This window comes from Cynocephalus volans, chromosome 12 (genome assembly GCF_027409185.1).
Source record: "Cynocephalus volans isolate mCynVol1 chromosome 12, mCynVol1.pri, whole genome shotgun sequence".
Lineage (NCBI taxonomy): Eukaryota > Metazoa > Chordata > Mammalia > Dermoptera > Cynocephalidae > Cynocephalus > Cynocephalus volans.
In genome coordinates, this window is record NC_084471.1 from 8,282,572 (window position 1) to 8,353,596 (window position 71,025).

The 71,025-nt window shown below is 48.1% G+C and overlaps 1 protein-coding gene across 1 annotated transcript; it reads left to right on the top strand.

Moving 5' to 3' along the window:
* The first annotated feature begins 3,143 nt into the window (after positions 1-3,143).
* Positions 3,144-53,042, top strand: LOC134391603 (unhealthy ribosome biogenesis protein 2 homolog). The gene is given in 25 exon segments (XM_063115611.1): positions 3,144-3,230; positions 3,390-3,501; positions 6,466-6,572; positions 7,152-7,174; positions 7,536-7,664; positions 19,335-19,370; positions 27,957-28,023; positions 30,008-30,184; positions 36,202-37,139; positions 37,141-37,397; positions 37,400-37,981; positions 37,984-38,462; positions 38,464-38,539; positions 38,542-39,360; positions 39,363-39,497; positions 42,440-42,600; positions 43,660-43,770; positions 43,811-43,958; positions 44,468-44,646; positions 44,739-44,788; positions 44,873-45,162; positions 47,594-47,668; positions 49,453-49,592; positions 52,855-52,960; positions 52,963-53,042. Coding segments are annotated over 25 exon segments (5,364 nt in total).
* Positions 53,043-71,025: the final 17,983 nt, after the last annotated feature.

Below are 71,025 nucleotides of genomic sequence, written 5' to 3' on the forward strand. Positions count from 1 at the left end.
GGCAAAACAGGATATGTTTTTCTAAAATTGTCTAGCAAAGCTGGATACAGAAGCCAGAATAGGCAAATGTTAGGCCATTTCTATAGGATCTTCTGCCTTTCTCCAGGCAGAGTCCCCTAAATTGGGGGTCTTTTAACAGATGGTTAACTAGGTTACTGTGGTTACAAGTCAAAACTAGGTAAAGAAGCTTTTTGGGTAAGGGTCTTTATGACACCTGGGTGCAAGGGCAGGAAGTGTGGTTACTTGAGGAGGGGTCTGCTTTAGAGAGCAACTCTGTCTCTCATCTATACAGGAAAGAGCTGACAGTCTGTGGTTTTCTTGCTAGCACAAAAACAGGCTTTTGACCACAGAGCTACAGACTGTAGAAATGCATTTAGCTGCTTAAAGTTCACGACTAGGCCAAAGATGGAGTCAGTCATGTCACGAGGTGAGGCCCATTACACTATCACGTTTACATATATATTGACATTGGAAACAGAAATCTATAATGAACCACATTATGCTTTTTAAAGAACACACAAACATTAAGACACTGTTTGTAGAAAGCAGAATGGGGCGGGGGAACCACTAGCTATAACGTTCACTTTCGCTAAAGAGCAGCAATCCTCTGAGAAGAATCAGATCAATTAGTGACATTCATCTGATGTCGGAGATTATGGCCCAGGAGGTCCCAATAGCCGGCCTCGACCCACCCTGTCGTCTTGCCAGGTTCTTGACTCCACCACAGGACAGAATTCAGGGGCAGAGTCATAGTAGACACTGAGAACAGGTTTACTACAACAGATAAGAAATACAGGTTCCACGGAGAGAGTGTGTTGTGCTCCAGAGACTGAGCAGGGGCCACAGCAAGTCTAACACAAAAGTAAGTTCAGTGCAGACATCGAGGCTAACACAAAAGCAAGTTCAGTGCAGACATCGAGGCTAACACAAAAGCAAGTTCAGTACAAACTTCGAGTCTAACACAAAAGCAAGAAAAACATACTAAGTTTGGTACAAATTTCAGGCAGGGTCAAGAGAGTGAGCAGCCCCCTGCTGCAAGTAAGTTTGATGCAAAGTAAAGTACACACACCTCAGCCAGCTAAGGAGGTAGGGCTGCCTCCAGGAAAGTGAGCAGCAGTCTCGCCTTCAGCTGGGATTCAGCTTTTATAGTTTCTTTATCTAATGAATATTCAATTAAAGGGGTGGCTCCCAGTTATGTAACATTTAGTCTTGCACATGCTCAGTTGCTCACTTCCTGGAGCATGTTCATTGGTCAGACCCTATTACATGCACCAGGCAAGAATGTTCTGTGCTCTCTACTGAGCATGCCCAGCCACTGGATTTGCATAAGCCAGCCCCTTGTGGTCTCATTTTCCCCTTGTTGGTGCTGAAAATAGGTCTAACTGGCAACAGTAACTTTCCTCCAGGGTAGAGCCCAGAGAAGGGCTACATATCTCCTTATTTTAGACATTTAATAAAAGGGGATCATACATGATGGGGTCCTTTGCGACAGGGCTCTTTCACTCAGCATAATGTTTTCACTTAGCATGTTTTCAAGGTTCATGTGAAGTGGTAGCATGTGTTAGTACTTCAGTGCTTTTTATGACTGAATAATGTTTATTTACATGGATATCCCACATTTGTTTATTCATTCATCAGTTCATGGACACTTGGCTAGTTCCACCTTTGGACTATTGTGAATAATGCTGCTATGACCACTTGTCTTCAAGGTTTTGTGTGGATGCATAATTTTATTTCTCTTGGCATATAACTAGGAGTGGATTTGCTGGTTCATATAATAACTCTACGCTGGATCATTTGAGGAACTTTCAGGCTGTTTCCAAAGTGGCTGCACCATTGTATAGTTTTCCCAGCCATGTGTGAGGGTTTTAATTTCTCCATATCCTCACAACACTGTTTTTATTCATCATTGTGATTATAGCCGTGGTAGTGGGTGTGAAGTGATATCTCATTGTGGGTTTGATTTGCATTTCTCTGATGACTACTGATGTCAAGCATCTTTTGATGTGTTTATTGGCCATTTGTATATTTTCTTTAGAAAACTGTGTATGTATTCAGATTTTTTGCCAATTTTAAAAACTGGGATATTTATTTTTTTATTATCAAGTTGTAATTTTTTTATATATTCTGGATACAAGCTCCTTATAAGATATAAGATTTGTAAAATTTCCCCCCAATTCTGTGGGTTTCTTTTCACTTTCTTTCATTTTTCTTTTCACTTTCTTGATGGCAGTCTTTGAACCACAAATTTTTTAATTTTGATGATGTTCAGTTCATCCATTTTTTCTTTCATTGCTTGTGCTTTTGATGTCACGCCTAGAAAATCATTGCCTAATCTAAGATCATGAAGATTTACACTTATGTGTTCTTCTGAGAGTTTTATAATTTTAGCCCCCTCAGTTTGGTCTTGAGGCATCTGATGGGAAAGGCTGAGGGAACCCACAACCCGTGTTGGGAGGAAGGGGGTGCTGTGGGGTGTGAGAGGAGGAGCAGCTGGCAAGCAGGAGTGACCTGGATGGGACCCAGCTGGGAGGGGGCAGCTATGCTTTCAGGATCAGTGAAGGGACCCTTGAGGAAGGGGGCGAGTGGAGAAGCATCTGGAGGACAGGATGGGGGTCTTTGGAGGTGGTCTCTGGGATGAAAAAGCCTGGGCAGTGCTGTGAGGAGTCTGCAAAGGGACTGTGAAGTAATACACTCTCCCTTTCTGTCCATTCCTCACCCACCTCCTGAGCCCTAAGGTCCAACGCCCCCAGGTCAGGGGTGAACTGGCACAGGAGGGTCCAGAACAGGGGCTGGAGAGCTGTCTCTCTGCTCTGCTGAGTGCCTCGAATTCTGTGACAACCCCCATGAAGGGTCACACAGGAGCTGCATGGGCACCAAGCAAGAGCTGTGCTCATTTCCCCAAGGGGAGCCCCCTCCCTGGGGTGGGCGGGGCCATTGATCATAGCTTTCATTGTGACTCCACCCTTCCCTGTGTCTGGACACGCCCCCATTTGTTTCATCTTTCTCATCCACCAATGGGCTGTAAGCATTGAGGCCACGCCCATTTCAGTGTTGCCTAGGACTGCCCACTCCCACCAGCTCTGGCTCAGTTGCACATGTGCACCATTAGCTGAAGGAAGCGATTCCGTAGTGCTTGGATGATGGTGATGCGGCCGCCCTTTCCTTTCCCCTGCCCTGAGATGCTGGAGGAAACCCGAAAGAGGAAACTGGCTGTGGCCAAGAAAAAGGTATAACATTTTGGGTCTCAGGCCCTGGACCGAACTTGAGGCCTCTCTGATGGTGGGACAGGGGCAGGACTCTGTCACTTCTGAGACACACGGGACTTGCCCCTCTGTGCCTCTTGACTCTCCCCACCAAAGTCTTTTCAGCTACCCCTGTCCCCTCAGCGGCCCAGCCCCTGCCCTCTCCTGGCGCCCCCTGTCATTACTGCCTGTAGCCCGGTCTTTGACCTGATGACCCAGTCCCCTAAGTGTTTTCACCATCTTTCTGGCTTCTCTGGTCATGGCACAAATTTCCATTTGGAAGGGTACTCAGGACTAGGGGACCCAGGGCTGAGAGGTTTCTGGCTCCCTCACTGCCTTCACTTAGACATTGACAATCTGAAGCCTGCACTTCACCAGTGAGCTCGAAATGTTGACAATATCTCGGGTGACAATTGGGAGTATGGGTTTGGTGTTGCTTTCTCCCAGGTTTCTACTCTCTAGAGACACTTTACAACTTATTTCTGAGTCTGTATCTCACATTAGAATTCCCTTGGGATGTGCCTTCACTGACTTCTGCCATTAGGATACATTGACTTATATGTTTGAGAAGTACTGGTGTGCAGCTCTCACAGCTCTGTAAGACCCAATGTCTGATTTGTATTTGGCCTGCTGGCAGCTGCTGATTCATGACAAAGCCCCAGAAGACTGAAGTTAAGTTCCATTATTGCCTTTTTATAGTCATGTTTATCAATCCATTTCTTCAGCCATTTAGTGATCATTATAACACCTTATAGGGTTGCTGGTGGCATTAAATCAGATGATATAAGTAAGAATATTTTGTAAAAACTATAAAGTAGGATGCAAGTATAGGAGCCTACAGATCTCCTGAATATTACTGCTTTTCCTTTTCACAGTTAAGAGATTACCAGTGGAGAAACAGCTCTGGTGGTCCTCCAGGAGCAAAGAACAAAATGAAAACTGGCAGTAGCCCTGATTCAGCCACTTCTGGGGGTTGCCAGTTTCCTAAGGAGGTGAGGCTCAGCTGGTCAGGCTCCTGGGAACAGGGGGCTCAAGTGGGAGTAAGGGGTAATGATAATGATCATGGAAGAAGTGTCAGGCACTGATTAAAAAGTCTAGGTTTGAATCCTACCTCTCCCTCTGCCAGGGATATGATTCAGGGCTCTTCTCTGAGCTTCTCTCTTGAAGCTGTATGCACAAAGATGGACACTGAGCTTGGCCGTCTCATTGGATCCAGCTGCAGGAAGCACAGGATGATGTTGATAACACCAAGGTCCAGGCCTCAATCCCTGTACTCGCCACCACCACCAACACAACAACAAAAAATACAGGATGAGAGCTGCTCAGGAGGGGAGGGACAATGGAGCAGAGAGACCTTGAGAGGTGGGCACAGAGGGGCTGCAGGGGGAGGGCTTGGTCCAGGTCAGGCAGGAAAGAGACTTTTGCCAGTTGATGGGGAAGAAAGGACAGCAGAGGGACTTAGCCATTGAGGGGGACAGAGCGTCTCCATGTGCACTCTAATCTCCTCTAGCCCACATCATACATCAGTGGGGAGGCCTTTGTGACATGTACATGAAGGGGCTGGAGGTAAGTGCCCTGCAGGCCAGCCTCCTGACCACCTCCCATGGTGGGGGCTGGGTGCCCCACTGCCAGCTGAGACAGCCCCCACCCCACCCCTAATGATCGCTCTCTCTACCTCTCCCCCGGACCTCCTCCAACTCCTCCTCTCTGCGTGTGCCTCAGAGCTGGTGCCTAGATCTATCAGTAGCCCGGGACTCCAGCTACATAGAAAACAAACATCAGAGGAGCATGATCCAGGAATTGGTAAGAGTTCAGTGGGGTCCCCTGATTCCATGCTGCCAAGCCTGGGCTCCAATTTCCCCTTGGGGCTCTGAAGGAAAGGTCTGGGGTCCCCTGGTGCCAAGGGAGAATGGGGTGCTTGGGGCCTAGGTCTCAGCGGGAGGGACCCCAGACCATGCAGCCTGGCTCTTTCTGTTGCTGCCCTGTCTGCCCACTCTCTCTTCTCCAGACACCCCTGCTTGAGTCCTCACCACACGTGCCCTGGGCTGTCCCCCTGCTGGAAACTAGGCTGACTGTTGTCAGAAGCCCTGTGTTCCCACCCTGACTTAGTTCCTGCTTTGCTTTGTCTTTGGTTTTGGACAAGCCACCTCTCCTGCCTGGGCTTGAATGTCCTGAGTTAGAATTAGAAGTTGTCAAAGGTCACTTTCACCTCTAAGAATGAAAGATTTCTAGGCACACTTGAAACATCGGGGAGACAGGGATCTTGCCTGTCCTTTTCATTCCTGGATCCCTGCTATTAAGAACAGTCCCTGTCCCGTAGTGTGTGGCTCGTGGTGAGTACATGCACCCTAGTGAATCACAAGCTAGGAGAAGGGTAGTCTTTCCTTTCTCAGCCTCCATTTCTAGAGGTTTCTGTGGTTGTCCTTTAAAGAGAATCCAGATTCAGACATTCAGCTCTGTAGCTGTGAGTGAAAACCAACGAAGACCCAAATGCTCTCTCCTTGGGAGTTCGAGGAGCGTTGGTCAATTTGTGTCCCCATATGGTCTGAGAGCTTTTCCTTGAAAATCCATTCCTGTCCCCTGCCCACCACTCTCGTCTGGGGAATGGAGCTGAGTGGGACAACCTCAGTCACCTTCCTGTGACTCTCCACACAGAAAAAACAGCACCAGGAAACTGGATCAACTGGGAAGAGGAACATGATCTCTTTGTTTCCACATTCCATGTCTGATGGCTTTGGGGACAGACCCAGATGGAGAGGCCACAGGCTTGTCCTGCCCACTCCCAACCCAGACAAGGCTCACCCCCTGCACCCCACCCTCAGCCCTACAAGTCCCTGAGAATCCGGTCTCACTGGTGGGCCTGTCCTGGGATATTAGTGACATTCTGGAGGCCTGTCCTTTGCTGTTGCATCTCTGCCACCCCAGTTAGAGATGTTTCTTTCCTCTTCCCATAGCAGGAGAGTAGGTGTCAGCAGGTGAACTCCCAACAGGAATGACTGCAGGTGAGTGGACTGTATGGCATCCCTCACATCCCATAGAGAACCTTCCTTTCCCTCTCTCTCAGCACCTGTTTGGCTTTTCTCACAAAGGCTCAGTTCTGTACCACCACTGATGTCTTAATGTCCAAAAAGGCACAGTTACAGAGAGCCCTGGCCAATACTCACCATGCAGTCTGGCAGAAAGCAGGTGCAAATCTGGGCGCCCTTCCTCCCTCAACCAGGTGCCTTGGCGGGCCTTCGGGGGAGTCCTTTGGGCTCCATCATGACCTCTGTCATTCCAGCGGAGTGTGAACATCTGGCGAACTGCCTGTACCCACGTGAGCAGCAGGTAAACGAGCTGCAGTGGAGTCTGACCGCTGTCTCCCCACAGCAGGAGGCCAAGGGTCTGAGCTCAGTCACCTGCCCTCATGCTTGCACCTCCACCCACAGGGGACACAATGGGCTTAGAGAATTAGATAGACTCAGATGTTCACATCCCAGCTGTAAGCGGTCTTAGCACTTAACCTCGAGTACTGTGTATTTCATCTACAAAATGGAGATAATAGTGGTAACTCCCTCCTGTGGTGGATGTGAGGATTCAATGGATTGTTAGCATCATGCTGGTGACACACTCAGTACAGAGTCAAACGATGGTGATGACAGTCATCACAAAGGCAACATGGCCCGATATCCCTGGCCTGTCAGCCAGCTATAAATCAGATCTCTTTCTCTGCCTCTTCCATGCTTACTGAGTTCTTAGTAAAACCAACTGAGAACATGGGCTTGGAAATGCCTTGAGAAAGATGTCAAGTGTGATTCAGGGGGAGGAAATGTCACTGCCGAGTGGTTGCTGTGGGTGTCGGTGCTAGTGTGCCCCAACTACACCTTCTCCCTGCCGAATCCTGACTTCGCCTTTCTGTATTTGCAGTCCTACCATGACTTGAAGAAAGAGTGAGATGCTCTCCACCTGCACTTGGAGGGCGACAGGTAGGAAGGGGAAGGTGGATGGCAGGTCTGGGGGCCTCAGCACGGGTGAGGTGGTGGGAGGTGGGAGAGTACAGGTGAGCACAAGGGGGATGCACAGGTTTGGACATGTGCAGAGCCAAGCTCTGGCTCCAGCTGTGCCAGTGACTCATGTGTGGTCTCAGGCAGTTCATGTCTACTCTCTGGACTGGCACTTGTGACTTTTGGTTCCTGGGGTCTCCTTCCCATGCCATGGTCCTCTGGTTGTGTGTCAAAGTCAGTGCGTTGATCACCAAAGTGGTCCTTTCTGTTCCTCATTCTTTCCATTCTCCACCACCTCTGGCCATAGGAACAACTATGAGGACCTCAAGTGTCACCAGTCCCAACTGAAGGAGAAGCTTCTGGTCCTTGTGATGGAGAAGGCAGCTTTGCAGCTCCAGATGAAGAAGCTTGAGAATGCAAGCTCCTGCCACAACAAGTGAGCAGCTGCAGCCCGAGTTTTGGTTTTATGGGGGTGCAGTAGAGAGGAAGGTGGCAGCCTGTCCGTTCTGCAGTCGCTCCCTCCATGGCTCACGCCCCTGTGCTCTGTGCAGGTGCATGCTTCGAGGGAGGACCATGGCCTGAGTCAGGTCCAGGAGCCGGAGACCTGATTGGCTGATGTAAGCAGGCAGACAGGTAAGCTGGGGCTGGGGTGGCCTGGGAGCAGGCGGGGGAAGAGAAAGAGGTGTGTGCCAGCAGACAGCAAGTCTGCTCATCTGAGCCTCAGTGCCCCTCTCTGCAAAGAGGGGTGGAGTGCCCATTGTCAGCCACTAACAGTTGTCTTGAGCACAAGAATGTGAGAAACTCTATTTGAAAGTGGTTGGAATGATTGACCATCATCTGGGCATGAGGAATGATTAGCCAGGAAGCCATGGTCTGGGGCTAGGAGCCTGAATTAAGAGCTATGGGTTGAGAAGGAGGTTTTGTGCAACTCCAGAGTCCAGAGGCCCTTATCATCTGATTCCTTTCTCAGCTGAGCCTCCACCCCCAGCAGGACCCAGTGAGGAAGGATGGTGGCTGCAGGTAGAGGCTGAGCAGCTGCAGAAGCAGTGGGAGAGCCTGGTGGGTCAGCTCCAGGTTCTGGTAAAGGACAACGAGGGTCTGAGCCACCCAAACCGGGAGCAGCTGCTGGAGCTGGGGCAGCTGCTGTGCTCTGAGGCAAGCAGCACAGGCAGGTGCTGGAGGGCACTCAGTGCCACCACGCCACCATCAGCTGCGTGCTGTCCCAGGTGAAGCTGGCTAAGCTGTAGACTGGCTTCATCAGGCTGGTGTGCCACCCACCCTGCCAGGCTTCCCTCCACACTCACCCCCTGGGCCTTTGTTTGCCCACCTGTAAAATGGGGTGGTGGAGACCTCACATGAAATGGTACCTGGGAAGGTACCCATGAGCCAGTGCCCTGTGCCCCCTTCCCTGTGCCATGGGTCTCCAGCTGCATCAGGTGGCCACCAATTGCTTCTCTCCATCCAGTCCAATTAGAACATGGAGGTCCCCACTGCACCGCAATCAGGGCCACGTGAAGATGGAGCTGGCTGCAAAGTTGGGCCAGAAAAGAAAAAAACCAAAATTAGAAAAAAAAGAAGAGTTAAACACCAAAAAGGAGTGGAAAATAGCAAGAAGAAGGGAAAAACACCAAGATGAAGGAGAAAACACCCCAAAGATGAAAATACCCAAAAGAAGAACAAAGCACCCATAAAAGGAAGAAAACACCCAACATAGGAAGAAAACACCCAGAAGAAAAAGGAGATGCCGAAAAGAAGAAGAAAACAACCCAAAAAGGAAGAAAACCCCAAGCAGAAGAAAACACACAAAATAGGAAAACACCCACAAGAAGAAGAAGACTAAAACAGGAAAACTCCAACAAAACGAAGAAAACTGCAACATAAGGAAGAAACCTGTTGCTTTGTGTTGCTTCGCCCCCCCAATGGATTTGTCACCCCACTTCCCCTGCGTGACGGAGATGAAAAGATTACTCAAAGCCCATCTCTTCTGAGCAGTGAGAAGCCCCAAAGTGGTTAACTTCCCTGGGAATTCTCAAGTGAGAGAGATCCCTTCCTCGGGAAATTGCCACTGAATTGGGGTTCTCTTCCTGCATTTATTTTCTAGACCAGGAAGTTACAGGAAGAGAACATAGGTGGGGTTATAGCATTGATGATCAATATCTAGATTGAAAAGATTTTACTTTTCTTTGCATAAATCTCTCGGTGTTGGGAAGGCTCTTTCTCTGGTGATGATAGAAAGAAGCATCTCGGCTCACTTTCTTGCAGTGATCTGTCCCATGTTGCTGGGAAGACTGTTTCCCAGGTTGTGTTTTGTCCCACATCAGGGGGAAAGATGAACAGCAGGATGAGGCAGAAGCAAGGCCAAATTTAGGCAACATAAAAAAGGGGTCAGCAACATAGAAATGAGACATGCCATCTTATATCCAAAGTTTTAAATTATATCCTGTTTTAAGAGAGAGAGAGTTAATTTTCATTGAACTTATAAAAATAGCCACATTGTCATAATAATCATAAGAATACTTAAAGTTATTAAATTTGGGGGGAATCAAAGAGGGAGAAAACAAATGCTTTTATCTCTGTTTTAAATGACATTTTACCAAACAGTTGTTAGTTATAGATAGCTGAAGAGAGAGGGAGAGTTTTCTTACATTTGGAAAAACATTAGGAGAACCAGCAGTGTTTTAAAATAAGGAAATTGTAAAAACCCATAATTTTAAAAATTAGCTTACCAATTAACTTTTGTTGTTTTGATCTTTGTGAACAATTTCATAAACCCATCAGTTTCTTCATTAAAATTTTGGAACTTTAGTTTAAAGCTATGAAGTCAAAGTTTGTCAGGAAACTGTACCTATCAGAGTTTTTTCATGAAATATTTGAAGACATAACATTTTAAATTTATAATTAAACCAAGATTATGACTGGTAGCATTTATATCAAGACACAAATATTTAAGAACCTTAGAAGATTTTGGAACACATATCCATAACACCTTCAGTACTGACAATGCTTTCCCATATAGTCTAATTTATTTAAATAAGCCAATTAGTTTTGATACATTTTTTATATATCCTTTGAGAAACTCCAGGGCCCTGGAGTTTAAAAGTTATTTTATAGTTCCAGAATTTTGTGTTGGAAAGCTGTGTTAAATAACAAAAGGGCTTAAAACAATTAGTTGAATAAAACCACAAATTATTACAAAAAGTAAAACCAAAGTGACAAAGGGTTTTAAAGGCAGAGAGCACAAGAAATTATCATGAAATAAATTTCTTAAACCAGTTATCTAAGGGACAAAGAAAACCTTTTACAATTTTGTATTAAGAGCAGTCAAGTGCTCTTTTAGAAAATCTGGTTGTTCCATCGCAGGAGAGCAAATTCTAACCCTGTGTTAGAATACTTTTGACATTAATTTTTAGAAAAACTCATACATAATTTGTTTTTAAATCCAGTTAATTTTTTTAATGTAAAACCCTTTTAACAAACTTATCTACATAAACCATTATCAAGACTTACTCAGACATTCTGTTTTTGTCTTATACTTCCTACTTTCTAAATAGCCAGTCATTTTATTCTAGGACAAAAATACACTGTACCAGATGCTTTCTTACATAAAAATTATTTTTCTTTCTCTCTAGCCCATCCAACCATAACCATATCTCCACATCCATAGCCTTCTTTAAATCACCTCCTTTTTACATACTTGTTTCTTTTTTATCAATGTTAAATCGGCCCAATTTGTCTAAAAATTATATATAAAGTTGTTTTTTATTTTTTGTATTTAGTTTTTTTGGTTTGGGTGGGGTTTACAACTTAAGAGCCTCTAGCAAAGACAAATGTAGTCCTGTTTGATTAGTAAACTCAGGCAACAATGTGTGTTGATAAGAACATTTTTATACATTCAGGTTAGTAAATAGGCATCTATTTATCAGAGCAAATTATACAAAGCCCAGTTTGAGTTTTAGCTATATTTACCAAATACATATTTATGGTTTCCCAGCCAAAAACTTAGTGTATTAGATCTATAACCTTATCAGTTAATGCTAACTAGGGCCTATGCAATATTTGGCATAGGTTTCTTTTCACTAGCCATTTCAGGTCCCGGGTTTCCACGTGGCATTTAGAGCCAAGTGGAATCCAGAGAGGCAGAGGGCAGTATTCACTATGTCTAAAGATATTGTTTCTCCCAGCATGTCCAGGAGGCAGAGCTGAGATAACAAGGAGACATATTGACCTAGAGACAAATTTAGGTAAAAGGTTTTAATCAAATTTTGAAAATATATTTATCAGGACTTTAGAAGATTTAAGTCATGTAAGCTGTATACTTATTTATTTAATAAGCATGTATTAATTATAAGCCAATTTGGTACCTTGCACATAACACAATTACACAAACAGACATGAACATATAGACACAACATACAGCTTACACACACATATATGAAGACATAAACAATAAGAACAAACAAGGATCTTATAGGTTTTGTTCAAGATGTAATTAAAAAGCTCACTAGTAAAAAGGACGGTCAGGTTTAGATTGTGTTATTTCCAAAAGACTTATTGGGGAGGCTTCACCTTGCCTTAAAGAAAGCAAGATAACAAATTTACATTGTAAAGCAAAGTATGCAAGCCTTTTCAAGAAGATGCAGAGAAGACTTTCTTCCTTTTAAGAAAATAGCATAAAATTCTACCCTAGGATTTTGTGAAGAAATACATAGATGAGACTAGAAGAGAATTTAGAAGTCTGTTTAAGATAAGCAAGTGGATGCCAGAAAATTTGAAATCATCTAGTTAAACAGGTAGATTTTAGGTTAGTATTTGTTTCTCAAATGGGTTACTGAGCTCATGAGCAGAGCCACCAATCAGAGATGAAACCATTTGATTCTTGAGCTTTTTAGGAGAAGAACAGTAGACCCAAAAGGGGTCTGGTTGGTGCCTTGGCTGCTTTTCTTCATAAACCCCCTGAGTCTTCAGTGAAAAAGAGTAGCAAATGCAGTTAAGAAAAGAACCACTGTGTTTAAGAGAGGAGAGAAACATCGTGCAGATAAAAACATGCTCAAACAATACCAACATTGTAAAGAAATGTTAACTTCTTTTACTTTAGATTGTCCAATTTAAAGTTTTCTTAGTCACTGGCAAAGATTAAGTTTTATCCTTTTTTGGTGACATAAACATGTCTTAGTTTTTTGTTAAGGTCTTGGTTAGGTCTCAGAGAGACTTGACATAGATTCCTAGTTGTTAGGTGGGAAGACTTAATGAGAACCATTGCATAATTAACCAGTGACCAATTTGTTCCCTCATTTTTATGTTAAGGCTCCTTTCCTTGAGGTATCAAGGACATGATAGTTTAATATCCACTAACAGTTTTACAAGCTGCCATTCAGTTACTTAAAGCCTGCTGCTTTAAGGAGACATTGGGATTGTAACATACATTCAGTCTCCCCTTTTGTTAATGAATTATCCATATTTTAAAAGTAAAGAAAAAGGGCCGAGCCCGTGGCGCACTCGGTAGAGTGCTGCGCTGGGAGCACAGTGGCGCTCCCGCCGCGGGTTCGGATCCTATATAGGAATGACCAGTGCACTCACTGGCTGAGTGCCGGTCACGAAAAAAAAAAAAAGTAAAGAAAAAGAAAAAATATCTCCAGGGTTGAAAAAGACCTAACTTTGACCTGCTGCAGGTGTGCAGTCGTTAGTCAAAAGCCACCTGTGATTCCATTACTGGGATGCCATGTATCTCCCTTATTAGGAACTCCCTTGCCGGGATGAATTGGATGTCCTTTTCCTCTCCAATGCTTGGCAGGTCAGTCTCCGATACCTGGAGAATGTCCTCACATGGGGCAACATTTTGTCGCTTTGTTTGCTTCGCCCCCCACGGATTTGTCACCCCACTTCCCTTGGGTGATGGAGATGAAAGGATGACTCAAATCCCATCTCTTCTGAGAAGCCCCGAAGTGGTTAACTTCCCTGCGAACGCTCAAGCGAGAGAGATCTCTTCCTCAGGAAATTAACACTGAATTGGGGTTCTCTTCCTGCATTTATTTTCCAGACCAGGAAGTTACAGGAAGAGAACAAAGGTGGGGTTATAGTTTAACAGTATAGGCTGGTAACTTTCAGTGAAACAAATCAGATGACATTCCAGTAAGGCAATTAACAAAAGCTTGATCTTAGCAAACATTCTTTTATAGCAATTTCTCAGTATCTATACATAACGATCGGTAACTAGTCTGTCCTTGAGCCAGCAACCTGCTGTGCCACAAATCTTTATCTTAAACCAGAGACTTATAGCCTGAGGAAAATTTCCAGTCCTCCACAAGGTCAACATTTGAAACTGCAAGGCTTTGGAAAACCAGGCCCTGTGAAGCACATATGCTTTATAGTATATTCCACAGAACCCCCCCAAAAGAAAAAACCCTAAAGAAGCCAACCCCAACAAAAAGAACCCCAAGAGAAGGAAGAAAAATCCCCCGATAAGACAACCCCAACAGAAAGAAGAACCCCCCCAAAGAAAACCCTAACAAAAAGAAGAAAACCCCCATAAAAGAAAAAAAAAGTAGAAAATCCCAATGAAAAGAAAATTCCAATAGAAAGAAAACCCCCCATGAAAACAAGAAAACCCCCAGAAAGCCCCCAAAGAAGAAACCTCCCACAAAAGAAAACCACAACAAAAAGAAGAAAATCCCAACAAAAAGAAAACTAAAAGTTTAAAAACTCCCCAAGAACAAAACTCCCACTAAAACAAGAAAACCCTAATAAAAAGAAACCCCACCAAAAAGAACCACTCCCAAAATGTAGAAACCTCCCCAGGAAAGAAAACCCCAATGAAAAGAAAACCAAAAAAAGAGAACCAAAATAAAGTAGAAAACAAACAAAAAAAGAAGACAGAAAAATACAAAAAACAAAAAAATGCAACCCCCCCCCAAAAAACCCAGAAAAAACACAAAGAAAAATAGTAAGAGGGAGAGAGGGAGAAAGGAGAGAGAGAGAGAGAACAAATGAGAAAAAGGAAGAAAAAAACCATAAAAGAGAAACAAACAAACAAAATAGACAACAGAAAAAACAAAACAAAACAAGAACAACAACAACAAAAAAGACAAGAAAGCAGCAGGGTGCCCTTACTGTTAGTCCAGCCTCAGGGGCCCATAGAGGAAGACCAGTGCAATGGTCCCTTGGGTAGTCCAGGCCAGGGGGCTCTAGGGTCCGCCAGGCCAGGGGGGTCTTTAGTTCCAGGGCAGGCCAAGGAAGCACTTAGGGAAGGCCTGCCAGGCCAGAGGTGCCATTAGTGGTAGGCCAGGCAAGGTAAGGATGGGGGGCCATTAGCACCAAGACAGGCCAAAGGGTCCCTGGACAGGCCAGTCAAGGGGGCACTTAGGGCACTTAAGGGTACCCTTAGTGGCATGGTGGCCCTTATGGCAGTGGTCTGCTAGGGGCAGACTAGTAAAGGGGTGCATGTGGCAGGCCAGGCCAGTGGGTTCCTTGGGAAGGACAGGCCAGCCCTTAGTGGTAGGAGGCCATTGGCAGCATGCCTGGCAAGTGTAGCCCTTAGTGGCAGGCAAGGGCACAGGGGCCCTAGGACAGGCAAGATCGTTGGGGCACTTGGTGGAAGGCAAGCCCAGGCAGGGGCACTCTTTGCACCAGACCAGGCCAGGACAGAAGTGGCCCATAGTGCCAGACCAGTCCAGGCCAGCAGGGCCCTGGGGACAGGCCAGGACAGTATAAGGTGGTCCTTGGCTCTGGGCCTGGCTGTGCCAGGTGGGCTCATAGTGTCAGGAAAGGCCAGACCTGCAGGATCCTAGGGACAGGCCAAACTAGGCTAGGGGGGTCCTAGGGGAAGGCCAGGCAAGGCCAGGGGTGCCTTAGGAGCAGTTCAGGCCAGGCAAGGGGGTACTTGGGGTAAGCCTGCCTGACCAGGGGAGCCATAGTGGCAGGCCAGGCTAGGCCACAGTGGCCCAAGGAGCAGACCAGCCCAGACTGGAGGTTCCCTATAAGCAGGCCAGACCAGTCCAGAGGGTCCCTAGAGGCAGTTCAGGCCAGGGGTCCCTAAGGGCAGGCCAGCCAGATGGGCCCCTTAGTGCCAGGCCAAGGAAGCACTTGGGGCAGGCCTGGAAGGTTCTTAGCAGAAGGAGGCCCTTAGTGGCAGGTGGGCCCTGAATAGTAGACCTGACCAGGAGGCCCTTAGCAACAAGTATGCTAGGCCAGGGGGTCCCTTAGTTCCAGGTCAGGCCAGGGTGGCTCTGAGGCAGTGAGTCTCTGGTGCAGGCCTGGACAGGCCTGCCTTTAGTGGCAGTGGGGCCGTTAAAAGAAGGCCTGGCCAGGGAAGCCCTTAGTGGCAGGCCAGGAAACACCATAGGTGCCCTTAGTGGCAGGGTGGGTGAGGCCAGGGGCTCTCTTAGAGGAAGATCAGGCCAGGCCAAGGGGGCACTAGGGGGACGTTTTCTTTCTTTCTTTCTTTCTTTCTTTCTTTCTTTCTTTCTTTCTTTCTTTCTTTCTTTCTTTCTTTCTTTCTTTCTTTCTTTCTTTCTTTTCTTTCTTTTTCTTCCTTTTTTCTTTCTTTCTTTCCTTCTTTCCTTCCTTTTGTTTCTTTCTTCCTTTTGCTTTCTTTCCTTCCTACTTTTTCTTTCTTTCCTTTGTTCCTTCTTTCTTTCTTCCTTCTTTCCTTCTTTCTTTGCTTCCTTCCTTCCATCTTTCCTTCTTTCTTTCTTTCCTTCCTACTTTTTCTTTCTTTCCTTCCTTCCTTCTTTATTTCTTTCCTTCCTTTTTTCCTTCTTCCTTTTCTTTCTTTCTTTCCTTCCTTCCTTCCTTCTTTCTCTCTTTCTCTCTCTCTTTCTTTCTTTCTTGGGGGCCGTAGGAGACCTCAGGCCAGGCCAGAACAGGAGGTTACTTAGAGGCAGGCCACTCAAGGCCAGGGGGGCTCTAGGGGGATCTTTCCTCCCTTCCTTCCTTCTTTCCGTCCTTCCTTCCTTCCCTCCATTCCTGCTCCCCTTCCTCCCTTCCCTCTCTTCCTATCTTCCCTGCCTGCCTGCCCTCCCTACCTATCTTCCCTTCCTGTCTTCCCTCCCTTCCAGGCTTCCCTTCCTTCTTTGCATTCCTGCCTTTTCTTCCTTCCTTTCTTTCCTTCCTTTTTTCTTTCTTTCTTTGGGAGCTCTTTCTTTCTTTCTTCTTCCTTTTGTTTCCTCTCTCTTTCTGTCCTTCCTTCTTTCTTGCTTTCTTCCTTTGGGGGCTCTTTATTTCTTCCTTTTGTTTCTTCTTTCTTTCTGTTTTTCCTTCCTTTCTTCCCTCTTTTCTTCCTTCCCTTCTTTCTTTCTTTCTTTGGGGGCTCTTCTTCCTTTTGTTCCTCTCTTTCTGTCCTTTCTTCCTTCTTTCCTTCCTTTCTTCTATTTTGCTTTCTTTCTTTGGGGGCTCATTTCTTTTGTCTTTCCTTCCTTCCTTCCTTTCTTTTTTCCTTTCTTCTTTCTTTCCTTCCTTCCTTCTTTCCTTTTGTTTCTTCCTTCTTTCTTTCTGTCTTTCCTTCCTTCCTTTCTTCTTTTCTCCCTTCCTTCTTTTCCTCTTTCCTTCCTTTTTTCTTTCCTTCCTTCCTTCTTTCCTTTTGTCTTCCCTTCCTTCCTTCTTTCTTTCTTTCCCTCTTTTTTCTAGCTCACCTATGTCCCTCCTGGCCTGCCCTGCCACTAACAGGCAGGAGGCCCTGGTCTGGACTACCCTTGGGCCCCCAAGAAAGAAAGAAAGACCCACCCTAGGGCACCCCCAGCCTGGCCTGCCTCTAAGAGACCCCCTGGCCTGGTGTGTCCTGTCCTGCCACTAACAGTGCCCCTGGACTCTCCTGGCCTGCCACTAATGGTCCCTGAACAGGTTCGCTGCTAAGGGCTCCACTGCCACTATGAATGAGCCTGACCAGGTGGATAGAAGAGAACCACTGGCTGGGCTTGCCTCAGGTCAGCCCTGGCCTGCCTCTAAGAGACCCCTAGAGCCAGCCAGCCCAGTCCAGGGGTCCTCTTACAGGTAAGCAGGCCAGGCAAGGGGGGCCGTAGCACTAAGCAAGGCAAGGGGGCCATGGTCCAGGCTATTTAAAGAGAGCCCTTAGTGGTAGCACAAACCAGGCCAGGTGATCTCTTAGACGGAGGCCAGGGGGGCTCTTAGCACCAAGACAGGCAAGGGGGCACAGGGACAGGCCAGTCAAGGGGGGCACTTAGTCGCAGGGGTGCCCTTAGCAGCAGGGTGGCCCTTGGCAGTGGTCCACTAGGGGTAGACCAGTAAAGGGGGGCCATGTGGCAGGACAACCAGTGGGTTCCTTGGGCAGGCCAGGCCAGGCCAGCCGTTAGTGGTAGGAGGCCCTTGGCAGCATGCCTGGCCAGGACAGCCTGTAGTGGCAGGTGAGGGCGCAGGGGACCTAGGGGTGAGGCCAGACCATGGGTGCCCTTAGTGGCAGATCAGGCCAGGACAGAAGTGGCCCATAGTGCCAGTCCAGGCAAGGCCAGCACGGCCCTTGCAACATCCCAGGACAGGTCAGGGGGTTTCTTGGCTCTGAGCCAGGCTGGGCCAGGCCAGCAGGGTCCTATAGAAAGTCTAGGCCAGGCTAGGAATCCCTAGGGGCAGATCAGACTTGGCCAGGACTTCCTTAGGAGCAGTCCAGGCCAGGTTAGGGGGAACTTTGAGTAGGCCTGCCTGGCCAGGGGAGCCCTAGTGGCAGGCCAGGTTAGTCCAGGGGGCCCTAGGAGCAGGTCAGGCCACTCTAGGGAATCCCTAGGGGCAGTCCAGGCCAGGGGTCCCTAGGGGCAGGAAAGGCCAGTGGGGCTCTTAATGCCAGGCCATGCCAGGGAGGCCCTAGGGACAGGCCAGATAGGGGATACCTTAGTGTCAGGCCAGGCCAAGGAAGCACTTGGGGCAGGCCTGGCAGGCACTTAGTGGAAGGGGACCAATAGCAGCAGGAGTCCCTGAATAGTAGGTCTGGCCATGGAGGGCCTCAGTGCCATGTATTCTGTTATAGACACATGAAATGGACTAATAACAGAAAATTGGTACCAGGAGTGGGGTGTTACTTATAACAGACACTTGAAAATGTGGAAATGGCTTTGGAACTGAGTGCTGAGGAGAGTTTGGAGGAGTTTGGAGGACTCAGAAGATGTCAAAAAGATAAGGGAATGTTTGGAATGTCTTAGAGACCTATTAAATGGTGGTGAGCAGAATGCTTATGGAAACATGGATTGCAAAGACCATTCAAAGGAGGTCTCAGAAATAAGGAGTTTATTGGAAACTAGGGCAAAGATCATCCTTGCTGCGAACTGGCAAAGAACTTGGCTGCATTGTCTTCATGTTCTAGGACTTTGTGGAAGTTGGAACTTAAGAGTTGTGAACCAGAGTGTGGGAGGAAGAAACTTCTAAAAGCAGCAAAGCATTAAGGAAGCTGCATGGCTACTTGTAACAGCCTACTCTGAGTTATGGCAGCAAAGGCATGACATAAAGCCAGAATTTAAAAGGGAAGCAGAGTGTTAAGATTTGGAAAACTTGCATCCTGGCTATATGGTAGAGAAGCAGAGAGCATTTTCAGAAGGAAAATTCAATGGTACTAAGAAGATTAACACAAAAGAATGAGATCATCAGGAGAAGGAGAAAAAGGCCCTTAAGGCATTGCAGAAGCCTCTGGGGCCAACTCTTCCATTTCAGGCCCAAAGATCTAGGGAGACAAATTGGTCTTGGGGAATTGGCTTGAGGAGCCCTCCACAAGCTCACTGCTCAGGGCCACCTTGGGAAACTGCTTCTAGCTCCAGCATCCTGGCTGCTTTGGTTGCTCCAGCTGTGGCTAAATTGCCCCCCAGTGTGGCTGGACTCACAGCTTTGGAAAATACAAGCCAGAAGCCTTGGTATAGTCCACGTGGTGTTAGGTCTTCAGGCTCACAGAATGCCAGAGCTTAGAAGGCTTGGGAGCCTCCACCCAGATTTCAAAGGATGTATGGAAAAGTCTGAGGGCCCAGGAAGAGATCTGTCACAGGGGCAGAGTCACTGCAGACAGCCAATGCCAAGATCAATGCCAAGTGGAAACATGGGGTCACAGTTGCAGCAGAGAAATCCCATCAGCACCATATCTAGTGGAGCCATGAGAGCAGGACCACCATGGAGACCCCAGATCTGTGGAGCTACAGAATAGAATGACAGCCTGGGATTGCTGAAGTGTGGCCTGCAACCAGGAAATCCATAGGAGCAGAGCTTCCCAAAGACTTGGAGACCCAGCCCCCATACCAGCATGCAGAGGATGTGGAACATGGACTCAAGGTACATGATTCACCATCTTCGAGATTTAATGTCTGCCCTGCTGGATTTTGGACTTGCTTAGGACCTGATACCCTATTCTTTTGGCCTATTTCTCCCTTTTGGAATGGGAATGTGTACCCTATGTTTGTCCCACCACTGTATCTTGGAAGTAGATAACTTGTATTGATTTCATAGATGGAACTTTGAACTTTGGACTCTCAAGTTGAAACATTTAAGACTGTAGGGATGAAATGAAGTATTTGCATGTAAAAAGGACATGAGGTTTGGGGGTCCAGGAGCAGGCCATGCCAAAATAAATGGATTAAAAATGGTTGTCAGGGGCCGAGCCCGTGGCGCACTTGGGAGAGTGCGGTGCTGGGAGCGTGGCGACACTCCCGCCGCAGGTTCAGATCCTATATAGGAATGGCCGGTGCACTCACTGGCTGAGTGCCGGTCACGAAAAAAAAAAGGCAAAAAAAAAAATGGTGGTCAGGGGTGTGGTTCTGAGGGCTTTAAAAGAAGAGCACATGAGAATCTCTCTGTCTCTGCTCTCTCTGCTTCCACCATCTTGCAATGCGAGACCCCTGGGTCACTGCTGCCACCACCAGATAGACATTGTACATCCTGGCCTCAGAAATGCTAAGTAATAAATTTCATTTTTCTTTGTAAATTACCCACTTCCAAGTATTCTGTTATAGAAACACAAAATGGACTAAAACAGGGGCCCTGAGGCAGACCAGGCCAGTGGGTCTCTTGTGTATGCGTGGCTAGGCCTGCCCTTAGTGGTAGTGGGCCGCTAGCAGCAGGCCTGGCCAGGACAGCCCATAGTGGTAGGCCAGGAAAGGCCAGGGGCACTCTTAGTGGGAGGGCAGGCTAATGGGGCCCTGAGGCAGGCCATTTGAAGGGGACCCTTAGTGGCAGTCCAGGCCTGGGGTGGGGGGTTCTTAGCAATGTTTTATCATTTATACTTGGCCAGAAAATTTTCTTTTTTGTCAAAGTATCAAACTTATTTATGAAATGTGTATTTTAATAATTATCCTTAGTTTTGTAGTTTCTTCAGAATCTACATTTACGTTTTTTTCACTCCCACATTTGTGTATTTTTATTTGAGTCAAATTTATTTCATTAAAATAAACACTGAAAGTGAATACACAGTTTTTGTCGAGTTTTTATTATTCAAATAAACAGCTTTCAGATTTATTAATCTGTCAATTCTGTCATTTCCCCCTCTCCTGATAATTTGATTTCATTTTTTTGTGTTCAGTATATCCATTCTCCTGTGTATCTTAGGTTTGGTATTATTTTCTTACCTTCTTATAATGAATAAGTAGTTTTAGAATATTTTGATATTTATTGTTTAATAATGACGTATAAGGGTGTGAATTGGCTTTAGAAAAGAAATTTGACTTTATTTGCTTTGTTTTTACAATTTAACTATGATGGCCTTTAGTATGATTTTCACCTCTTTTTAATTCCTAGTTGGGGGTTGCTGATCTACTTAGAGTTCTTTAATCTGAGGATCGATGTATTATACCCATTTTGGAAAATCCTTGGCAATTACACCTTCAGTGATGGCTTCTGCCCCCTTCTGTCTCCCCTCTCTGTCCCCCTGAGTCCAATTACCTATATGCAGTTGTAATAAGGCTCATCCATCTCTGCTTCTTCTGTCTTCCTCAGGGAAGGGCCTTCAGGGATTTGGATGGAAATTCTAGTAGGTCACTGGTCAACCATGAAAGTCTGTGGCAAATCCACTTGTGACCTTTGGAGGTTTCAGCTTGATGCTTTAGCGCCCACATCCTGCAGCTTTCAAATATGGCAAAAATTCTGAGGGACCAATCAGCAGCCCTGTCCTTCTGGGGAAACATTACCTCCCAAGCACTTTGGTTCAGGCAGATTTTACTCTGACTTTTAGGAACCCTTGGCCTGGCTCCTCAATCCTCCTTGTTCATCCCCACAACACAGAGAATGTCCTGTGGAAAACACCAATCATGTCGGTGCTTCTCGAGTTGTGTGATCTCTCAAGCCAGCACCAGCCCTGAGTGACCAACTGATACTTCCCTGGTTTCTCTGTCCCGCATGTGGGCCATGTGTGATCATCAGTCTCTGCTGATAATTGGTAAAAACCCTGCCTTAGAAGTCTCCCTCTATGAAATTCCAATTCATGTCATTATTGTTTCCACAACTCTATTACACCCTCTGGTTTACACAACGATACCTGCTTTGCTTTTCTGTTCAATTAGACATCAGTCCTGAAGCTCTTTTCATTATGAATAGGTGACTTCCTAATTTTTATCAAAGTTAATAATATATGTTCATGGAACCAGTTATCTCTAAACAGACACTGGCTGGTTCTCAATCTTTTGATACCCAAACCTGCGCAAATGAATTTAGAGATAAATTTAAATGGACCTGGTACAAAAGGCTTGAGAACTCCTTCCAAACTAAGACTGATACCAAAACTGGGGTGGTAGTCAGATAATATGGTGAAATAAATATTTTTAAATTGTACATTTTTTAACATGTAAATAGTTCTTTAAAATTTTCTAGTGAGATATATCATACTTAGAGAAGATTACACAGTATGTTTGAAGTTTAAACATTAATGTCATATAAACTCTGCAGGCTGGACTCACACTGATGAATAGACTGGGCATATATTAGGCTCCCAGTGTGTCCATCCTGACCTCATTTCCCTCCTATCCCCAGACATGACCACTATCGGAAATTTTATAGTTATTCTTTTTGTCTTTATCATCTATTATGTATCACTAAGAAGTGTTTTGTTTAACTTTTCCTCTTTTAACGTTTCCATGAAAGGATATTGATAGAATCACCCTGAACGTGGTCACCGCTGGTGTTTCTGCCTTGGTCTGTTTCACACCTGCTGGGGTTTGAGACTGCAGGTCATCCAACTTACCCACCCGTTCCACGCTCATAACATTTGGGCTGTTTCAAGTTTATTTTTTGCTCTAGTGAAAATGCTGCTCCTATAATTCATGTTTGTTTCCAAATGCCCACATATAACAAATTCTCAACCTGTTGGAGAGAAATTACTGGATTGTAGATAATGTGTAATTTCAAACTTACAGGAAATGCCAATGAGTGTGTGAACAGACCCATCATCTCTGCAAGTGATAATTTATTCCATAAGATTGACAAGATTGGAATTGCCTCATTTATTAATTTTTCCCTATCAGTGTATACGCAGCAGAATTTCCTTATGATTTTTATATTGCTTTTCATTAATTACCCTTGCAGTTGGGTGGGCACTGGGCCCATGGGTGCAGTTGCAGAGGTCCAGGATGTGGGTGCATTTTGGTGCACCATGGTGCACCCATGGGCCCATGGGTGTAATTTGGGGAGGCTGGGCCCATGGGTGCAATTGCTGGGGGCTGGCCATGTGGGGAGTTAGGTGGGTGCTGGGTCCATGGGTGTACTTTGGGGAGGGCTGGACCCATGGGGATCCTTTGGGGGTGCTTGGCCCATGGGGTTTCTTTGGTGGGGGGCTAGTCCTGAGGAGGCTATGGCTGTGGGTGCAGTTGGTGGGGGCTGAGCCATGGGTACAGTTGGGGAAGGGCTTGGCCTGAGGGGGCTGTGCCAGTGAGTGCAGTGGCAGGGGGCTGGTCCTGTGGGTGCAGTTGGAGGGGATTGGCTTAAGCCAGTCAGCACAATGCATTTCTGCAGCCCATTGTTTGGAGGTGCATGTGTGTTTTAAGAACTGTACTAGGGTCAATCTTAGGGTTCTTGGTTAGAGTACTGAGGCAAAAGCTTGCCGTAGCTCCCTTTTGTAAACAAAGAAGGAAATAGTTCAAACTGAATCTGGCAGTCAGTATATAAGCCAGTCTTTGGGAAAAAACTAACTCTGTGCATAGCAGAAGAGAGATAGAAGGAAAATGGACCATTGATGACACCACTGAGCTGCTGAATCAACCCGCCCTTGACAGCTGTCCTGCTGCTGGATTCATCCCCTTTGTGCCAGTGCATCCATCACTGTGTTTTCTATTATCTTTCAGTAGATAACGTGAGCAACCTGTTTTAAGACAGTGGCTTATTTTCTTCTTCCTGAAGTTTTGGAAATCTCTATCTTTTGTGTTATGAAATACTGTCTAATGACTAGATCTCTTTCTTCCATCCAGCTAGAATTTTGTGAAGCTTTTTATTCTCATGAATCATACTTTCATTTATTCATTAAACACCGTGTGTCAGAGAGTTTTAGAGTACACTAAGGATATGGCAGTGAATGTCACAAAGACAGAGAAAAGTCCTCATCCTTATTGAGAGACAATACCTAAAAATATGTATATTATATATATGAAATATAATTTCAGGTATCCAAAAGTTTTGTAAATTGAAAAAAAGCTAAGTCGGGAAATGGAGATGATTGTGACCAGGGGAGGGGAGTTGCTACTTGGGTAGGAGGAGACCTCTCCTAAGCGGTGACATTTGCACAGAGACCTGAATGACATAAGAGGGAGTCATTTCAGATGTCTGAGAAGAATGGTCTAGAGCACAGTAACTGGCAAGATCTCAAGGCTGGAATCAGTTCTGCATGTTCAAGGAACAGAGAACTAGTGTGATCAGGGCAAAGGGGGTGGAGAAGAAGTGGTAGAAGTTGGAGGGGCCACCCGAGGCCAGCTCACTAAAGGTTTACAAGCCATAGTAAGGAGTTTAAATGTTATCATGAGCCTGATGGGAAGCCATGGGGGCAAGAGTGAGTGAGCGAGCCAGGAAATGACAGGATCTAATTTATGGTTTTTAAAAGAATAATAAGACATTTGGCATGGGTGTAGGGAACTGATGGTGTTCGATACTGAGCGGGAAGAGTGGAAGCGAGGAATCCTCAGGAGACGCTGCAGGTGAGCACGGAGGGTGGTTTGCATTTGAATGACAGGGCGGAGGTGACATGCGGAGAGAGTCTGGACATATTTCGAAGCAGGATCACAGGATTTGCTGTGGTTAGTACATTTTGTGCGAGATGTAAATGTTAAGTGTGGGCTGTCAAAGGTGAGGAAGAGGGAAGGCAGGAAGGACCTCCTGGTTTTTGAAATGAGTAGTTTGAAAGAAGTGATTGCTATTTACCAAAATGGAGTGGGGGCCCTGGGGGGAAAGGTGTGGGGTAGGAGATGATCAGGAAGCAGATATCAGACCTACTGAGTTTGAGATGATTATTGGACATTTAAGTGGAGATGTCAAAGAGGATGTCTGAGTCTCAATTTCAGGGAGAGGTTAAGACTAGAGACATAAATTTGGGGGTCATTGGCATATAGGAGGTGTTTCAAGCTATGCAACTAAATGACACCAATGTCAGAGGTAAGGCCCGGTGGGGGAAGGGCCGGATAGTCATCCTCAACCCACCTAGTCCTCCTACAGGAAAGAATTCAAGGGCAGAGTCATGGTAGAAAAGTGAGAACTAGTTTACTATAACAGATAAGAAATACAGGTGTCATAGAGAGAGTGCGGCATGCTCCAGAGACTGAGCAGGGCCACAGCAAGCCTAACACAAAAGTAGGTTCAGTGCAGACATCGAGTCTAACACAAAAGCAAGAAATGCATAAATTCAGGACAGAGGCTGGCTCAAGAGGGTGAGCAGCCGCCTGCTGAAAGTAAGTTCAGTACAAAGTAAAGCCCACACCCCTCAGCCAGGGAAGCACAGGCTGCCTCCAGGGAAGTGAGCAACAGCCCTGCCTTCTGCCAGGATTCAGCTTTTACAGTTTCTTTACCTAACAAATATTCAGTTAAGGGGGTGGCTCCCAGTTACTTAACATTAGTCTTGCACATGTTCAGTCCATCTCTTCCTGGAGCACTGTTCATTGGTCAGACCCTATCACATGCACCAGGCACATTCAAGAATGTTCTGTGCTCTCTACTGAGCATGCTCAGCCACTGGATTTGTCTAAGCCTGCCCCCTGTGGTCTCATTTTCCCCTGTTGGTGCTGAAAATAGGTCTAACTGGCAACAGTAACTTTCCTCCAGGGAAGAACCCACAGGAGGGGGACTGAGACCTCAGGGAGTGGCTGGAAACCCAGAGGCATGTCCTGAAACCACTGAGCACCTCCTGTATCAACATCTTGGAATGGCGACTGTGAATGTAAAAGAGAAGTCCCAGGACTGAAGCCAGGTGGAAAGAAGGTGAGTAGGGATGCCTCCAGTGGGGTGACATCTGAGTGGAGTCTTAAAGATTGGGTAGAATTTCATCAGTAAGTGATGAAAGATGATGTGTTAGAAAAACAAAAATATCAGAACAAAGGTGTGGGTGCAGTTAGGTGGGGGCTGGGCCCATGGGTGCAGCTGTGGGGTTGGGCTCAGGGGTGCAGCTAAGGGGAGGTCAGGCCTTTGGGTGCAGCTGTGTGGGGCCTGGGCTTGTGGGTGCACTTTTGGAGGGGCCTGGGCCCATGGGCACAGCTGGGTAGGGACTGGCTCCATGGGTGTGCTTTAGGGGGGACTTGCCCCATGGATGCCATTGGGTGGGGCTGGGTCTGTGGGTGCAGTTGGGTAGACCTGGGCCCATGGGTGTACCTTTGGGGGGCTGGGCCAGTGGGGGTACTTTGAGGGGGGCTGAGCCCATGGGGGTACTTTGGCAGGTGCTGGGCCCATGGGTGCATTTGGAGGAGGGCTAGGCCAGAGAGTTCTGAGCTCATGGGTGCAGTTGTTGGGGGGCTGGGCCAGTGGGTGTATTTGGTGGGTGCTGGGCCCATGGTTGAACTTAGGTGTGGCCTGGGCCCATGGGTGCAGTTGGGGGTGGGCTGGGCCTGTGGGTGCACTTTGGTGGGGGCTGGACCTGTGGGTGCAGTTGTATGGTGCTAGACTCTTGGGTGCATTTGGTAGGCCTGGGCCTGTGGGTGCAGTTGGGTGGTGGCTGGGCTTGTGGGTTCATTTAGGTGGGGGTGGGGTTGGGTTCGTGGGTGCACTGTCTGGGGGCCTAGACTCATGGGTGCACTTTCGGAGGTATGGGTCCATGAGTGCAGTTGGGTGGGGGCTGGGCCTGTGGTTGCACTTTCTGGGGGCTGGGCCTATGGTAGTGCTTTAGGGAGGGCAGGGCTCTCTGTGGGTGTGCTTTCAGGGGGGTTAGACCCACGGGTGCAGGATCCATAGGTGCAACTGTGGGAGGGCTGGACCCACAAGTGCACCTTTGTGGGGGCTGAGCTCATGGGTGCAGTTGGGTGGGGCTTGGCCTGTGGGTTCACTTTTGTGGGGGCTTGACCTGTGGAAGCAGTTGGGTTGGGCTGGGTCGCTGGGGGTACTTTGCGGAGGGCTGAGCCTGTTGGGGTGCTAGGCCCATTGGTGCTTTTGGGGGAGGGCTGGGCCAGAGGGTTCTGTGTCCATGGGTGCAGTTGGGTGGGGGCTGGGCCTGTGGTTGCACTTTGCTGTGGGCTGGGCCCATGGGTGCTATTTTTCCATGGGTACAGCTGGTGGGGACTGGGCCAGTGGGTGCAGTTGTGGTGGGTTGGGTCCATGGTTGCAGTTGAGTGGGGGCTAGGCCCATGGGTACAGTTTTGGGGGGCCAGGTCCATGGATACAGTTGCAGGGGGGCCAGCCATGTGAGTGCACGTTGGTGGGGGGCAGGCCCTTGGGTGCAATTAGGGGGGACTGGGCCTGTGGGTGTACTTTGTTGGGGCTGGGCCTGTGGGTGCAGTTGCGGGCATCTGGGATGTGGGTGCACTTTGGTGGGGGCTGGTCCCGTTGGTGCAGTTGAGGGGTGGCTGCGCCCGTGAGTGCACTTTTGTGGGGCCTGGGCCCATGGGTGCAGTTGGGGGGCTGGGCCCATGAGGGGGGACCGTGAGCATAGTTAGGTGAGGGCTGGGTCAGTGGGTGCAGTTGGTGGGGGCTGGGCCCATGGGGTCAGTTAGGTGTGGGAGGGGTCCATGGGTGCACTTTGGTGGAGGTGGGCCTATGGGTGCAATTGGGTTAGGGCTGGGCCTGTAGGTGCTATTAGGTGGTGCTGTACTCTTGGGTGAGGTTGGTGGGCTTGGGCCCATGGGTGCAGTTGGGTGGAGGCAGAGCTTGTGAGTGCAGTGGGGGTGGGGCTGGGTTTGTGGGTGCACTTTCAGGCGGCATGGACCCATGGGTGCACTTTCGGAGGTATGGGTCCGTGAGTGCAGTTGGGTGGGGGTGGGCCCGTGGGTACATTTTTCTGGGGGCTGGGCCTATGGGTGCAGTTGGGGGGGCCTGGGCTCATGGGTGCACTTTTGGGGGGCCTGGGCCCATGGGTACAGTTGGGTGGGGGCTGGGCCTGTGCATGCACTTGGGTGGGGGTTGGGCATGTGGGTGTAGTTTAGTGGGGGCTGGGCCCATTGGTGCAGCTGGGGGGTTGGGCTTGGGAGTGCAGCTGGGTGGGGGGGCCTGGGCTCGTGGGTGCACTTTCGTGGGGCCTGGGCCTGTGGGTACAGTTGGGTGGGGGCTGGGCCCATGTGTGCACTTGGGTGGGGTTGGGCGTGTGGGTGTGCTTTGGGGAAGCTGGGCCCATGGGTGTGCTTTAAATAAACTAAAATAAATAAATAAATAAAATAAAATTAGCTCACTTAGCTTGGGTTTCCCACCAGTGCTTTCTTCCAAATAAGGAACAAGTGAGTTTAACATGAAACTTATATTTTTACAATCTAAAATAATTACCACTTGTATAAATTGCATGTTGACAGTTAAAAAAGATTAAAGATTGGGAAGGAAACTTTGTTGGAAGTTAAGAGTAATGTTGGTGAAAAAAGTAATGAGTCATCTCATTAACAACATTACAAAACCTCATTTTGCATATCTTTTGTTTGGAAACATCATGTTATGAATTAAGTATACCTATTAGTGAACACATTAGGAACTAAGTTACAGAAATTAGGTTTTGAAAAGTCGGTAGCTCCATTTATTTATAAATACAAAGCAATGCTCCATAAGCAATTGCTTGATGGTGCTTTGTTAAAAATCCTTAGAATTTGATAAATTGGAGGTCGGGAAGTAGAGAAGCATTAGTGTTTGTATTAAGCTATCTAGAAATAGGCTAGGTGCCAAGAAAGAATTGCTCTTTGTTAATATTTCCCAAGCTTATTTGACTAAAAAGCAGCTAGTATGGCAAACACCGGGATGTCGAGCTCACGAGATGGGGTTAACACACATCCAGTTGCTGGCATGCATGTGTCAAAGATGGACTGCGTGTGTTACAGTGATGAGGAGGCCCAGTGTGCAGAGCAGCTGTCGTATCTGGTAGTTTCCACACCTGGCTGCTCACGGGAACCATCCTGGCAGCCTGACATCACCTGGCAAGTGCCACCCAGGATGAGGTGCAGGGGAGGCCCTGGCAGGCAGTTGGATCAGGTCTCTGCTGTCCTTACTGGAGAGGCTTTTCCTTCTGTGATCTGTCACTACTTATGCCGTTATCGACAGTTCTGGTTTTGTGAGCTGAGGCTGCACCACCGTTCCTCGGCGTTTCATGAGTGAGGAAACGCATCACAGTGATGGAAACTATGTGTACCACCCTCCTTTTATAGTGAAGCACTCGCGTGTTGTTTCACATGGACTGTCTGTCTCCTGCACCAGGCAGACACAGGTCTAGAGGTTACGGTGCAGGGGACGTGGGAGGCCAGGACGCACAGAAAGTCATCTGACTCTTTCTTGCTTTATGGGTGTGATTCAGCCTGTGGTCATTTTGCACAGTTGTTGTGTTTCTAAGTTTTTTTCTTTTTTCTTTTTTTCCTTTGATTTGGAATCTGGCTGGTAAGGGGATCCGAACCCTTGACCTTGGTGTTATCAGCACAGCGCTCTACCAACAGAGCTAACGGGCCAGGCCTTAACTTTTTGTGTGTGTGTATAGGAAACTTTATTTATTTATTTAAATTTTAGTAATATTATTTTTTACATTCTACGATGTTGTAGAGCAGTTGGGAGGGAGGGGGAGAGGGAAAATGGGATGGAAGAAGGAGGAAGGAGGAGGGGTGGGATTGAGGCCTGTGACACCCCCCCACATTCCCACAGGGGAGAACAGGGGCCTTCCAGCAGTGGCTTGGTTATTGTCAGGCTGGGTGCAGATGTCAGGTGGGTGTGGCAATAGCCCTCGCCCCCACCACCCCAGCTCAAGAACCCGGGGCCCTTTTTGCTGAGGCTTGCTGGTTGCTGCTGGGCTGGTTGCTTGTGTGTGTGTGTGGGGGGGGGGAGAGCATGTGACCGAGGCTGTTGGCCCCCCACTGCCCCGGCTTGGGAGAGCCCTGGGTGCCTTCTGCAGTGGGTCGGTGGTTGCTGCTGCAGCCCTTAACTTTTAAAACTGAGTACAGCTTCAGAAAAGGTGGTGACATGTTAAGAGTTTGACCTGAAACTTTTCATTTGCCCCAGATGAAGACAAAATTAGTTGTTTTTCCCTTTTTATTCTTTAATAACAAACATTTTAAGATATTGAAACATTTATGTAATATATTACCAAAAGTAAGTTTTAAAGGAGAGTTTTTGTTCCTGCTAATTGGACTTGGCTATGCCTGGAATGTCCCTACAATGCCCAGCATCTTTCTTTCCTGGCAAATTTTCATACTATGTTTCCTCCAAATTCACATATTACTCGACTGAGCAAGACAGTCCTTGGTCTGGTTTTATAAGAAAGTCCTGGTTGCGTTTTATAAGAAAAAGCTTGAACTGACAGAAGATGTTGTTGACAGGCTTTGGGTCTATATAGATAACATTGGACACAGCAGAAAACCACGGAATGTCCTCAAGAGGGGAAAGACGATTAACTGTCAGATTTCCCTCGTCAAGGTAATTAATGGTCTCTTCTGTTGTCCTGTATGTGTTACAGCTCTGTTGATTTCCTGTCGGTGCTGAGGCTTATTTGTTTTAGGGTCAATCATGCGCAGGTGTAGGCAATATCAAGGTAGGGGTGGAGAAGGGAGAGATAATATTAGAGCTGTGGTAACTATACTTAGTGCATATTGTGTGCTCTGTACCGTGCTACACACTCTGTTATTTACCATTCAGGAAAAGCATAGAACTATTTCACAAATAGCTTGTTGATTATGTTTTTAATGGGAAAAGGTAACCAGCAAATTATGCTACTCTGGGTTGTTTTTTTTTGTTTTTTTTTTTTAACCTTTCAGTTGGCCTGGAGGGAGATCAAAGTCCAAAATTCAGATAGAAATTTCCTCAAAGGTTTTTGACTGCAAATGATTTTGAAGTCTCAGGTCAGAAGGATGAACTTCTCTGTTGAGACTGAGAAGTTTGACATGCCATGAAAGTAGCTCGTGAGAATAAAAAACCACTACTAACGAGCATTTAGTGTGTGCCAGGCTCAAAGAGGTAAGGAACTTGTCTAAAGTCACATGGGTAGTAAGTGGCGGAGCTGGGACTTGAACCCAGATCTGCCTGATTGCAAAGCCTGTGCTGTTGAACCACCACAGCATCTCACCCATACGTGTGCAGACAGAAAGAGAAACTCAGGAGAGGCTGGTAACAGAAGAGTGAAATGTGGAGCTGCCTCGTGGTCGATAGGCTTTAATGGTTCTTGAGATTATGTTCTAAATTGTGTCACTTTTTAAAACAATAGACTGGTGGTCACCAAAGTGGGTCATTCTGAATGGTCCTTTGGGGTTTGGGAAGAATATCTTAGAATGTTTTTGTGTTTAAAAACCATACTTACTTAATTTTTATTTGTACATGTGCTTTATAATTTTGTAAAATATTACTACTGTAGTATATGTATATAATTTATAAATGAATTACACTTATTGGGTGTAAATGTGGAAAAAATTTTTATTGATGAATTGTATAATCAAAACTTTGGAAATCACTGTAGAGGTGCGTTGGCATTTCAGGATTTGGTGTTTTGTCACAGCTTTTCCAGAGTGAGTCTATGCACCTTTCTCATGGTTCCAGGGGTCTTAGGAGGCAGGACTACACATAGCCTCTGCTAGGAGTCCCTCAGGGCGCAGGGCCACATGCAGCCCTGCCAAGAGAGTGCAGGAAGGTGAGTTGCTCAAAGCACGCCTAGAGCTATGGGCTGCCGCCTGGGGAGGTGGTCAACCACAGACCAGACACAAAGTTCTGGGGCTTAGTGCACACACTAAGCAAATTTACTGGGGAAAAGCAGGTGTCATATATGTTTCAGCCAGCTGTAAACCCCTCCTGTCACCTCCCCGTCTCCTAGGTGACTCAATAGGAAGTCTGTGGTTTGTGGTTAAGCCTTGCAAAATCTTGCTGACACAGTGTATTCGCATCCTGCTGAGACAGGCAAAATACAGGAGAGCAGGACTGCCTCCATCTTTAACAGGTCTTCTCATTTTCCTCCAAGTCTAAAGGTGCAGCAGCTACTGGAATGGAAATAATCCCACCCACCTCCTTGGGCCGCTGATGACCTAGCACCCGGTGTACATTTGATTCTCTGATGCCATAAGCTGGGAGCAAGTCACTTAGCCTGTGATGAACTTAGGAATCTGCTGGCTCTCACAATTTCTGGTGGTTGTGAATTCTGGAATTCTGAGAGCAGTGGACAGCGGGTCTGCTGTGTAGAGAGTCATAACTGGCAACATTTGCTTTTTTGATTTAAGAGTTGTTACACTTTCCTCTGTGTAACCGAGAGGGAGAAAAGAGAAAGAAAGAATTCCCTCAAAATACAATCAATGAGGTCTGGAGGGACTGCCACCCATCAGGGGAGCAGCCCCGATCCAAAATCAGCCTTTCTTTCTATTGACAAGACAAGGAAGTTTTACAGGAAAAATCAGTGGATATAAGGACATGGGCAGTGTTGCAAAAGTTGTCTATGGCTAAGTATAACTTAACAATGGAAACTAGTAACATCAGTAAATTAAAGTGACATTCCAAAGTACAATTAGTAAAGGGCTAAATTGGTCAAACTGGCTCATTATCTAAAGTATGACCTCTCCTTAAACAAAAGTTAAACTCTTATGATAAAATCTAAATACAATTATCTCTAAAGATTCCCCCAACAGACACTTGCCCCTAGCAAACATCTATTCCACAACTTTCTCTTCAGCAATTCTTAAAATCTCTTAACAGAACCAGTATGACAACTACCCGTCATCTCTAAAATAATTAAAGTATATGGTCCCGTACCTAACCAGTGATTAAGAGTTGATGAGATGGGCTTTGGCCACGCTATCTATGGGCTGTGGCCCCTGTCCGAGGGCTTTTGCCCCATATATGCATTTACCTAAAAACTTTATTCTAAAATCAAATGCGAATCACGATTCTAACCCACTACATCTCCCTCCTTACTATCATTATAAAAATCCGAAGCGATGAGGGAGTCAGAGTCAAAGGTGTCCTTATGAAGAACAGTCAGCATTACTTCAGCTTGACGAGCCCATTGGACCATGGAACAGAACAGTTTAATCACTGTAAGAAAACACAAGATACGTAAGACACTAATTCCAGCAATAACCCAAATTCTTAAATTTAAACCGGAAAACCACTGGGTAGGATTAAGCCAATGGGCCAAATCATTTAAATGATTAATGGTAATTGTTTGAGCTTCTTCTTGAAGCTGTGTCATTTGTTATTGAGGTTTGGTTACTAAGTTTTGCAGAATCAGAATGAAAAGCTCCATGTAAAAGTTTTTGCACGTCTTTCCATGCAGTGGAGGAATTAAAAGGAATAGAAGTTACATACATGGAGCGATATCCTGCATCACAATTAAGCTGGCTTCGTGTCCAGAGAGCTTGTTGGTGTTTGCCAATCCAGGTGACAGCTGCCTCTAAGGCATCTAATCTTTGTAAGATTTCTTGGTCAATTTTAGTTTGAGACAGAAATTCAGAAGTTACATTTTGAAAATAATCATTTACTGTCTGTGCTGTTTGAATAGAAGGGGTTAAGGCCACGACTGCAGTAGCTGCGGTGACAGCCACAGTTGTCACTGCTATTATGGAGGCTATTAGAATGCCCAAGAATCTATTAATGTGTACTTTCTCTAGAGCAGAGGTGACTTGCTCTAGGGCAGAGCTTCCCATCTATTGTCGTGTGAGGTTTACAGGTAGCCAAGCTTCTACTCTTTGTTTTAGTATGAAAATATAAGATATATTAAGAGTAGTAACATTAAGATGAGTAATGCAGGGAGTAAACCAAGTAGAATTCGCTGGGAGAGTGATATTAAATTCAGAATTTAAGGAGAAAGAGAAGTTTGTAGATAACATAGCAAATATGTAAGGACAAGAGGTACAAATCATAACCGAATCAATATTATCCTGTGTCATCCATTTTAATTTAAAGTTTCTCATTTGTCTAATTATGTGAGGGAAAAACGGGATGGCAAGACACCAAATTGTTCTTTTAAGGGGAGAGTGATAAGAATTATATTTTAATCTCAACATGGGACCAGCCAAACCGGGATTCCACCTATAAGGGGATCTGGAATAATTCAAATGAAGAGTATAATTCCAAGTGGTGTTGGAATGAAATATTAATAAATTTTGTGGTCCCCAATTTTCCAATGTAATATTATTAAGTAATGTTTTTCAGTAAAATTTACAGAGTGGCAAGAGACCCAGTTTAAATCTCTGCCATCTTCTATGGACATCCAGGGATGGGAACAGACAGGAACATTAGGCTTGGAGCGATCTTTTCTATTACGAAAAACTCCTGGCACTCCAGCAGTTGAAACAAACAGTTGATGTCTTAATGCTAAAAGTCGGTTTGGATTTTCTGTTATATAATTCATATATCATTGAGGAGAGAAAGGAACACATAAATTATTATTTGTCCAACTGGGTGTAATACGGACGGGTAAGTTGTCCGTGAGGAAGTGCCAGTCATGGGCGAGTTCGTGCCATCCCGCGTTGTGTCCTGAATTAGAGCACGATTGTCCACGATCTTCAAGAGGACCTGAGGGAGGCAGCCAGGTGCCTGCAGGGTGAGCCCTGTCGTTAGATGAGAGACGAGGCTCGTGATCCCCCCAGGTAAGCACATCAAAAACAGGAGGATGCAGTACATGCGTCCAGTAAACATGAGTTCTTACAATGAGGAGAAAAGCATAGGGAAAGTTAACGAGACTAATATTACCTTATATCCTTTTGAGTTCATGGTCACGTGAGAAAGGATGGCCAGAAATAAGTTTTCCAGCGTTAGACGAGTGCCTGTTCTTGGAACTGTAGCTTCTGCTTGACTAATGAGACCTTTGAATCCACCCCGCGTTGGTTTGGAGCTAGTTGTTGTTGTCAGTACTGGGGGGTTCACGTAGGTTGGAGTGAAGTTGGTTTTCAGCATCATCATCGCTGGTGGTCTGGTGCAGGCCATTTCTGGAGGGATGCACTGAGGTGAGATGGTGACGTGTTGGAACTCTGGGATCGGATTGGGTCCTTCGTTGGATCTGGGGTTCCACATGATAAGGTTTGACAGCTTTGGAGGGAATCCACACTGGTCCTGTGGGAGACAAAACAGAAGCAAACCCTCTTCCCCATGTTAACAATTCAGCAGGTCCTGACCATTGTGGTCCAGTCAGTAGGTGGCGGCATAAAACCAAGGGTTTAGGCTTCTTCTCAGGAGGGATAAAGTGCCATTTTGTGGCACTTAAATTTTGGGAATTGCCGTTTAAAAAATTTAGTGTAAACAAAGATCTGAAGAGCTGTTCATGAAGGGCCATTCCTATTTCTATATTGTCCTTTTGTTTATTTAATTGAGATTTAAGAAGGATATTCAATTCACCCTTTCAACAATTGCCTGGCCGGTGGGGTTATATGGGATTCCTGTGACATGTTTAATGTTCCAGTCGTTACAGAATAATTGAAAGACTTTGGAAGTGTATGCCGGCCCATTGTCTGTTTTATACTACAAAGCATATGTACTTCACAGGGCCTGGTTTTCCAAAGCCTTGCAGTTTCAAATATTGACCTTTCAAGGACAGGAAATTTCCCTCAGGCTATAAGTCTCTGTTGCAAGATAAGGATTGTGGCACAGCAGGTTGCTGGCTCAAAGACAGACTAGTTACTGACTGTTATGTAAAGATACTGAGAAATTGCTATAGGAAGGAATGTTTGCTAAGATCAGACTGTCGTTGATAGGACCACTTAATTGTCTACTGGAATGTCATCTGGCTTATTTCACTGAAAGTTACCAGCCTATACTGTTAAACTATAACCCCACCTATGTCTCTTTCTATAACTTCCTGGTCTGGAAAATAAATGTAGGAAGAGAACCCCAATTCAGCATTAATTTCCCAAATGGAAGGCTTGGCTCTCGCTTGAGCATTCCCAGGGAGATTAACCACTTTGGGGCTTCTTGCTGCTCAGAAGAGATGGGCTTTGAGTAATCCTTTGCATCTCCATCACCCAGGGGCAGTGGGGTGACAAATCCGTGGGGGGCGAAGCAACGCAAAGCAACAAAGAGTGGCATTTGCTTTGGCTTTTTTTTAAAAGAAAAGTATAATGGAGTATAAACATGTGTTTTGGATCACAGATCATACCTCAGGTGCCACTGTCCACCCACCAGGTGACATGTAGGCTAAATTGCAGGTTTAAAATCTAAGATGTTATCTTTGGTATTGAGGCCTTTAAAACCCCCAGCTTTTGACAAAGGGACAGCAAATTTACAAAGGTGATAATCCTTTTCCAGTTTGTATTAGCAGGAGGTGGGCGTGTGAAGGAATCAGAACAGGTGCTTTGCCTTCCTCTGGTGTACTTAGCAAATGTCAGGGTATTTAGATGCGATAGACTGGGCATTTCTTTCTCATCAGGGTGAGGGTGAGGAGTGAGTTTATGGATTCTGTTGTGCTTTTTCTGTGTTATGTGTGGGTTTAGGGTCAGTAATGGGTTTTCTTTCTTAATGTTCAGATCATAAATGAGAGAATAGCTGAGTTCTCTCTTTTGGGATCCCAAAGAAACATATGTGCTGTCCTGAGCTGCTGCCGGGGCATCCTGTCAACACCTGCCCTTGCCATCATCTACATGGCCAATCAGGAGCTGGTGGTGGCCTTGCTGAGCCAGCTCTGCTGGTCAGCCTGCAAACAGCCGGAGGGAGCTACAGTCACCCAGTTGTTCAAGGTCATCCACCTGGCCCTTTGCCACTACCTCTTGATCCAGCAGCAGCAGATCAACCCAAGATGTGCCTTTGGGGATATGACTGGGCACCTGCTCCAGCCCTGCCTGGTCCTGAGACACCTGCTCTCCGGAGGTACCTGGTCGCAGGCTGGCCAGGTCCAGCTGCAGCCAGCGCTGATCTGGGAAGTGAAGAGTAAGATTGAGGTTGTGCTTTGAGGTTGGGTCTTTCAGCCTGAGCTGCTTTCATCCTATAAAGAGGAGCTCTTGGACCAGCAACAAGGGGACATGAAGATGGGGGCCATGAAGAACCTTCTAGCCCCCATGGGCACTGTGATCACCAGGCTCATTGATGCGGGCAACTGTGAGCCTGCCCTGCATGCCTCCATTGTGACCAGCTCCGTGGCCTTGCTGTTCAAGCTCTTTCTAGATTCCTACTTCAAGGAGGGGAACCAGCTTCTCTGCTTCCAGGTTCTGCCCAGGCTGTCTGGCTGCTTGAGGGTTTCCCACCTGCAGGAGGGGTGGGTGGGAGCCCTGTCCACATCAGATTGGACAACAGAACTTCTGGCTGTGGAAGAGCTGCTGAACTTGGTGGCCAGAAACAATATCTACAACACTGCTGCCGACAGGATCTGGCAGGGAGAGGCTCAGCTCCACTTTTACCATCGTTTGGCTGAGCTGCTGATAAACCACAAACAAGCACCTGTACCAGCCTGGTTTCACTGCCTCAAGACTGATGTCCCTGAATCATTTGACTTTGGAGCCAGACCTGGATGACCTATTGGCTTCAGCTTGGATTGATGCAGAAGTAACAGAGTTTTGAACCAGAAGAGCCCAGGAGGCGCTTATTCACACTCTCTTCCAGGCGTATGCCAAGCTACGACAAGTGCCGCGGCTGTCTGAGGAGGTTCTGGGGGTGATCTGCCACCCGGTGGCCGAGGCGCTGAGGCAGCCTGTGCTGGCTTCGGGCCCCTCCACGGTGCTAAGTGTGTGCCTCCAAGTCAGATCTTGGACACGTGGTGCCTTGTGCTGGAGAAGTTCCAGTCCTTGGTCTTGCCCTGTTTGTGGAGTGACACCGACATGGCCCTGAAGTCACTGTCCCTGAGCTCCCTGCTGCACTGCATCACATTCAACATGCACAGCCTAGACAGTAGCACGCCCCTGCTCGTCGTCAGACGGATGCAGTGCATGATCGAGCAGATGCTGGGAGAGCTCGTGAGGCCCCTGCTTGCCCTCCTCTCGTAGCCCCCGGGCCCAGCATCTGAGCTGTGGCTTCAGAAGGTCAGCGACTTCGCCCTCCTGCTCTCCTGCACCTGGGCCCAGGTGGACACCATGCTCAGTCTGCACTGCAGCCAGTATCATTCTGTGTCTGGGGCCCTGGCAGGGGCTACCCTGAAGACCCCGAGCCTCCCTGTTCTGCTCTCAGGTGTGGAAACACAGCACTGGAAGAAGGTAGAGAATTTGGCAGCTCAGTTCAGCTCCCTTGGCAGGTATTGCTTAGAGCAGCTCTACCTGCACAGAATGAAAAGGACTTTAATGCAAGCTAGTTTCCAGAGTAAAGAAGCCCTCCAGACTTTGGGTGTGACGCTGCCTGTGTTATTGGTTCTGGCAGAGAAAGCTTGAATCAAAGGGAATCAGCTTCCTGGGATGGCCAGGTCGGCACAGTCAGCACCACCATGTACCCTGTAGCACACTGGCACTTGATTGCTTCAAATCTCACAATTTTAATATCCTATCTCTGTCCAGATGACGTGAGATACCTGGCCAGCATCCTGCTGAGAACTTTACCAGTGAGCAAAGCCCAGGAAGGCTCAGCAGATGAAAAGCTGAGTATCACACTTGAAAAAATACCCCAGGTGGTCCTTCACAGTCCTCCATTTCCGGAGGTGCAGTCCCTTCACACCACCTTCTTAATGTGTGAGGCCGAGGGCTGTTCTAGCATTCTGTGTTCTGGTGTCCGGAGCAACCCAGGTCTTCTCAGTGAACAGCTACCCTGGGTTTTTGAAAAGGACCACACAGTCATGGCTCATTGGGAAAGCAGATTTGTAAAAGACGGACCCAAAAAGTATCAAACCAAGAGGAGAAATTGCCCAGAACTTACTATGCCTGGTCAAGAGTGACTTCCTCATCCAGCTGGGGGCAAGCAGCTGGAATGCACGTGGGGGCTCTTGGAGGTTGTTTCTGCCCTGCAGCTGGACAGCCCCACGCTGCCCTGTCAGATGCATTGCTTCCTTCTCTTGCTGTCCATGGCCGTCACCAAGCTGGGGTGCTCCTGCTCCTCCTCACCGGCCCTCGAGTTCCTGAAGACTTGCTACCGGCTTCTCGGTTACCTGCAAAGGGGGCAACGTGCCCGCTCGGTGTTCAGGATCATGTATGTCAGCGATGTTTTTGAGATCATCCCGAGCTCGTTGTTCAAAGCCAGTAGTAGATTCCATGTTGCGGTGGACGACCCCTCTTGGCTGGAATTCCTCCAGGCGATCGGTGCCTTCTTAGAGCAGCTGATGCACACGTTCATCCAGATGAAGCTGAGCTTGGTGCTTAATTTTGGGAAAATCGCCACATTCCTCTCAAGGTGCACACTGCACACTGAGGCAGCTTCTGGCAAACAGCTGGGAAGTCAGAGCTCTCTGGGCAGGCAGCTCCTCCTGGCGTCTCTAACCAAGTTGTGCCAGGTTCTGGGGCCTTTCGTCCATGAGCAGAAGCAGCCCCAGGAGGCCCTGGATGAGCTGGTTGTGCTGCAGCAGCAGGTCGTGCTGCAGACGGGCACCATGCTGCTGCTGTGCTCAGCATCAGGGGCCCAGGGCCAGCACCTGCCCGAGGCCCTCATCGCTTCTGCCACCACGCTCCTGGAAGCAGACCTGAGCTGGCACTGTGGAGACAGAGGAGCAGACACAGGGCCACCCCTCCATGCTGCCTCCCACCAGGGCGTCCACTCTCAGATCCTGTCGGAGCTGCCGCTCTGGCAGGCAACTCTCAGTCCTTCCAGACAGCCTTGCAGTTTTTAACTCTGTTCTTTCTGGCCCCAGAACTCCATCCCAAGAAGGGCTTCATCTTCACCTCCCTGTTTCATTCTGTGAGAAAATTTCTTGCAGGTAAGAGGATTTCTGTAGAGCTGATTCCGTGCTATCGAGGTTCAGGTAAAAGGGAGCACTCACCCATTTGGAACAGGGAGTAAGTGGACACATGGTGCATGCAGAGGGGACCACCCGAGCACCCTGGGAAGCTCCCTCCCAGTCCCGATGCCAGGACTTCCTCTCCGCCGGCTGCATTCGGCCCGTGGGGCAGCCACCGTCACAGCCGTCTCTCCACGTGTTAGGCAGACGGTGGCCTCTGGTGCGGGCTCAGCTCCTCAGTTGCACACTTATTTTGGACATTGTTCTGTATAAGTTTATAGTTCTGAAATCTACTCCTTTTCTCTTTTTTTAACTGGTTCTGGCCACAGATGATTCACTTAGGTAATTTCAGGCTCTCCTGTGTCAGGTCTTCAGTGTCATAATTTACACCTTTAAAAAAGTGTAAAATCTGCAATCTTTTAAAAAATTCGTATGGCTTAAATTCTGGAGATCCTCATAGGGTTCCTTGAGGGTGGGCCCAAGTCTTCCCAGAGCAGCTCCTGTCCCTCTCAGTATGGTGCTGATGGGACAGCGGCTCGCCCACGTGTCACCCTTCCAGGCCAGCCAGCAGGGCCTCAGACAGAGCTAGTGGCGAGAGGGCTGAGGTCTTTGTGCACCAAGAGTTGACTCCTGCAGTCCCCTAGGACAAAGATTAATGGGCTACTATGTACTCATTAATACGATGATGAAAACTATTCAGAAATACACCCCAAAATAATAATTTTAAGCAAAGAAACCCCACAACATATTGAATTTGCCATGATTACAACTATATAAAATATACATGCATGTAGACAAGGGCTAGAAACCTATACAAAAATTTTAAAGTGATCGTATTAAAGTGTTGTAATTTTTTCTATTTTTGTACTTTATACCATTTTAATATTGTAATAATCGTAATAGGTCAAGTGCTTTTCTATGACTTAATTAAATTTGCCATAAGCAGGGGATAGATTATGATATTTTTGGATGCCCATTTAGAGCTAGTTAAGGTTTTCCTCTAAAAACAGCTATATACATATAAATAGTAAAAGATTATTAAGATTTGTCACCCGTATTAATGTATAAAAATAAAACATACTTTTACTCTCCTGAGAAACAGAAACTGAAATGGGTCACCTTTCTTCCCTGTTTCAAGACAGCATGCACCACAGGTGGCGTGGGTTTTTCTTTTTCGTTTTGGGTTGGGGTTGGAGTCGGACAGTTCTGAGGTGAGGCTGGGAGGGGTTCAGCCAGGCCGGACCCTCAGGGCACAGCTGAGCTCCGCGTTTCCTTGTGGAGCAGCTGGCACAGGCCGGGCTGCAGGCGTGCTCTGGCCACGCAAGGGTTAAAGGGGCTGTCCGGGAAGCGAAGCCACCTGGTGTGCCTGGGCCAATGCCAGAGCCGGAGTGTGTGGCCTGCCTGTGGGTTAACTGAGAAGGCTTTGACACTGCGTCCTGCTGTCTGGCCCCGTCAGCGACTCTGCTGGAGTTCTGTTCACCTTTGTGGCCGGGCTGTCTCCATTAAGACCAGTCACAGCATCACTCATGCGGCAGCTGGTGGTTTGCAGCTCGGGCCCTCTGCCCCTGGTTGCGCAGAACACCACATCCCCGTGCCTCCCACCCTGGTGAGATGAGGCAGTCTGTCAGCCCCAACTGTGTCCCTGCACTTGTGGTGCCGCTGACCCCAGGGACGGGGCCGCAGTCATGGGAAGCAGTAGACTGGGGAGCAGTCCAGGGAGACACCAGGGAGAGGGGCCCCAGGCTTTGGACAGGGAGAGGCTTCACGTCACCGAAGTGCAACCACGCAAGTGAACCTGCATGTCCCCCATGTCCTGGGGACACAGGGTGGGCTTTAGCTCGTAAAGATGAGCTTTGGTAAAGAGTGCTTCCTGACGGAGAACAGGCTAAGCGATTCGGTTATGGGAACCAGCTGGCCGGAGAGCTTTGCGGGTGAGAGCGCGGGGCTGATGACACCAAGGTCCGGGGCTTGATGCCCACACCGGCCAGACACCAGGAAAAAAAAGATAATTCGATTATGGAAACCAGCACTTTTCAGCATGCTTCCGTGCGTGTGGCACCGCACCCTGCCCTGCAGAGGGGAAGGTGTTGGCCATGTCTGGTTACGCCATGGACGCTCACCCAGATGGCAGGGCTGAGAGGCGCAGGCAGCTAGCGGGGCCTTACCTGCGAGGCCCGCCCTCCGCCTGGGTGCTGGTGCTGTCCCGCCCACTTCACTGCTGGGGCAGTGGAGGCTCAGGTCCTGAGTGGGTGTGACGGTTCTCCCAGAGCTCTCCACCCAGTGCCATAAGCAGGGAGCAAAGCAGGGAAGGCATCCGGGAACGTGGAGGGTCTGATGGGGCCGACCGCAGGCTGGAAAGATAGGCTGGGGGCAGGAGATAAAGGGTCCCGGTGCCCTCACCTTGGGTTCTATTATGAAATTCCCGGAAATCAGCTGGATGACATCAACAGGCAGTCTGGAAAGGTTTAGGCTTCTTCTTACCTTTCCAACATTCCTGTCTAAGAACACCACCCCCTCCTGCACCCCTACTGATTTTATAAAAGAAGTACAGGAACATAGGGAAAAAAGCACGAACAAGGAGGGGTCACCTGTCTTGTGTGGTCCAGCGTTCGCTGTTCCATGCATGGTCGTCGTCGTCTGTGTGCGTGTGTGCACCACGCACAGGTGCAGCGGTGAGCGTGAGCATGTCCCCGCAGTGCGATTTTCATGGTGGCTCTGTAGTTTATTCCACCAGTCTCTTATCTGTCACATCTTAACACTTTGCAACGTTTTTTTTGTTTTGTTTTGTTTTTTGTAGTTTTCGTGACCTGCACTCAGCCAGTGAGTGCACCGGCCATTCCTATATAGGATCCGAACCCGCCTCGGGAGCGTCGCTGCGCTCTCAGCGCAACATCTTAACACTTTGGTTCTTTTCCACACAGATCCTGAAATTCCTGCTGAGGTAACTTGGGCTCTTGAGCCTCATCTGGGAGCCCTGCTCACCCAGATGTTGGAGGTGGGGACGACGGAGGACATCCAGCTGGTGGTGCGGCACATTCTGCAAGGTCTGGACGTCAGTAACGTGTGGAGAACAGATGTGCAGGTGGGCAGCTGCTCGGTCCTTTGTGTGGCAGGCCCAGATTGGAAGACTCGTTCAGATGCAGCGTCCCCTACAGCTAAACACAAGCAGGAGTTCCAGCTGGCAGAGAACATAGGCTGGGAGGGGCCGCGGCAGGAGGTTAGGACGACATGTGGGCCTGAAGGCAGTGTGTGGTTAGGACAACGTGTGAGTGTGCAGAGTATGTGGGTGTGCAGGCAGCATATGGGCCTGCGGGCAGCATGTGGGCGTGAGGGCAACATGTGGGTGTGCAGGCAACATGTGGGCGTGTGGGCAACGTGTGGTTAGGGCAGCTTGTGGGTGTGCGGGCGACATGTGCTTAGGGCAGTGTGCGGGCAGCATGTGTGTGTCCTGGAGCAGAGAAGATGTGATTGGGGAAGAGGGACGCAAGGGGGCACAGGTGTGTGGGTCCTGGGTGGGTCGTGCCTGCAGGTGGGCAGGAGAGTGGGGTAGCTGGACCTTGGGGTGCATAGTCAGGGAAGGAAGAGGGAGGAGACGAGGGTGGAAGCGGGTCGTGTGTGCTGCTCAGGATGGGGAGGAGGAGGCTGGGGTGAGGCTGGAGTTACCGTGTGGACCACCTGGGCCAGGATCATGAAGCAGCCCACCTGCACGCTCCGAGGACTCAATGCTGTCACCCACGATCACTGCGCCTAGCCCAGTTCACCGTTTCTGTTCCCTTCCCAGCCTCCTTTTGTCTGTGGCACATACAGTCCTTGCTCAGTTCTGAGTCACAGCCAGCATCTTCTGCAGGCACAGGGTCTTGGTGAGAAGAGATCTGTCTCAGGTCCCCACTGTGTCCTGAGGGGTTCACTGTCCTGGCCATTCTTGTGCGTGGCTCAGCGAGACACTGCTGGAAGCTGCTCATCCTGGCTCCCTCCCGTCTGTGCGCTGCTGTGAAGGGCATGGCCCTCAGGACCTGGCCCTGCGCCTTCGCGGGGTCCCCCAGGGCTCTTTATCACTCTAGCACCACAGCGGCCTCTTTCCCCAGTGGAGTTGTCCTGGCGGAGCCGCTGTTTCTGCTGCCGACTCTGTGCCCTCCCGCAGACTGTCTTGTCAGCCTTCACGTTGCTCAAGCTGCTGCCGAACTGTCCGCTGCAGGGAGAGAAAGCAAGTCTGCTGTGGTGTGCGTGTCCCCACATCATCACGGTGCTCGCGGTGAGTCCCTCCCCGGCCCCTGTCGTCTGGTGCTGTGCAGACCGTGTTTCTGGAGCTGCTTCCTGGAGACGGCCGTGAGTGGGACGCGGGGTTGGTGTCCTTCCTGGGCACATTGGTGTCGGCGGCTGAGGCCATGGTGTGCGGGAGTGAAGGGATGTTTGGGCATCAGAAGCACGAGCCAGGCCACGGTAAGCAGAGTGTGTTGCAGTGTGGCCCACGAGGACTGTCGGGACGAGACAAGGAGGGATTCTGGGCCTTCTCTGTCCCCACAGGACATCGTAGTCAGTGTAGCACATTTGTTTACTCAGGGGCATGGGTGTGCATGCCTCAGGCCTGGCACTTCGCAGACTGGGGTGGCTGTGTTGCGGGTAGAGGGTGGTGTCGTGTCACCCGAATGTGAGGTTTTGTGTCTCGAAGGCTCTTGGCTTCTTGTTTCACTAGAGCCAAAGCAGCCCAGGTTGGGGGGCTGTCTCGGGGTTCTGCCCCTCACAAGCCTGACCCGCACATTCTCACGCCTGCGTGCAAAGGCGCCACGTCTGTCGTACCCTCCTCAGCCCTAACGCTGGCTTCTGTCACTGAGAAAATTGCCCTGGATTAGCACATTCCCAGGGCAAAAGAATCTGAAAAGTGGTCTTGATGTTCTGTCCCGTTGTCAATTCTGCCGCTTCAATGTTATCCTGAGGATAACTTGTGTTAGTGGCTGAGGCGGTTCAAGTCCCCGAGTGTGCGGCGAGCGTCAGGGGACGCAGGCTGGGCACCGGGGACCGGCTGGCATCCGCGCGGGTGCGGGGCAAGACCTGGCAAGAGGCCACGCAGCTGGCACGCCCTGCAGACGAGGGCGTTAGAGACAGAACCCAGAGGGCCTCGCGGGGCTCGGTGTCTGAGCAGGAGTCACAGGCGGCTGTCGCAGCTCACATAGGCAGGACTGGGCTGTCCCTCATTTTGAGTCTGCTCTCTTTATCTTCCAGATGAAAATTGAACAGCTTCAGCTAGAGCTGATTTGTAAGAGGCTTAACAAGTGATGTTCGGTGACAGACACGCGGAACTAAAGCTCAGAGTGCCGTGCTGCGTGTCTCACGTGTGACTTCCTCGTGGTGAGAAGCTGGACGAATCGCCTTGTGTCCGGGCTGGTTGTTGACAGCTCATTTTGGAGCCTGGACCTTCTCACCTCCGTGGTGGTCGGGCCCATCCTGGCTGTGCTGGCTGTGCTGCTGTGGCAGGGGAAGGAGGCCGTCAGCAACCCCCACCACGTCAGCCTGGCCTTCAGCGTCCCACTGGCCGTCCCTCTGCAGCACCTGAAGCCCCCGGGGTGCGGCAGCGTCTTTCCCAGGGTGCACGGCATGCTCTTCTACATCCTGCAGTGGCACCTCAAGGTGCAAACACAGCCATGGGGTCTGCAGCTGTGGATTCAACCAACTGCCTGTTGACAATATTCAGGAAAAAACCCAACAATAGAAAAAAATAAAAAATAATGCAACTATGAAAAACAATACAAAGTAACAACTATTTGTATAGCATTTACATGGTATTAGATTGTTACAAGTAATCTAGAGACATTTAAAGTACAAGGGGGTATGTGTATAGTTTAGGTGCAAAAACTACAGCATTTCACGTAAGAAACTTGTGCATCCGCTGATTTTGGCATCCGCAGGGATCCTGGAACCATCCGTAAGGGCACTTGGTTTGTAGTGATTTGTTAAGTTTGGTTCCAGTAATTTCCAGGGCCAAAGTGGTTTCCCAAGCACAGAAATGCTTAACCTCCCAGCGGGCTGCTCGAGTGAGTCCATCTTTGTGGGATCTGACACAGTAGTGTCCGTGTGCTGCTATTTAAGGAAGCCCCTTAGAAGTGTTTCTGTTTTGCAGATCATGTGTTTAGCTTAGCTTGCTTAGCTCTCTTGCTGGGCTTATAACTCAGATGGACGTAGGGAGGGGCAGCCTGAGGTCCAGCTTGTAGTGTGCTGCCTCTTAGTTACACTGAGACAAGGAGGGTGTCCCTGGATCGGACTGCAGTTCAGCTAACATTTACGGAATGTTTGCTGTGTGTCTTGCCCCTGCAGCGAGGCTGTGAAGGAGGTGGTGGCCCCACTAAGTGACATGACCAGTGCCACTGAGCTGTGTCTTTGACCCGTGTTCTCATGGCCAGCGAGTAGGGACCCACAAATACATGTACACACACACAGGCACGCTCAGATATTTTTCAGTGCTTGTGTTCTAAGGATAGAGATCTGCTGGTAATGAAGGTTTTAAGAAAAATGTCCTCTGGCAGACGAGACACTTGTGCAGTCAGCCCCTCCAAAGCCCGCCCGAGCTACAGGCACTTTTGGCTCATCTTGTCAGCATCTTTTTATCACATCTCTGTGCTGATTGTTAGGTTTTTACGGGACTGTGCAGTGTAAACGTAACACATCAGTTACACACTGAAATTACAGATCTTATGAAAGACGCAGGATTTCATGACGTGGATGAAAATTGCATTAGAGAGCTGCTTGAGGAGCTGACTGGTTAGCTCAGTTGGTTGGGCATGGTGGCATGCTGCTGATAACACGAACGTCCAGGAGGTCCAGGATTTGATCCCTGTACCACCCAGCCGCCAAAAAAAAGAAAAAAGCTACTCGAATCTCCTGCAGAACCATTAACAAGTTACCCTTTAGTGGAATTAGATCACTTAATGAATTATAGTAAAGACCGATGTGACTAATAGTAGCAGCTCACACTCACCTGTCACATGTGGGGCTGAGGTGGAAGCCCACGTGTGCTCATGTGTCGATGGGGCGCACAGTAGGTCCACTTTGGTATGAACACTGACTAGAATCTAAAGGGTTTAGCACAAAGTCACATGGCCAGAACAGTCCTCAGCTGATGCATTCTGAACACCACGTGTTTCAACCTTTTCAACCCTTGTGACAACCTGTTGTCGTCCTTACTTTGCAGATGAGGAAACCGAGGTGCACACACAAGGCAGAGGATTTGTTCAAGGTCGTGTAAGGCTGCAGAGTGTGAACCCAGACAGCCTGGTCCTGGGGTTGTGTGCTTTTCACCAATGTGATGGCAGAGGACGGAGAGAGGGCCTGGGGATGTGGTGGAGCTCTGGGACGCTTTTGCAAACATGACCTCTTTCTGAACATGCTTCAAACATTGATAATTTGGTGTGGAGGGTGTGGTATTATGCTATTGAGAATTTTGTTACGTAAATGATAGTAAAGAGAGTAATCCCAACACTGATCTACAGCTTGTTCCTTCTAATCCATTTCCAAAATGGATTAGAATCAGCTTAGAGTAAAAGGCACAGATTCAGCAAATTCTTTTTTTAATTTTATTTTTCTTTATTATTAGCAAATTCACTGTTACAAATCGTGATTTTTCTTTATGCCCTTTACCCGACCTGTCGCTCCCCAAACGCCCTCCCTCCCTCCCCTCCATCTCTAGCATCCTTAGGTTTGTTCTCTCCTGAAAGTTCAATGCAATCTTGTGGTTCATTCTTTCTTTTCTTTTCTTTTCTTTTTCTTCCTTCCCCCCCTTCCTTCCTTTCTTCCTTTCTTCTAGCAAATTCTAAGCCAGGATTGCCCCATAGATTGCTGAGGTCGTGCAGTGTGGAATCGCCACCCGACAGTCAAACCAGGACTGAAGAGTCGATTGGGAGGTGGGTGAGCAGCCATGCTGTGTCCATGCAGGACACGGCTACCACGGGCCACAGGGTCAGCTGGAGCGTCCTGATGGACAGGGCTGAGCAGGGAGCTAGAACGAAAGCCTCTGCAGAGGAGAACTGACGGTGGCTCGCGTGCTGCTGTAATCCTCTTGCCTTCTGTTGCAGGTGATGCTGAAGCCATCCTGTCCTTCCCGAACTGTTTTAATAGATTGGTGTTCTCAGTTATGCATGAAAGGTGGCAGAGAGATGCAGGTGACCCAGAGGAACGGTATCAGATGTGTTTTGCACAGTTTCACGTGTATTTACCCTGCGGCATCTCTGGCCACATATGGCCCTGAAAATAAAGCTATTCAGTCGAGTTTAAATAAGAGAAATGTTCAGATCATCAAATGAGTATTCAAAGTAATTATTTTTAATTTCAAGCTGTCACATTTTGCCATATCCAAAACTGCAGGTACATCTGGCATCACCTAATTGAAATTCTGGGGGGAAAAGTATCTAGATTTAAGGAATATTTATTGATATTGAGCATATATATCATATAAAGGGGATATAAAAATGACTGCAACCCCATTCCTGCCCTTAAAGAGTTGACAGTTTAATTGGACAAGAAGGAACCGGCAGGTGGAAGCCATCTCCTTTCATAAGAGCTCTCGTTCCAGCCTGATCTTGGCAAGGTCGTGTTACCAGTGAAACACAAGCTGCTGTACAGCAACAGCATATGTACCACTCCACTTCTGTTATTTATAACAAAATGCGTGAAACTTGGCGATTTATAAGAAAGCAAAATTTGAGGCTGGAAAGTCCAAAGTCCAGGAAACACACGGGGTGAGGGTCTTCTTTGGTAATGGCTTTACAGCAATGCAGGGGTCTCACATGACAGAAAATGGCAGAACAGACAGAGTCTGCACGCCCCTGACCACCATTATTAATCCATTCACTGCAATATGGTCCTGTAATCTCATCACCTTCCCAAAGCCCCACCTCTCGATGACCATAGTAGGATTTCCCACACTCTTTACACAATCACAGTGGGGCCAAGTTTCTAATATGTAAAACTTGGGGGTCACAATTCAAGCTTCAGTGAGTTTCAATCCACTCCATTCTATCCCTGGCCCCCACAACTCAAGTCCTTTTCAAATGCAAATACAATCATTTCATCCCCTAAGTCTTAACCTGTTTCAACTCAAAAGTCCAAAGTCCCATCTGTGAATTAAAAACAAGTATCTACTTCCAAGATACAGTGGTGGGACAAACATAGGGTACATATTCCCATTCCAAAAGGAAGAAATAGGCCAAAAGAAAGGGGTAACAGGTCGTAAGCAAGTTCCAAGCCCAGCAGGGCAGGCATTAAATCTTACAGCTGGTGAATCATGTACCTTGACTCCATGTTCAATGTCCTCTGCAGGCTGGTGTAGGGGTTGGGTCCCCAAGTCCACAGGCAGCTCTGCTCCTATGGCTTTCCTGGTCTCAGGTGACACTTCAGCTCTCACAGGCTGGCATTGCACACTGGTAGCTGTACAGTTCTGGGGTCTCTATGGCGGTCCTGTTCCCATGGCTCCACTAGGCATGGACTTGGTGGGGTTTTTCTGCTGCAACTCCAACCCCACATTTCCTCTCAACATTGCTCTAGCAAAGGCTGCATATGGTGACTCTGTTCTTGTGACAGATCTCTTCCTGGGTCCCCAGGCTTTTCCATACATCCTTTGAAATTAGGGTGGAGGCTCCCAAGCCATCAGAGCCCTGGCATTCTATAAGCCTGCAGACCTAACACCTTGTGGATGCCGCCAAGTCTTCCAGCTTGTATCTTCCAAAGCTGCAGGTCCAGCCACACCTGGGGCAAATTTCCTTTGTTTTGTAGAGAAGTATTTAGACATATCTTTTCTCCCTTATCATATCTGCAAAATAAGCCAATTAAAGAGTCTGAAAATGATAGAAGGCTTGAGATCATCTCCATCTGTGTTAAAGGTACAAAACTGGAAGAGTTAGGACGCGCTGTTGTGGAACTGATCAGCGGGGCACTCTGCTCTCTGTAGGAAGCACGGATGACCTGCCCATCGTCGTGGAGTGCACACGCCTGGTGGAAGGGATGTATAGCCACATCGGTGCACGAGCCGAGGACCTCACCGTGTTTTCCCCTTTTATGGTGGCCCAGTACGTGACAGAGGTGCAGAAGGTAACACCAAGTGTTTTCGTGCGTGGTCCTTTGGCACCATTGCTACAGAGTCGCTGTAAGGACCGAGTGACATGGCACGGAAGGTGATCTGTGACCCTTGGTTCTCTTGTGCTGCAGCACACATAGGGGCCTGTTTCAGTGCATCCCTCGAGTCATAGAAAAGGGAGAAAATGCTACCCAGACACAAGGACCAGAGCTCTCATGGGGCAGGGCTTCTGGAATCAGGGTCCTGGGGACCCTCGGCAGCAAGAGTGCATGGGTCTGCACTCTGGGGTCTGTTGTCATGGGATGAGCTGCTCAGACACTGAAAGTGGGAGACAAGGTGGAGGTACAGGTAGATTTGTTCAGATAGATTAAAAAAATACTTTTGTTCAAATTAATCTGATTTTTTGACTCAGCGTCATGGGTGATGGTTATTCAACAGTTTTCTCCCTTCGGAATGTCAGTGTGCTGTTTTCAAATTCCTGAAGACCCTGTGACCCACGCAGAGTGCACTGCAGGAATTTATAAACCTTAACTGTGCTTCAGTTGAATGTCGTGGGCCTAAGCAAAGCCAGCCTGTCCGTGTGTGTATCTGTCTACGCGCGTGTGTGTAGATGAACATTTGTACTGTTTTCTGTCTCTTTGTAGAATATCCATCCCCCTTTTGCAAATCTTGTAAGAACATAGTAAAGTCACTGGTGGGTCTGTTGGGGCAGGGATGCCAGCACCTCTCGGGTGTCAGGGCTGCATGGACTTCAGCCCTACCCTGTTTCAGGCAAGTCTGTGACAAGTGATTTCCCAGCCCACCGGCCCTGCTCAGCCTGTCCTTTGGGCAGGTGGGGACACGGGGCAGCCTGGCACAGGAGCGTGTGGCTGGGTCATGGTGTGGTGACATGTAAGAGCTACAGGGCATGAGCAGAAGGCCCCTTCCCATCTCCCTTGAATGAGGTGTGGGTTCATAGCTTGATTTCCTTGCACTTGGCATTTTAATAGAATCTCGATATCTCCCAAGCACCTGGGTCATTAATATGTAAGCTGGCATTATTTTCTGTGTTACCGAAGAATAAAATGAGACATAGTATCACTTCCCGGAGGGCCAAGAAGGCGAGCAGTAATTTGAACCCTATGTCACTGATGATTATTCTCAGGTCACTTTATGAAGAGTGCCTGGCTTCTGGCCTCATTATTCAAGTTTAATTTGTGCTTATCAGTTATATTTTTATTTTTAATCTTGAAAACCAAAGGCCTCGGGGATTAGCGAAGGCTGTGACATCCCAGAATCCACTGGCAGCAGTCTGTGTTTTATCTTTCTTTGGTTTTTTACTTCAGTAATGGAGGGAATATTCCACAGGCCGTAGAGGCTTCTGTGAGAGCTGTCTGTCTCTCTACACCAGCATGTTTAAGCTGAAAGAAATTGCATCTCCCTCGTTTTTCTGCAGAGGGGCGTTGGGGGTAGGACGTGTGGGTGGTCAGGGCAGGCGACCTGTGAGGCGTGTGTGGGTCAGGAGAGACGGCCCCTGCATGCAGCAGCAAGCCCCAGAGCAGCGTGCAGGGCGCGGCAGCTGCTGTCATCCTCTCTCGCCCCCACACCCTGTGTGCAGATGTCCCTGCGGACAGCTCGGCATCAGTGGTTTGCACCGATCTTCCTGTCTGAGGTCCGTGTGAGCCAGTTAGATATGTCCTCATTCGTTAGCCAGTGACCTCAGTGCTACAGAAAGCCACTTTTTTTCTTGCTTTAAAAATAAGTCATCTGAAACTTGAGGATGTCCTGCTGCCCCGGGAGGCTGCGCGGCTGATGCAGACCGCCCGGCTCAGGTCTGGAGCTACCACGGACGAGCTGCGTGGCCCTGGGGAGTCCCTGTTTTGTTTTGTTTTGTTTTTTTCTTTCCCTCCCCCTCGCTTTGCTGTGAAGTCTCAGTCAAACCATTACACCCTTGGTCCTTGAGTTTTCCCATCACCTGTAAAACAGTAAAATCTGAGATGATCACCTGTCAAAAATCTTTGAACTATTATTACATGAAAAGGACCATAACTTTGAAGAATAGTATCATCTAAGTGACAGAAACAAATTGTCTCTTTAGGGACATACTTTCCAGTGTCTGCCTTCCTGAATCAGAGTTCTCCTCGTGAATACAATATGCATCGTTAGCACTGTGTGTTTGCAGAGAGGCATTAATTTGTTCAGGTCACCAGGGTGTTAATAAGAGAGTCGGCCAAATCCCGTGCCTGTCATGGCCCTTACGACCACTTTGGTGTTTCCAACTTTTTTATGTGTTGTGGTAAAATACATAGAATGTAAACTTTGCCATCTTAACCTTTTTTAAGTGAAGCGTTCAGTGGCGTTAAACACGTGCCCAGTGTTGTGCATCCAGCACCACCATCGTGCACAGAGCTCTTCAGTGCTCCTGCTGTTTGTTTCAGCCACCGGGTGTCACGCTGTTCAGCCCTGGCCCAGCTGAAGCCCGAGCAGATGTGGTGGGTGGGACAGAGCCTGCCCTGTTGCCTTTCTGGGTGGACACTGGTCCGAGTCTCTGCTCTGGAAGTTGGGATGGCGCAGGCAGCCGGCTTGGAGCTGGCCTGTCTCCTGCTGCCCTGCCCAGCCTTGAGTCAACCAAGAACTTCAGGGAAGAAACGCATCCTCAGCACGAGGGCCAGTTCAGCCATTCTGGGCCAGGGAGGAATTTAGGGCCTGCTGTGCTGTGGTTGGGCGGGAATAAGAAAAGTATCTAAGTGGCAATCACAAGTCACTTCTGCTGCTGGGTGACGGGATGTGAGTCGATGGCTCGTGTGGGCCTACCGATGATGGGTTTTTGTGGCGTCAGAGCCAGCGGCCCGCCTGCCTTGCACGGGGCAGGGTGGGGTCACCATCTTGCGGTGACATTGCTGCCATGGTCCCACGGTCGCATAGCTTCCAAGGTGATCTAAAGGGGGGGGGGATTTGACATAATGTGCAGATGGCTGTCATTACAGGATTTTTTTTAAGTTTAAAGGCCCCTGTATTCTAAATGCCCCTGGTAAACATGCAGGCCTCAGTAACCAAACAGCAAACAAAGCTACCCTGCGGCTCTGCAGAGGTTTTTGTTTGCTTGAGTTAGCTTCTCTTTACCCAAAACATAAACTTTAAAAATTTGAGTGTTCATTCACTTGAGTTAGGTGCACAGTTGGATGTCGGTCTTTCGTCCACTTGGAGGCAAAAGTCGGAATTCCTTGTCAGTCTCCCAAGGACATCGGTGGTGGGAGGTCCCCAGGTGCTCTCACAGAGGTCTGCCTTCCTTCCCAGGTGACCCTGTCTCCAGCGGTGCGAGGCCTGCTGCAGGAGAGCGTCTGCCTCATGCTGGACCTCTGCATCGACCAGTTCCTGCGGGCCTTGCTGCCACCGGGCGTGCGGGCGTCTTCCAGGAGCACCACAACGATTCCCTCAAGGACCACAAGGCTAAACACAAAGGACAGAGAAGACATGCCGTCTGAGGCCGCATCCCAGAGACACCCATGGGGACGTTTTACAGAGGCTTCGGCCTTGGGGTCTGAAAGAGTTGGAGAATGAAAGACTTTGGATCATCTAATTTGCAATGTATAGCTGGTAAGTCCTTTGGGTTGATGTGATACGTTTTGATGTATTTTACGTTATGCTTTTCTCACTGAGTATTTTTTAATGTATCTTTTCATGCAGTAAGTGTCACAGTGGAATCCTGAAAACAGCAATGAGATTAATTCAGCAGAAAAGTGGCTGACTCTCGCGGCCATTCCTGTGCGGTTCTTGGCTTGGTTCAGGGGTCTGGTGGCCCCCCCTTTCCACTAGGAAACACATAGAACTTGGTTTTTTACTGCAGGCACATGGCTGAAGAGCTAAATCCTATTTAGATATCTTTTCCTTTTAAATTCTTCATGCAGTAAGGGAAGTATTCTCAGAATCCTCTATTTCTGCCCTCCCTCCACGCGTGCCTTCTGGAGGAGCGGGGAAAAGTGGGAGCTTTGTGGCTCCAGGAGTTACACGAGCAGTGTATTTTCATTGTAGCAACCTTGGGAAATGAACATAAAAGGGAAGAAATGTTTTAAAAACTTACTCATAGTCTCAGCTACCCAGGCAGCCTGTCGTCACCATGGGGTGGGTGGATTTAGTCCCTTTGCTGTGCCTGTAAATAGAGGTCTGCATAGATAGACATACAGTAGCTAAATTGGATTATAAATGCATTTTTTAAAAAGTTACCTAACTGTTATCTTATATAATATTTCAATAAGATCTTTGGGTCAATAAAGACATTTGACATTTTTTAATGGCTGCATAGTAATCCGTTGAGTAGTAAATTGTTTATTAGTAAGTCTGCCATCGTTAGACATCGGGATCTTTCCAAATTTCCTACTCTAAATGGTGCTTGCGGCTGAATTATTTCCATAAGAAGAATTCCCATGAGTTGTATTACTTGCCAAAAACCATATGAGTTTTAAAGGAATTTTGTAAATACTACCAAATTTCCTCTAGAAAGCGTTCTACAGTCATGTGCTAAACAATGATGTTTTAGTCAATAATGGACCAACCACATTACGACAGGGGTCCCATGAGGTTATCATAGGCGGTGCCATGGCCCAGGTGCGTGTCAGTGCACTGCATAGTACGACGACATCCCTGACGACCATCTCTGAACACGTCTCCATTGTTAAGTGACACGTGACTGATTTATTTTCCCACTAGTGAATCAACTTTAATATTTCTGACTCTTGTTTGCACTGTGCTTCCTCGATAAGAGAGATGTTACTTTGTGTTGAATTTCTTTAATTACAAGGAACTTACACATTTTTCCTATTTACTGTTTTTATTTCTTGCATAGGTTATGTAATTATTTTTCTTACGTAGTAATTAACCTGGTTCTCAACGGGATATTTTTCTTACTTTTTCTATTTTTCTTGTTCACTGACTTTGTGGAATTTGTGTTGGAATTCTCCCGTTACCCTTCATAGTCAGGACTGTCCTCGAGCAAAGGCTGCTGTTGTTGTCACATGACATTTTCAAGCATGCATTGGACTGGAGTACCTAAAAGAAGGAGCCCACGCATTTTGCCCCAATTTGATCTTATTTCCTGCGCTGGCTGGCGAGGCTGGGAGACGGTCCTGCTGGGCCCGCTGCACGGTGTCTGCGGTCCCTTCCTCTGTTTAGACAGCTGTGCAGACAGGCTTCCGGAGCGCTGGCATACAGAGCTTTCAGGTGGTCTGGCGTCCTTTCACTTAGTGCTCTGTGCGGGTGCCGAATGCCCTGCAGGAGCTGAGAGGCTGGCGACATTTCTGTTCACACCTGGAGATGGTGTGTGCGGACAGCAGGTGCCCCTACAAGGGAACACTGGTGGTAAACAAAGTGCGTTTTCCCTGGGGGTCGAGGGCCCTGGCAGGAGCTGTGCCTGGTTTCTCTGCTGGAGCATGGGAGGTGAGGGTTCCCTGCTTTGGGAATGTTGGTGGGGGACATGCACGGAGCAGTTCCCCAGGCATCCTGGCCGGGGCATGCGGGGCCTTCACAGGGAGCGCAGGTGTCTGGTGGATTCGCATCCTCCCTGCACAGCCCTGAGCACTGCCCCTTCATGTCCCCATTCCTGGGGACGTGTCCGTGGGCTCCTCATGATTGTTTCTACCTAGACTCTAAACTTCCGGGGAAAGAGTCTCACCTCCACGTTGCTGATTCACAGGGAAGAAGAGGCACTTTCCTGGTGCTCATTATGGAGGCTGTGTTGTGTTCATTAGTATCTGTCAGAGTGGACCTCACAGCATGAAGCTGGTCAGATCAGCTCTCCCCAGGGCAGAGGGCTGGATGGGGGACGGCAGAAAGCCAGGCCTTAGGCTGTCACCACCAGATCTGCTAGGGCAGCAAACCACTCATCACCCAACACTTCTCTGTCCTGTGCCAGGCATGGGGACACAGTCCTGGCAGTGGGGAGTTTGCTCTCTGTCCTGTTCCAAGTGCAGGGACACAGTCCTGGTGGCAGAGAGCTTGCTCTCTGTCCTGTGCTGGGCGCGGGGACACAGTCCTGGTGGTGGGGAGCTTCCTCTCTGTCCTGTACCAAGTACAGGGACAGTCTTGGTGGCAGGGAGCTTTCTCCCCTGTGCTAGGTTCAGGGGCACAGTCCTGGTGGCAGGGAGCTACTTACTGAAGCAGAGTGTTGCTGGTGTTGTATTGTGAGTTGTCCTGTTCCACAGGGTTAGGGTTAGGCCTGCATTTTCATAAGATTGGGAAGTGGGACAGGCTGTATTTTCTTTTTTACCTTCTTTATTGTCCTAATTTCCAGACCCGTCATCCCTGATCCAGTACATGTCAGGAGGGCTGCTTCATGCCCTGAGGCTGAGGTTTTTGGCATCTGTGTGCTGGATACCACTGGGATAAGAGACTCAGACTGAAAACAGCGTCACCAGAGTTGGTGTCTGTCAACACGTGGCTCTTGGCTCTGGAAGTGCAGGGCCTGGTGGCTCCCTGTGCAGTGGGGCCCTGAGGAGAGGAGTTTCAGAGGAGCCACCAGCCTGTTGGCGCGTCTGTCTGCAGTACCTCTGCCTGCCTACTCCTGGGATTCTCCAGGTGGCATGTGACGCCCCTGCTGGTTTTCGTCTGACTGGCTGTCAGGTGGGAGCGTGGATGTCCGAGGCTGGTGCCTGGCTGTGCACTTGGCAATCTCGGGGGGTTTCCTGCAGATCCTCAAATGCAACGTGTATTCCTCATGGGGGTCTGGAGGTGGGCAGCGGCCCAGGGCTCCTCCTGCCCTCCTTAGAGGACGGGAGGGGAGGACAGTCAAGGTTCCTTCAAGGTCACCCAAAGGGCAAACGTTTCTCTCCTCTGATACCCGGTCTGGGGTGCCTTACGGAGATCTGCCCAAGGCCCAGCAGCGAGCTCCCTCCCCGGGTGGCGGGAGCAGATGCAGTGACAGGGTTGGCCGCATGCTTGCGACAGACACCTGCCAGGGCCCCGGGCAGGGAAGAGGGTGCTCCTCCTGTGGGCATCCGGAGTGCACGAGCTTTCATAATTAACCTTTTGTTTATCTTACTGAGCAATTCTGATGCTTCTTGCTAAGATGCAAAAGACTTTTTGGGAACAGACCGTGTCAGCTGAGACTAGGATATGGCTGATCCTGCAGTGGGGGAGAGACACCCTCTCCCACCCTCACATCCGCGTACAGCCCCTTCCAGTCCTTCACCTGCCTCGCCCTGCTTAGGTCTGAGCTTCTGGAGGCCGTCTTGGGGCTGCTCTGGCTATGCTGCGCTCCCTGCCGCATGCCTGATTCCCGAGCACCCCTGGGATAGAAGTTGCGGGGTGTGTCCACGGATCAGAATAAGAAAATGTACTTCTACTTAGAAACCATAATTTCAGCCTTCTTCTTAAGGCTGAGGATTTTAAACTGGGCTTTAGGGGAGCCACCAGGCCACAGTTTCTGTTTGTATGTGCACTTTTCCAGCGGGTGGGTCCATGGCTTCCACTTATTCTACCATAGCCTGGGTTTCCAGAGAGCAGAGGGTGAGACAGAGCTCATGGGTAATAATCATTCTGCTACGGAGCCCAATCCCAGAGGGCAGAGCGAGGGATGCTGCGCACGCAGCAGAGACAGCTGACAGGAGGGTGTGCTCTGTCCCTGCGCTCTGGGCTGCACCTGCTCCATGGGGAGGAGGACTCTGTCAACAGCAGCACTGGGCAGGGGCTTGGTGCAGTCCGGTTGTGGCTGCATGAGGTCTCAGAACCCACAGAGCTGGAAAAAGACACAGGCAAGTGCCTGATACCGATCTCGACGACCTGCCTAGCAGACCCCTAACCCCCTGGAAGTTGTACAGTCTATACAGTGCCCAGAGGCTCCTGCTGAGGAGCACGTGGGGTCCGGCATCTGCTTATGGAACAGGTGCCCCTTTCTGATTAGCTCAGAGGGAGCTCTGTTCATCTGTTTTTCCAAAGCGACAGTCAGGGCCGGATTGCCCCTTCAGCCTCTGTTTCCTGCACCGCCCTCATATTCGCAGCTCCACCGAGGCCCCTGTGCCATGTGACCTGGACCAGGCACCTGGACTCAGCCCGGACACCTCCTCCTGAGCAGACTCCCAGCTCAGGGGCTCCCCTCCCCACCTGCCCCACGACTTGTTCCCGACCCTTGTTTCTCGGGGTCTGTGGGTGTTGCCTTGCGTTACCTGTGCCTGCTCAGACGTGAGGATTTGGGCCGGGTTCTTTCTCTTTCTCTCCTGCGGACTCCCCCAGCCCCTCCCGCCTTCGCACAGGTGCTCCGAGCACGCGCGCCCCGCGCTGCCTCTGTTGACCTGGATCCTCGGGCTCTGGGCCATGCTGTCCCTCTAAGAACAGATACATCCCACTTACGTGCTTCTATCTAACCAACATTGATTAACTTTTACCATGTGGCGGGAACCACGTCCTAATTGTCCTAATTGTCCTAATCGTGAGACACTGGATAAATCCCTTAATCTCCTGGGTTTCATTTTCTCATCTGTGGAGTGGAGGTGACGATGGTTACTCCAGGGTGGTCCTGCCCCTAAACGAGACCATGGGTCTCAAAGGCCTTCACGCAGTACCAGCGGCAGCAGGTGTTCAGCAGGTGCGAATGTTCTCCCGTCAGTCCTTCTGCCCTCCCTGGTGGGGGACGCGATGGAGCGTCTCGGGGCCTGTCCTGGCCCTGCCACTGCACGCAGCCCTGTGCGGGTTGAGACGCACAGGCTCGGGAACTAGGCTAGCCCGGTCCTGCTTACTGCCCGGGCGCCTGGGTCCCATCTTCCTTCTAGAGCATGCCTCATGGGGTTGCTGGAAGGAGCAAGTTACGTAGTCTCTGAGGACACTTAGCACAGCGTGTGCACACAGTAGGGTGCGTAAATAGCAGCTGTCATCACCCTTGTCATTATTCTATGACCAACAAGAGAAGTGAGTTGAAATCCAACCTTAAGAGCCTGTTGTATTTGGAATTACCTGTGTTGGCCCCTCTGCCTGTGGGTGTCTGGGAAAAAACCACCAGTTATTGGAAACGTCAGCCTGAGTGAGTGCAGAGGTGTGCTGATGTAAGGACACGGTGAGTCTGGTCCCGTGAGCAGGTGGAGCCCACGGCCGCAGTCACGGCGGGTGGCCTTGCCACCGGGGATCCTGCAGTAAGGTTCTTGTGTCCCTGCATTCACATCCCACTGCTGCTGGGTCTTTAGAATAAATATTGAGCTTATAAAGACCAGAGAAATGACTTCTCTGAACTATCATTCTTTCTTTTGAATGCTGAGCAGGCAGTTTACTTTTGTAATTCAGAACATGGGTTCGGAGTCAGACCTACTCAATTTGAATCTCACCTGTCACTCATAAAACTACCTGTGTGACTTTGTGCAAATCACCTAACCTCTGCCTTGGTTTCTTTGCCAGGAAAAATGGGATAATAATTGTAACTACCTTGTACTATTGTTTCAAAGGTTAAATGTGAAATGCATGAAAACTTTAGTACAGTCCCTGGAAGAGAATACGTGTTGTTATTTTACGAATGTTTGTCTCTAACTTCTTATTGTGAAAATTTCCAAAATTGTAGAGAGGGTGGAAAATAGTACAATAAAACCCATATACTCTATACCTAGAGTTGCAAATTGTTAATTTGTGACATATTTGCTTTTTTTCTCTCTATATATATACAATATAAAAATTTTGCCAATGCAGTATAAAAATAAGTTGCTGACACATTTCACTCCTGAAAACTTCACCCTCTCCTAGTAGAAAGAACATTCTCCTACATCATAATGCCCTCCTCATAACTAAGAAAAGTCAAAGTAATTCCATAAAACCCTCTTATCTCCAGTCTGTATTTGATTTGTTCCTATTGTCCTAAGAAGAATATTTGCATGGTGCTAAATGATCACCCCAAAGATTACTTACTGAATACAAAGAGAGAGGAAGGTATCTGTTATAGAAAGACATGGCCGTGTTAGCAATGAACACGAGACCATTACAGCAGGGTCTGCTGACCTGCACTTCGAAGTACACACCACCCCCTGAGGAGCACTGTTGCCAGAAGTCTTACCTGTAATCTAATCAAGCCTCTAGACTTGCACTGCTCAATATGGGGATCACGAGCCACCTGTGGCCATAATGTCACTAGATGTGCTGTGAGCATAAGATTTGCACTGAATTTTAAAGACTCAGTATGAAGAAATCTTGTAAAATATCTCATCGATCATTTAAAAATACTGATTCAATGTTGAAATCGTAGTACTTTAGCTAGTGTTGAAATCATAGTATTTTAGATAGTGTTGAAATCGTAGTATTTAGCAAGTTAAATAGAGTATTAATAGCTATTAAAATTAACTTCACCTGTTGATGTGGATTGAACTGTGTCCCCCAAAGTCTCGTGTATTAGAAACTTAATCCCCACTGTGACAGTGTTAAGAGGGTGGGAAATCCTACTGTGATAATTGAAAGGTGGGGAGTTAAAGAGGTGACTAGATTGTGAAGATCATGCCCTAAAGGATGGATTGATCTATTCATGGAGCAATGGGTTGGTTCTGATGGCTTTGAAAGGAGAGCGAGTGAGCAGGTCAGCTGTCTCTTGCTCATGCCATTCTCAAAGTGACACCCTGTGTTGCTGTGGAGAGTCACCTACAGCAAGGCCCTCACCAGACATGTTCCCTAGACTTTGGACTTCCCAGCCTCCAAAACTGTAAGCAATGAATTTTATTTCCTTATAAATTATCCAGTTTCAGGTATTTTGTTGTAAGTAACAGAAATGAACTAATACATCTGTTTTTAATTTCTTTTAAATGTGGCTACTAGAAAATTTAAAATGACATATGTGGCTCACGTCGCATTTCTGTTGGATAGAACTGCTCTAGACCTGACTTTCAGAAAGCTGGGGGATGGAGGAACAGGAGGAGTGATACCACAGAAAACAATCAAATAAAACCAGGATTTGGGACATCCTGTGAAATGCTTCAAAAAGTCAATGTTGGGAAGGAAAGAAAGAGATGAAGGGCTCATTCTAGAGCGACAGAGTGGCTCAGGAGAGGGATATTTGTGTGGAGAGTCACAGGGCTGGAAGATGGGGAGGTTGTCAGTATGGACGCTGAAGTCACACACAAAAGTGTCAGAAGTTGGGATTTACACCAGAACTGGCGATAATTAAATACATAACGAAATTTAAGAAAATCCTCAACCTTCTTAGCCTTGATCCTCCTGTGGTCTTTGCTCTCTGGCAATTAAACTTGAGTCACTCTCTCTAGCTCTGGGCAAGGAAGGAGATTTTAGAACAAAAAAAGGAAGACTTTTGGGGCTTCTAATGTGGACACAATCCTACTGGAATCAAAACATTCACTGTGTCTGCCAGCACCACGGGGTCCACCCAGGGTCCTGAAGTGTGGAGGGGGGACCAGACCCCCTCCCACAACCAGGCACACTGCCATCAGCACACCAATTAGCTAAGGAACATGCCAAAAACATCACCTCCATGTGGGTGGCCCACCACAGCCACCACAATAACCACAGTTGCAGCAAAAGTGGCTAGACACCACAACCACCATGCAGATGGTCTGCCAGCCTCTGGAGTGCATTGACACAAGGAGAGTCACCAGCAGAGACTAAAGAAAAGAAGAGGCTGTCTCTTTCCACAAAGCCCATTCCAGAGTGACAGAAGAAGCATCTGCTCTACGATAATATTGAGGGACCTGAACACACCTTTCAGCATTGGACAGATCATCTAGGCAACAAATCAACAGAGTAACCGTTACTCTTTCAGAAGGAGAGAAGAAATCTAGGGTAATTAGATGGGGGAGGGGGGAGGGAGAGGGAGATGGGGCGAGATTGGACAAGGGGCATAAAGAATAAGTATGATTTGTAACAATATATATGCTAGTAATATTGATTTAATCAACATATCTCAACGTTGAGCCCCAGAATATGTATAATCAATTATGATTCAATAAAAGTTAAAAAAAAATAAAATGAAATAAAATAAAAATAAGTACATGGGGTTTGGAAAACAATCACTGAACATTCTATAAGGTTAAAAGCTCTGGGCTGTGCTGGAGCCCCGTTCACCTTCTCGTGGGCTTGTCATTACTGCTTTGGGTTGTATGTATGTAACCTGTTAATTTCCCAGGGAAGGACTTGGCCTCATAGGCCCAGAGATAGGTGGTGAGTCCGTGGACCAAAGTGCTCCATGAGGGGTTGACAAGTAGGACCCGCCCTTGCAGAGAGGCTGGCCCTGGCCAGGACAGGCCCTGGGGTCATGTAGAAGGGGAGTAAGAGGGAGGTCAGAGACAACCCAGAGCCAGGTGGAGCTAGGAGACATGGATTCTGAATTCCCTGAGTGTTCTGAAGGAGCAGCTGGAAGCCACCCCACGGTGGAGGCAAGTGAGATGGGCCTTGGAGGGGGCCCGGAGCCTGGACACGAGCAGAGGAGGGAGCGTGTGCACTGGGTAGAGGCCCAGAAAGAGCAGGATGCGTTAGGAACAGGGGCTGACTCTGCAGCTTCAGCAGCCTGTGGGCACATGTGTGCGGCAGGGGTGCGTGATGACTCCACAGGAGGAGGCAGCTGAGGAGCTCCCACTGAATTTGGCAGCTGTAAGGGGTGTGTTTTTTTTTGTTGTTTGTTTGTTTTTTTTGTCGTTTTTTCGTGACCGGCACTCAGACAGTGAGTGCACCGGTCAGTCCTATATAGGATCCGAACCCGCAGCGGGAGCGTCGCCGCGCTGCCAGCGCAGCACTCTACCGAGTGCGCCACGGGCTCGGCCCTGTAAGGGGTGTGTTTAATGGAGACTCATTGGCTGCAAATGGCAAAGGGGCAACCTAAATGAGCCTGAGGCCCAGAAGGGAATTCACTGGCTCTTGTAACAAAGGTGGCGATAGAGCCCCCCTTAGGGACAACTCGGTGCCTTCAGGACACAGAGTTCTTCTGGAAGTTGCCTCACTCTGTCTCAGCTTCTCTTCTCGAGACCACATTGTCCACGGATGCCAGGAGCTTCCGCGCACTCAAATACGGTTTCTAGTTCAAGCCAAAACACTCTCCTCTCTCCCCGTGACAGACTGAAAGGTCTCCAGGAAGCGTTCTCTCGGGCTTGGGCACACGCCACCGCTGGGACCAATCTCCATGGCCGGGGGGAGCTCCTGGGCTTGGCCAGCTTGGGTCAGGGGTCTTTGGACAGAATCCTCAGCCATAAGCAGGGGCTGGGGTGGGAACGGGTTGGGATGTTAGAGAAAGCTGTAAGGACATGGCCCCTGGGAGCAGCCACCCTAGTCTGTACCTGCCGTAGGGAGCTAGTGGACATTTGTCAGCAGATGAGGACCTTATCACCATCACGCTTAGGCGATAAGCTAGTTATCCTTTGCCATATCCTTTATGATGAACTGGTAAACGTAAGGAAGTTTATAAACTTCCACTTTAGCAAGTTTATCAAACCCAAAGAGGGGGTCATGGGAAACGCAACTGATAGCCGACCGGTCAGAAGCGCAGGTAAAAACCCCGAGCTTGCGACTGGCGTCAGCAGTGGGGAAGGGCGGTGCTGGGAACCGAGCCCTCACCCTGCGGGATCTGACGCTGTCTGCAGGCACACGGTGTCGGAGGTGCACTGAATTAGAGGCCTGCTGGGGTCCACTGTGGACGTATTTGCTTGCTTGCTTGTGGGGAGAAAACCACATTGGTCACAGAAGGCTTCAGTGTTGGTTGTTGCTGAATAAAAATGTAGGAAAAGCACTTTGTGTTTTTTCTATATATTATCAGAACCAACTTATCTTTCTTTAGGTGAAATTAACATTTCTATGTGAACCAGAAAATTAAAAATTTTACTTTGTCTCCCCTTTGGCAGCACTTTTTCACCGCTTTGACCGTCGCTGCCTGTGCCTGGTCGCTCCCACGTTTACATCTCTGGCCAGAACCTCTCCCCTGCACCCCGTCCTCATGCACCCCACTGCCTTCTCGACACCCACCTGCCCATCCATCTCGGGCTTGGCATGTCCCCATCCACATGTCTCCTCTGGCCCTCAGGCCTGCTCTTCCCCCTCACTCCATCCCCCAGTCACTCAGTCCCAACCCCCTGGCGTCACCCTCCCTTCCTTCTCTTTCACCTCATGGCCAGTCTGTCAGGAGGCGGCCCTGGCTCTGCACTAAAATGAATGCAGAATCCGTCCCCTCCTCGCCGCCTCTGCTGCTGCTGCTGCTGCTGGCCAGTCGGAGCCACTCTCACCTCTCTGGCATTCTGCGTAGTGTGTCAACCTGTCACCCTGTGTCTCCGAAAGTCTATTCTCACCACGGCAGCCAGAGTGATGCCCCATTCAAAACTTCGCACCAGCTCTTCCTTCCCCTCTGTAAATGCCAGCGTTCTTACCGTGGCTTCCAAAGCCGCACAAAATGCACCATCCAACCCCAGTACCCATCTGCTGTCCTCGCCCTGGCTTGTTGCCCTCCTTAAACGTGCCCAGCACAGTCTGTCCTGGGTGTGACTGGGTGCCCTCCTTCCTAGTGATCCATGCCACCAGCCTTACTGCCACCTTTCCTGCTTTGCCCAGATGTCACCTCCTCAACCAGGTCCACGCTACCCCCTGGCATTTCCGATTCCCCTTATCGCCTTTTCCTTCCCCCCACCCTTGTATTACTACTTTTTAACATACCATATTCACAATTTAGTTATTTTTCATGCCTATTACTAGTTATTTGTCTCCCTCTGCTGGCGTGGAAGCCCTGCAAGGTAGGGATCTTTGTTCTGCTGCATGTGGTATCCCAGGCACCTGGCCCCTTCTGGGCCCTTAATAAATGGAAGGGACAAAATGAATGAATGCTCACAGCCAATCGCCTCAGGGCTCTGCCAATGCGCGGAGCAGTGCCAGCGTCTTACTGCGACCAAACCCAGGGTTTCAGGCAGATTTACTGTCATAAGTTCAGCAGAGGTTTTGTATTGGGCAGAGGAGATGGTGAGGGAAAACAGAAGGAGGCAAGAGGTACGGGATATTTGACCTTGAAGAAAAAGTGGTTTATTATTCCAAACGTTTCAGTTATTGGAATTCGCAAATAAAAAAATTCTAAAATTTCACAAAAGGGAAAGTTCATGTAGGATGGGGAATGTAGCAGGGGCATATTCCTAATCTGGGTCCATGCACTTTAGATGATCCAGTGGGCCATGTGAAGTTTTGGATGTGTACTCACATCCATGTTTGCAGGGAGCACGTCCAGAGTCCTCATCAGATACTCTGAGGACCCATGACCCACAGAGGGTTAGGAGCACCTGACTCAGGACAGCCCCAAATGCATCTGCTGAGGCTACCTTGGGGCTGCTATGAGTTGCTCTGGGCTCTTTCTGCCTTCCCTTCCCCACTTTGAAGTGGTACAGTCACTTTATACAGAGCTACTTAGGGCTGTGGCATGGGGGATGCACTCAGGCTCAGGAACCAGAGTGCCCAGGTTTGAATCCTGGTCCAGGATGTACCTGCTGTGTGACTCTGTGTAGGGAAAGTGAAGGAAAATGGTCAGGGCCCCTCAGATGTTCAGAATCTTGCCGAGCATTTGATGTAAATATGCATGAGCACCCAGGTGTTCCTTGGTTATTGTCTAATGTAATTGCATATGTGCACCCAGGTGTCTTGGGTTATCGGACTTAAGTATAAAGGACTAGTGGCTCTGATCCACGGTGCCCCCCGTCCCTGCGATGCCCCCGGGGGGTGCCACAGGGAGGCTGCCACCACCGCCGCTGCTGTTGGATCTGCTGTAAGCCGCTGACACTGCCGCTGCTGCTGAGGAAGCTGAGGACTGAGCTCGTGTCGTCTGCCAACTGTTGACGATGGGTACCAGGGATCTTTCCCAATTACCTAGTGTGGTCCTGCATGTGAGGGGTCTGGTGACCAGCCAGGCATGTGAGGGGTCTGGTGACCCAGCCTGGCATGTGAGGGGTCTGTGACCCAGTCTGTACAACAGGTTTGAAGGGTCTGTGGGCCCTAACCCCTAGCCTAGACAATACAAATAGAAAACTTAGTGTAACTAAAATAATGAAACACTTTGGCTTTAGTCACATATTGCTACATCGGCAGGATTCCGACAGTCGCCCTAACCAGACAATTAGCATAGCTGTGGCCCTAACTCGACAGTGTGGAACAGTTGCTTCACCTCTCTGAGCCTTGGTTACCTCATCCCACAGTGGGGATAGCAGTCAAGCTAAACAAGTTAATTCACATAAAGTCTTAGGCTGTCCAATAGCCTGTAGCATGTGATAAGTGCCATAGCTACTATCATTAATAATATGACACTGTGTCAGGGGGCGTGGCTGAGGCCCTTGGCACCCCCCGACCTTAGCTTGGGAGCCCAGGGCACTTCAGGTCCTTCTAAGTTTCATAGGTGTTCTTTGGCTGTGTTAGATCTTTACTGATTAATATCAGAATTTTGTCTCTCGTGGATTTTTTGGGGTTTTTTTGGTTCTGTGTTGGATTATTTCCTATTTCCACCACTTAAACTCTGCACTGGAACTAATTTGTTGTCCTTTGCTTACTTTTTAAATGGGGGAACTTCCTGTTGGGATTAGCACTTGAGCCCTGTGGTTGAGCTAAATTGCTGCTTTGCTGTTGATTCTCTGGGGAAGCTTCTTTTGTGCAGCTTGTGTTTTAATGGTTGACCTCATGAGCATTTCTGGGCCTTGTGAGGTCCGGTGCACCTGGGTTGTGTGGAAACTCTGGTCTGAGCCTGAGTCTTTTCAGCAAACTGCACCCCCTGCACTTCTGTATTCCTGACCAGTGGTCCTGCACTGACTAGGGGGCAGATCAGCTGTCCGTGCCGTGTCCCAGTGTTCCCCTGGTGGGCTCATTCCACCGCCCACACTCCAAACCCTTCCCATGGGACGGGCCATGCGCTGGTCCCTTGTGATGACTCACCGGCCTCTGAGTGGCTCCTTTTTTCAGTTGTCTGTAGCCCCTCATTCCTATGTGGGTCCACGGGAAGCCTGTTAGAGGTCATGCTGGCCTGGGGGTCACCAAGGCCCTCTTCTCCCCAGCAGCCTCTAAACAACTTCATACAAAGGGCACAGCTGCGGCTCTTGCCAGCTCTTGCTCCAGGCGCTCATCAGGACCAGCCTTGAAGTTGTTGGGGCCTGAAACGGTTGAAGCAGTCCTTTGTTTCCCCCACTGTGGCTTCTCCCACCTTCATGCACTCCATAGGTCTCTCCTCTTCTTCCCCTGAGCTCTAGCAGCCCCAGCTTGGCTGTCATTGCTTTTTAATAGCTGTAAATTGGTTGATTGTGGAAGAGGGTGACACTGGGGTCCGTCTATTCTGCCACCTTCCTCATGTGCCTTTCTTAGACAGCCAGCGCAGATGTATACTTTACAGTCTTGTGGCAAGCCAAGATTGGACTCAGGGTGTTAGTCTCACAATAAACCTAGGTGTCAGTAGAAGCACGTACATAGCAGCATGGGGTTTTTTCCTCTCTCTTTTGCTCCTAGCTAACTCTGCAAGTCAGCTCAAATAGGACATTACAAAATATATTAATGTGTAGATAAAAGATAGGAAAGGGGAAGTACTTTAAATGTCTGACAAACATTCTCTTTAAAAGTGCTCTATAGGTAGATACCTGTCCCAGGTGCATGCCCAACAGTGCTACTAACTGATCTTTGTAATCCTGTGAAGGAAGCAGGCAGGACAGGGCTCCCAGCACCTCACAGCAGGGGTGGGAAGAGAATTCTGTTTCCCTTCTCAGTACATTTTTCTTCACAACGCCACCCTGCCTTATCAAAGTAATTCATTTGTGTTTTCTAGGATCATTGATTCATTTAGCAAAAATGCATTGAGCCCCAGAGGAGCATCGCTGCACCTGGAGAGGAGGCCTGTGGCATGAGGCCGACTCTAAGCTGAAAGGAAAAGTAATTCAAGGAGCTTTCATCAAGTGAGGCCCCGGGGACGAACAGAACGCACTGGTGAAAGGCTGGGTCACAGATCCCGGTGTGCGTTGAACCCTTAACTTAGTGGAGCAAGAAACGAAGGCCTACAGAAATAACATGATTTGCTCAGGATCTCCTGACTTCAGCCTGTAATTTTTTCTTCTAGACCGTGCCCACTGATTTCCTTATTTTTTTTAAAAGACTTAATTTTTTTGGAGCAGTTTTAGGTTCACAGCAAAACTGAAAGGAAGGTGCATTGATTTGATTTCAAACTTTGGAGAAAAAGTAAAAACTTTTCATTCTTAAAAGTTATTGGATTTAAGTGAAAACACCATTTCCCAAACTGTGTTTCAGGGAATATTAGTTCTATGTATTATGTATTCCCAATTTAAAAAATTATGGTAGCAATATTTTTTCTAATGTTATAGGTATATAAAAATGTTAAACCCAAGTATGTAATTATTATTATTATATGATAATCCTCCTTTAATAAATACTTTACGAAAATCCAAAATGCAAGAAAATAGCATGAAAGTTCACCTGATATATTCATTGTATGCTGGATCTTGCAGTCTGGTTCTTATTCCAGCATTTATTAACTAAACACTTTGTATGTCATTTATTCATGTGCAAGCCTGAGTTCTGGATTATGTTTTTTTTATTAAAACCTTGTTATAAGATTGACATTCAATGTTTATTACATGTTAAATGTCAAAGCAGATTTTTATTTATTTATTTATTTTTTAAAAGATGACCGGTAAGGGGATCTCAACCCTTGGCTTGGTGTCAGCACCACACTCTCCCAAGTGAGCCAACCGGCCACCCCTATATAGGGACCCGAACCCGTAGCCTTGGTATTATCAGCACCTCACTCTCCCGAGTGAGCCACCGGCCAGCCCTCAAAGCAGATTTAAAAAAAAAAACTTATTAAAAACTTAGGCATCCTTTTAAAATAAGTTTGCATTTAGACATGAGTTGTTCAATTCTATCTATATTTAAAATACTTAGTCCTACAGACAGACCAGTGGGTGGGTGGAGACCCTCTGGGGCTGTAGCTTCAGTGAAGAAAAAAAGAAACAGCTCGTGTTTCCATAGCCAATTCTACCCGTGGCTCAATGAGTGGCTCTTGTACTCCAGATCTTTGCCTGTAAAATGGGTGCTGATGAAGAACTTTACAGAGAATAAAAGGAAGCAAAAACAATTTAACAACAACCACAACAAAAAACCCCTAACCATTTAGATATGAATTATCCCACAATTTTTATCTAAAATGTCTTTTGAAGGTAACAATTCTAAGCAGTTTGGCCTACATTTTCTGTAATTACACAATCATTAGGCACAAGGATTCTGGAAAATGTTTCTTTTCCATGTAAATATTATTTTAAATTTTAAAAACTCAAACATATGTCCCTTATAGTATGTCTATTGTGCATGATGTCAGTGGACTTAATGATTTATTTTTCTCCAAGATGCTTAACAAATATTTGCAACTAGTACCGGGAAGCTCAATAAGTCTTGGTGAGAGTCTTGATTTTAATTCAGGATTGATTTTAATTTAGCAAACCTGCAGAATTCTGAATAGCACAGGTGAGGTCCAGATTTCAACATTCTTAGAAAGTCCAGTTTGCAATGGAGATTTGGTAAGAGGTAGCTAAAATAATTTTTCTGGTGTTAGGAACCTTATATTCTGGTTATAAAAGGACATGGCTTCTAAATACAAGGGTACTTCAAAAAGTTTGTGGAAAGATTCATAATAGCTTTTAATTCTATTTCTCCATGAACTTTTTGAAGTATCCTCATAGTCGTATTTACTATTCATCATGTGGTCATATGGTTACAGGTTTTTTATTATACTATTTTACAACTTTAGTTAATGACAAAAATTTCCTTTACTTGAGTGTCTTATTCGATAATAAATACTTCATCTTCATTCCACCTGGGTAGTGATAGAAGCTGCAATTATTTACTTTGGTCCTCAATTGTATTTATAGTAAGCGTCAAAACATCATTTCATTCAATTCTGATAGATAAGGACCTGCCCCAAATTTATCTTAATAAAACTTCTCTTTACAGTATTGTTGACCTAAAAGACACTGAGGTCGAACATATAAAGTATAGGATTTATTGAGCCAATATGACGGTTGCAACCAGGGAAATGCCTAGGTCAGGTCCTCCTGAGAAAGGTGTTCTAAGAGGCCCAGCAGAGCTCAGCATTTTATAATCACAGGAAGGGAAGATTCAAAGGACAGCAAGGACAGCCTTCTCCAGTCACTTCATCAGTTTTTCTATTGGTTGTATATGACATATAGATTTGGGATTGTTGCAAGGTTATATCCTACATGCAGGGATCTAGGGTAAGGGTTATAAGACGTACTCTAGGTTATTTTATGACTTTCTGGTGCTATCATGTTGCTTCTAAGTAAAAATGGTCTTATAATGTTTTCCAGGACATGCTGGCCGACTACTGACTGATCCCAGATCGCTCAAGGCACTAATTGGCCTAATTATCCTGCGCCATCACCTTTGTGGTGCACTAGGCTGGACATTGATTCCTGACCCAGCTTGATTACAGATCAATGATCAGAATGACTCTGCTGGTTTAGCAATAAATTCAGAGCAAGTAATTCAAGCTCTCCATCTCAAAAGTTTCTGCTGCTTGTACTCTGGTGAATTTTTCTTTTTGGCAAGAGGGATTTTCAAAGCATAAGAAATGGAAGTTCCCTGTTCCCTTGGGCTCTGCTGGAGACAGCATAGGGAACCCATCCCTCAGGGCGCCTTTGCTGTGTACCAAAGGCATGACAAAGCCTTAAGGACCTGCCCAGGGAGGACGGGGAAGAGCGAGGTACAGGGCTCGTGGGGCTTTCTAATCGTGTGAGTCCAGGTTCAGTGGGAATAAACAGGGGCGCCTTGAAAAGGGAAAGGGAAATGAGCCATTGCAGAGAACAACTGTGTTTTGTGAGCACGTGTCAACAATGCCACAACCTCCCTTTCCACCCCCGCAGGGCCCGTGTGGTGGTGGCCTGGGGCAGGCGGGCACAGGAGCTGGGAGGAAGGGGCCACGTGGGGCGCAGTGGGGCTGCAGGCTCGGGGCCTGTTTTTCTTTTCTTGTAACGTGAATTCCCCAAAGGGTTCTGATGCTTTTGCTTGGCAGAGCAAGGGAAAAATAAGACATTTTAAATGTATTCCATTGTCTTTCCCAGTGACACAGCGGCCTCCGCAGCACGTTTCTGTGTCTCTGTAACTGCGCCAGAGCGGTTTCCCTGGTCCTCCTAAAGTGCTGCAGTCATGGGTAGGAAGAAAAAGCTATTGTTGCAAAGGGCTGATTATTACAGGTCTCCAGTTGTTCTGCATCCACCTGCTGAGGAAATCACGGCCTTGAGTGTGCAGGGCCTTATTGCTGTACGAGCTCATTTGCAAGTTCAGAAGACCTGAAAGATAGGAACTGCCTAATACTGAACTACAGAGGCAAGGACGATAGAGTGTTTGAAGGGGTGCAACTAGTTTAAAAATCTGGTAAATTCTTCCTCTGATCCCCCACCCTTCCACCTCAGAGCCAATAGTACCCCACATCTCTTTGGCCAAGGCCCTGTGCAGCACTGTGTGGCGGGCTCATTTTCCAGGTCTTGG